This window comes from Euprymna scolopes, chromosome 27, assembly GCF_053919585.1.
Source record: "Euprymna scolopes isolate OS-2025 chromosome 27, ASM5391958v1, whole genome shotgun sequence".
Taxonomy (NCBI): Eukaryota; Metazoa; Mollusca; class Cephalopoda; order Sepiida; family Sepiolidae; genus Euprymna; species Euprymna scolopes.
In genome coordinates this window covers 86,282,835-86,354,923 of record NC_136508.1, presented here as the reverse complement: position 1 = coordinate 86,354,923, position 72,089 = coordinate 86,282,835, and the positions used below count along the sequence as shown (strand labels likewise).

Genomic DNA, 72,089 nt, shown 5'->3' with positions numbered 1-72,089 from the left:
GATCTGAACTACACTGCTTCTATGCCGCCATCTTTGTTACTGGCAATTACACCCAGGATCGTACTACAATCTGTTCAACATTATGTCTCAACACTGTGTGCTCAGCCATCGCCTTTTCTTTGACGGTTCGGAATCTAAATTCGAATTGTGGCAGGTAACATTTTTGGGGTATCTAAGGATTCGAAAACTACACAAAGTCATACAATCTCCAACAGAGAATCCTAACGAAAATTTCTTGAAAAGAACGCAACTACTTTTGCAGAACTGATTCAATGCTTAGACGATAGAAGTCTGTCTCTGATTATAAGAGACGCATTGGATGATTGGAGGAAAGTATTGAATATATTAAGAGAACATTATTTATCAAAAGGGAAACCGAAAATTATATCACTATATACAGAACTAACGTCTCTGAAACGTAACGAGTATGAAACTATTAGCGACTACATTATAAGGCCAGAAACAACCACCAATGCCTTTAAAATATCAGGTGAAATAATAAGCAATGACCCTCAAGGGACTTCCAGCCGATTTTAAACCATTTACAACTGTTATAACGCAAAAAGACAACCCCATAAATTTCAGTGAATTTTAAGTGGAGTTGCGCAGTTACGAAAGAGACTAATTGGATGCTCGTGGACAATAATAACTCCAGCAATATTATGAAGCTCAAAAATGCTTCTCGAAAATAGGCACCACCAAATTACGCACCTCACTGCAACGTGTTCCCCAAAAGTAATTTTCCCAAGAAAAAGAATAAAATTATCTGCTATAATTGTGGACGACCCAACCACAAAAGTTTCCACTGTCGATATAAACGCTCTAAAATGGACTCCTTAAAAAATGTTGAGGACTTTGAGGAAGAACATACATTTCTATTCATATGTAACTTTGACAATACCACAAACGGTAAAAATCTCCTTCTAGACTGTGGTACTACAGCACATGTTATCACCAAGAAATCTGATTTTATTAATTTTGATTCAAACTTTAATCTACAAAGTCATTTTGTCGAACTTGCCGACGGTAGTCAAATAAAGTCTTGAAAAGAGGCGATGCTAAAATATCCCTAAAATATAATAAAAGCGAAATCTGTAACTGTATTCTAAAAAAATCTCTCTTCATACCTACATTTAAGCAAGACATATTTTCCGTGTATGCTGCCATTAAACAAGGCATGAATATAAAGTTTGGCCAAAACAAGTCAAAATTGATATATCCCTATGGAACTGTATTTGACATTAAAGAAAATGGCCGACTGTATTATTTAAAAACTAGGGTTCCCTCAAAAACTGCCTGCCACGTTTTGGAAACCTGGCATAAAATTCTAGGACACTGCAATACAGCTGATATTAAAACATTACCAAATGTAGTCGAAGGCATGAAAGTAATACCTTCAGACGATCTCCCAAATAGTGTTGTGTGTGCACAGGGGAAAATGACAAAATATATCAGCAGAACACCAGACAAAACGGCTACGAAAATTCTCTCATCTGTGCACTGTGACTTAGCAGGTCCGATCAGTCTGATCAGGAGAAATAAGCTAAGGTACGTTTTGAACTTTATTGATGATTTTTCCGGTTTAATTATAGTTTATTTTCTAAAAAGCAAATCTGCCACTATCTTCGTCACTAAGAAATATTTTTACGGCTCGGTAAAATGTATTCGCTCAGACAATGGGACTGAATTTACTAGTAAAGCCTTTGAACTTCTATTAGACACGAGAAATCAGCGCCATATTCCCCCTTCCAAAATGGCACCGATGAAAGAGTATGGCGAACTTTTTTTGAGATGACAAGATGTCTACTTAACAAATCGAAATTAGCGCATAGTTTATGGACATACGCTTTAATGGCAGCAGCATATATCAGAAATAGATCGTTCAATAGAAGATTAGGCAAAACACCGTATGAAGCGTTTTGTGGTGTAAAACCCGAAATGAACCGAATGCATGGTTCAGATTGTTTTGCATTTATAGAAAATACCAGTAAACTAAATACTAAAAGTGAAAAATGTATTTTCGTAGGTTACGATAAAAAACAGTCCAGCATATTTAACCTACTTTCCAGGCCAAAATGCTATTAAAAAGGGTTAGATGTGTACAATTCAATGATACATTAAATTTAAAAGAGGCGATCCAGTGGATGAAAAACGTGAAAAAATATTACCTAGCATCTTAATCGATCACAATGAAAATATTAAAAACGACGACAATTACAGTAGAACTACTGACGAAAATATTAACCAGACACGTCGATACCCGATAAGGTAGCGAAAAAGGCCAGACTTCTTAAAAATTGAAAAGATACAAGACTACACAATGGATTACTGTTACTCGTTGAAAAGCGCACGGGAAAGTTATAATGAGGCGATTAATTCAGAAAATCACCAAGACTGGAAACAAGCAATGATATCCGAATTGAAAGCTTTATCTGAAAATAACACATAGTGGCAACACCAACAGATAAAAATATTATTTCTTCACGCTGGGTTTTTAAAAAAAAAATTACAGCTTCTGGCAGTGAAACTTTTAAAGCAAGATTTGTCGCAAAAGGTTTTTAACAAATTTCTGGAGGAGAATGTTTTGCAACATTTTCACCAATAACAAATTTAATGACAATTAGAATTTTATTACAACTTGCCACTCAATACAATTTAAAAATACATCAAATGGATGTAAAAATGCTTATTTAAATGCTCCGATTGACTGTGAAAATTATATTTACCCTCTAGAAGGATTTAAAATGAAAAATAAAAATTGCGTGTGGAAATTGATTGAATCGTTATATGGACTAAGACAAAGTGCTTACAATTGGAATTTAACACTTCATAATTATTTAATAGAACAGGAATTCAAACAATGTCCCGTAGATGCGTGCATGTATACCAAAAATGTAGGTAATAAATTGTTGATTTTGGTTTTTGGGATGACGATATATTAATCGCCTCAAACTGTGACAACACTTTAAAAGATGTTAAAAATAAATTAAATGATAATTTTTAAATGCCCGATCTTGGACGACTATCATGGTTCCTTGGTATAAAATTTACCTGTGAAAATGAAACTATAACAATGAACCACTCACGATACATTGAAAAAATTCTGCTCAAGTTCGGAATACAAGATTGCAAACCGCATACAACTCTCGTTGAAATGGACATAAATAAAAATATAGAGACCGAAACAAAATCCACAGCTGATCGATTATACAGAGAAATGGTTGGAAGCCTCATCTATTTGATGACCGCAACTAGGCCTGATATATAACAAAGCTATCTTCAAACTTATCGAGACCGACAATTAAGGTCTTTAATCGTGCAAAACATATCCTTCGCTACCTAAAAGGAACCAAGGAACAATCTTTAATATTTAAAATTTTAAATCTAAATTTAAAAGGGTTTTCAAATGCAGATTGGGGTAACTGAGGATAGAAAAAGTATAACGGGGTATTGTTTTAGACTGTCAAAGACTAGACCTATGATCTCTTGGAAAACTAAAAAGCAACAAATTGTTGTCCTTTCTACTTGTGAAGCAGAATTTGTGGCCCTCACCCATTCCGGACAGGAGGCAATTTTTCTGAACACTCTTCTAAAATCTATTTTAAAACCAGATCTAAGTAAAAAAACCTATAGTAATTCATTGTGACAACTAGAGTAGTATCTTATTAGCAAATAATTTTATGATTCATCAAAGTTCGAAGCATATTGACATCAGATATCATTTCATAAGGGATGAAATAAGTAAAAATCTATTACTCTTACTTATGTGACGTCTGAGAATAATATAGCCGAAATTTTCACTAAACTTATAAAAAGAATAAAATTAAAACATTTTATAGCCGAACTTTTTGGAATCTAATTATGAATAATCTCTTTTCAGGAACCCAAAAAGAGAAGCATGGACAGTTAAAATCACACCAAAAAAAAAAAATAATAATAAATTGTAAATTGTCCCGGGCACGACGTTAAACTGCGACCATTTATATCTTACTAACCAAATTAACCAACTAATACCTAACATAATGTCTCCAGTTTTTGTTAAAAAATATATATATTTGTGAATTTTTATGCATATATGTTTATATGTATTTGAATAGGATTCTATTTGTATGTTTATATATATATATATATATATATATATGAAAAGTGTTTATTTATATATGTATAAAAAAAACTCAATGTGATTTACAAACAAATGGCTTCTTTTTGCACACATTATACCAATATATTGATAATTCTTTAAGACTAATGAGAATAAAGACAACCCCCCCCAAAAAAAAACAATCATTTTATTGATTTATTTTTATTTGTTCATTTATTTGTTTATTTTTATTTATTTTTTTTTTCTTTCCTCAAGTCAAACCAAAATTGAATCCGAAAGGATTTTCCCATTATATAAAAAAAGGATGTGTGTGAAATGTTTTTGATGATGGGGGACAAGGCCGGAAAGTGCAGAATAGGCAGGCTCCCCTAAAGGAGGGGCACTCTTGCCTAAAAAAAAATTGCCTGGGCACCCCCGTCGGCATTCCCCGAGGCGACAAGCAATAAACTTGCTCCACCGGAGAGCCTGGTGGCAAGGCCTGGAAGTGGTGTAGCTCAGTCCGATAGGTGCTGGGCCAGTTCCCTGTCGGGCTGAGTGTCAAGAACGAATCCTCGACGAGTACTCTACCCTGTCTTCCTGCAGCCAAAGCCGCTAGTGATGGGGTGGTATGAGACCAATGATTTCGACGATCGTTTTTATAACCACAAGTCATGGTGAGCAACCAATAAAAGCTTCTAAAGTTACTATAAAAATTGTCGAATTTTGGATTCAATCAATTCGCCATAATCTTTGTTACTGGCAATTACACTCAGGATCTGAACTACACTGCTTCTACGCCGCCATCTTTGTTACTGGCAATTATACTCAGGATCGTACTACACTGTTCAACATAATGTCTCAACACTTAACAGCCACAAATGTTTTTAATTGTAACATCAACCTTTTATGCTTTGAGCTGTTTGCAGTTTTGACATTGGCAACAAATGTTTGGAATTGTTACATCACCTTCAAATATTTTTAGTTGTAAAATCACCCTCAAATATTTTTCGTTGTGACATAAACCATCAAATATTTTTCGTTATGAAATCACCCTCAAATATTTTTAGTTGTGACATAAACCATCAAATATTTTTCGTTGTGACATAAACCATCAAATCCTTTAGTTGTGAAACTATCTTATATTTTGGATTGTGAGACCATCCTCAAATGTTTTGAGTTTCGACAAAACCTTCAAGTGTTTTTAGTTGTTACATCACCATCACATCTTTTTAGTTGTTACATCATACACAAATGTTTGGAGTTGTGACATAATCTTCATATGTTTTGGGTTGTAACATAACCATAAAAAGTTTCAAGTTGTGACATTAGCCACAAATTTTAGAATTGTAACATCACCCTCAAATGTTTCAAGTTATGAAATCATACTTAAATATTTTGAATTGTAACAAATAAGTAATCAAATGTAGCTGATACGTTTGATCAATGTCAACATTCCAATAGTGTTCCTTATCTCTCAATGGCAATCATTTATCCTCGGTTCACTCTTGGCCTTGAAGAAAAATGGTTAAAAAATATACAATGAATTTTAAATTCTAAACAACTAGACAAATTTCTCATTTATTCGCATTTTAAATTAAATTTAAATTAATGTTTCAAGTTATGAAATCATACTTACATATTTTGAATTGTAACATCACCCTCAATGATGTTACAATTCCTTGGTCTTCGGGACAAGATCAAAGTGTAGTATCTGTTCTTCAGATGCTGCACTTCAATTTCTTGTTCTCTGTAAATGGAGGAGAAATCCTTCACGACTGAGACAATTTTTATTTTTGTTCCTTTTCTCCACGTTAAAAAACGACCCTGGTGTCTAACTCTGTCCCGTGGGGAGGCATAGTAAATAGGAACATCACCCTCAATGTTTTTTTTTGTTCTGACAACATACTCAAATGTTTTGAGTTTTGACATTATTTACAAATGTTTTTAATTGTTACATTACTCTCAAATTTTTCAGTTGCTACATCACCCTCACGTATATATTTAGTTGTGACATTACTCTCAAATTTTTCAGTTGCTACATCACCCTCACGTATATATTTAGTTGTGACATTACTCTCAAATTTTTCAGTTGCTACATCACCCTCACGTATATATTTAGTTGTGACATTACTCTCAAATTTTTCAGTTGCTACATCACCCTCACGTATATATTTAGTTGTGACATTACTCTCAAATTTTTCAGTTGCTACATCACCCTCACGTATATATTTAGTTGTGACATTACTCTCAAATTTTTCAGTTGCTACATCACCCTCACGTATATATTTAGTTGTGACATTAACTACAAATATTTATAGCTGCAAGAGCACCCTAAATATTTTTAGTTGTAACATTACCATCAAATATTTCAAAGTTTTGGAGTTGTGACATCATCCTTAAATGTCTTGAGTTGTGACATCATACACAAATGTTTTAGTTGTGACACAATCTTGAAATATTTCGAGTTGTGACACCATCCTATAATGTTTTGAGTTGTGACACTATCTTTTGAGTTGTGACGCCATGCTTTTGTGTTGTAAATTATCCTCAAATCTTTTGTGTTGTAACATACTTTCAAATATTTTGAGTTGTAACAACACTTTCAAATGTTTTGAGTTGTGACACTATTCTCAAATGTTTTTAGTCTTGATATAACCCTCAATTGCTTAGAGTTGTAAGATTGTTTTGAGTTGTAACTCACATGTTTTCAATTATGGCACCGTCCTCAAATATTTTTACTTGTGACGCCATCCTCAAATGTTTGGAGTTGTGCCATAACCTTCAATTATTTTGACTTGCGACATCATCCTCAAATTGTTGGAGTTGTGACATCATGCTTAAATATTTTGAGCTGTGACACCAACCTCAAATAAATTTAGTTGTGACACCAACCTCAAATATTTTTAGTTGTGACACCAACCTAAAATAAATTTAGTTGTGACACCAACCTCAAATAAATTTAGTTGTGACACTAACCTCAAATATTTTTAGTTGTGACACCAACCTCAAATAATTCTAGTTGTGACACTAACCTCAAATAATTTTAGTTGTGACACCAACCTCAAATAATTCTAGTTGTGACACCAACTTCAAATAATTCTAGTTGTGACACCAACCTCAAATAATTTTAGTTGTGACACCAACCTCAAATTATTTTAGTTGTGACACCAACCTCAAATAATTTTAGTTGTGACACCAACTTCAAATAATTTTAGTTGTGACACCAACCTCAAATATGTGTGAATTAAAAGTTATAATCGTGTGCTGTAGTCATCATATGATTGTTATGACAGAAGACAAACATCTATCGACAAAGAAGAGAACGCGATACTAACATCTGTTAAAGTAGGAGGGACTTCTCCTTTCAGATATAGACTTTTGCAGTTTCAACTAATTAACATATGTTGGTATTAGGTTAATGGAAGGACTAAAATGGAAGGTATCAATTGAATTTTGGATGGCTGAGAAAGAAGATTGGAGTTGAAATTTGTTTGTTGTAGCGTTGTTAAAGCAGAGATCATTTAATTTCATTATAGGATTACAAGAGTTTTGTAGGCATTGGTTTTTCCATAGAATAAGATACTCACAGGAGAAGCCATGTGAAGCTTTCCAGCACCGCTAGTGAAAATGGTGCTATGCATTTGATAGGGAACCATACACTACATTCTTAACTGTCAGATTGTTTTAATGTCCTCTTACACACTGCCACTTTCTGGGAACAACCTCAGCAAACAAGTTTTTAATGACAGTACAGTAATGACAAAACAATGAGAACAAAATGATTGATGACAATTAAACGCATAGTTTTAACAATTATAAAGCACTGCATGACCAACAACACTCGTCAGCACTAACTGTGGTATCTGGAAAAAATCTTGGAAATTTCCAAAGAAGACAGAATCTTCCAGAAATGCATATGCATAGTGTAAAGCGGAATTTTCATGGACAAAGCAGGTTTGGAAGGGCTTCCTGCAGGTGAAACACATTATTGCCAAACTGCTTCCATGTTGATTACAACTGGGCCGTCCTTTAATCTAATCTCAACAAATTCTTGCCACAAATACTAGCATAAGTAATCAAATGCAGCTGATACGTTTGATCAATATCGACATTCCAATAGTGTTCCTTATCTCTCAATGACAATCATTTATCCTCGGTTCACTCTTGGCCTTGATAAGTGGTGAAGAAAAATGGTTAAAAAATATGCAATGAATTTTAAAATTCTAAACAACTAGACAAATTTCTCATTTATTCGCATTTTAAATTAAATTTCAATTTAGATTAAGGACACAGAGAAATTGTAATAGTTATACGAAAATGTCTTTCAAAGAAGCTGGTGGCCTCTTGTGAGAAACGTCTGTGTTGTTAGTTATCAGAAAACTCATATATGAGAGGTTTCGTCTCTGGCCTTATTTTTTTTTTCTTTACAAAATTCTAACAATTTTTACTAAACACGCGTGAAATATTTTAGGTTGTATAGGTAATCCTCTGCCACATGTTATTATCATGTCAGGTATATAAAATTCCTTTGTTCATATGATCATCACAAAACTATTCTTCATATTATTCTTGATATAGATAATTATTAATTTAATATTTTTTATCAGAATTTTCATTTGATCAAGAATCGTGACTTTGGCTTTCTATTCATCTTATTTGATGTTAAGAAAACATCAAAGAAAAGGCAAAATGTTTCCGGTACCTGATCACGTGATCGGTAAGTAGAAAAAAGTCTATTCATTACTCAATTTGAAACCATCGCTTCATCGTTTTTTGTTTTAAGCATTTATGTGCTTTATATGTTAATAGAACATATTAAATGTGGTGTGTAAGTGAGTGTTTTGGATAATGTGAAATGGTCATATATATTATATAGCACCATGATTGACTAAGTTAATTGTGAATTAAGTGTGTGGTTGGGAGAGATGTTATACTTTATGGTTGGGAGAGATGTGTTGCATGTATAGCAATCGAAACAGGTTGAAATTAAACTGGAAGAACCAGAGACGGGTAATTAAAAGTGTGGACGTTATAAATAAGTAATAACTAATGAACATTATTAGCAATAATAGCCATATACAGATATAACAATATATAGAGATAGCCATGTGTAGATATAGCCATGTATAGAAAATAACTATATTTTGATTTTGCTGTTAGCCTGATGAAATATATTGGATTGAATAAAACGATGTTTTTGAGCATACAAATATTTTATGCTAAAACATAGTTCTCCTCGTGTATCGAAGTAAATATTAAAAAAAATTCTTATAATACGTAGCATGCATTCATATATATATATATATATAATATATATTAGGTTGGGGCAAAAATAATGTCGTTTTTATGTTAAATTTATAGAGGAAAAACGACATTATTTTTGCACCAACTATATATATATATATATATATATATATATATATATATATATATATATATATATATATATATATATATATATATATATACTCTAATACTTACACAATATAGATCTCTACAAAAATGCAAAGTCCAGTTGTAAGCATGCTGATAAGTTTTTGCCAGTCTTTTTGCAGAAAAGATACACAAGATATAACTTTCTTATTCTCCTATTAACATTCTGTAATTTGCTGTTGTAATGCGATCCCAACTTTCAACAAACAGGCTTTACAATAGGAACTATCCACATGATTGGGTCGAAATATGTCTGGGATGTTCAACATAGACGGCTTCATTTCAAGTTGGAGTGCTCAAATCTTCTACAACAATTACAAATAAACTTTTGCAAAACTGATTGTTTCGAAGCTCTCCTTCTCCGGTTCTTTGCATTCATACTAAGCTTTTCAAATTTGTCTTTTCAAATTCTTCAAAATTTTGATCATCTATCTATCTATCTATCTATCTCTCCCTATATATATATATATATATATATATATATATATATATATATATATATATATATATATATATATATATTACAATGTTATAGTTGTTTAGCACTGTCATTTTTTTATTCTAACTCGATGCCTAAAGAAGCATCTCTTTGCATGACAGACACACTTCTGCGTTTGACATGCAACTTTATAAAACAGTGGTGTCTGCTGTGACTGATTGCTAATTAATGTTTGGGAAGTCATGTTTAGTCGAAGTTGTTAAAGGCCTGGATATGTCAGCAGTATCTAATCCATGTTTCCAAAGAATATGGGAGTTTACATCAGAAGTGTTGTTTTGTACATTATATCCTATTACAAACTTAAGCGTGAGAGACTGACGAAAATGCTGTTTCATACTTTAGCATGGCAGATTGCTTTGCAGCACCTTTGAAGTGTCTGGATGCATAATACAAAAAAGGCTGATTGAATGTTACCATTAAAATTGACTGAATATTAAATAAATTTTTAAAGTTTTTTATAGTCAATGTGTTTATTAATTACATTAGAGGCGCTGGATATTTAAATAAATATTGCATATGCTAAGCCTTCTCCTGGTGTTGCAAGCACACTATGTGGGTCCAACCAGCTTCCTTCAGTTGGAAGTTTCTAGGAATATCAAATTCATAATTGGTTTCCAATCGCATGTATCCCGTTCAAGTGAGATGAATACTAACGTTAGTTCTTCATTTTTTTTTTTTTTTGCAGTGAGGTATTCTCAACGTTCACTCATCTGGTATTGATCAGAATGAACGTCGTTTAACTTTGGTGATGAGAACTACTCTATAAACATGAACAATAAAAATTGTGAAAATCTTTCGAAACGGTGTATGCGTTTAATATTGTGTCAGTGAAAAATTAATAAACAGTTTTATAAAAGAAATAAACGTTCTTCTTTGTTGTATTTGTAGGCGTACAAAATACAAAGTATATAATTACAAGCTTCATCGTCAGACGACTTCAAGTAAAGATTGGCTGAAAAGATAGAGGAAGGAGTACATGTCACACGCTGATATACGGTGGTTCCTCAATAACAATGAATTATTCTGGTATTGCTTATTTGAATGTCTTCATTATATTATAGACAGAGAAAGATATATAAGTGCTAGACACTGGCTTCTGCATTTTAAACTTTAATTAAAACCATGAAATTAAATAGAAATGTTATCATGCGCCCTTTCATATGAAAGAACAAACTTTAATGTTTTTTACTAATTTCTTAATTGTGTTTCATTTTAAATCTGTTATGTTGCAACTAGTAATAGTTACCTAATAAAAAACAAAGAGAGGAGAGATTTATGAAAAGTCGCGTGTATGCATCAAATGTCACCATCCAACATTTGTGAGGAGTGTCCGATATTTCTAATGATTTTCGGGAACACAATTCAATCATTTTATTATTTCTCTTTGTTTTATTCCATCAATGAATTCTCATACCACAAGATGGTCTCTCTTTTCCATCTTGATCTTGTTTTCTTATTTGCTCAGTTTTTTTTATTTGCTCAGTATTTCACTACAAACTTCCCGAAAGCCAGCATCATTCTCATCAGCACATGCAACTTTCTCTTGTTATTTTCTATGCAAATAAATAACAAACAAAACCAGAAAATGAATGTAGCTTTTATTGGGGTCTTTAAGCATTACTTTTTTTTTTTAATCTTCAGCAAAAGTTCAAAACAGAAGCGTGTTGTTTACAAAATCAACGTATAATGGACCATACGTTTTTTTTTTTTTTTTAATTTTTTTGAAATCTGCAAATATTTTCATTTAACAAAAAGGAATGGATGGAGGGGGTAGAATGAGCTCGGAGGATGGATAGGATAGTTCTGGAATATATAATGACATTACATGAGCTTCAGTGAAAGTTACTACTGGTAGGAAACTTCTATAATAATAATAATAATAATAATAATAACAATAATAGCAATAATAATAATAATAATAATAATAATAATAGCAATAATAATAGTAATAATAGTAATAATAGTAATAATAATAATAATAATAATAATAATAATAATAATGATAATAATAATAAGCAGGTGTTTAATTGACAGCAAGTTTTCATATTCTTCCAAGATGTTTCCATGCATTATGCAAGGTTATTAACAGTGTGGCCATGTGGATGTAATTCATCCTAAGTATTTGAGATTTTCCAGTCTCCTTGTCAAATTCCTTGAGCGTGAGAAGGACACTTGAAGATCTGTGAATCCATGAAGTAATTTAAACCACTTGAGACAACAGATGTTGCCGCATATTTGTTATCATGGTCAGAGAAGCATTCAAACTCATTATGACACAAATAAATGCATTTATTATATTGATTAAGGAAAAGAAAAAGCGAGAGACAAGCGTGTTTCATGGCTAATAAAAGAGAAATGATCCTTTTTTACTACATGTATGCAACCACATGCAACCACATGCAACCACATGCAACCACATGAAACTACATGCAACCACATGCAGTACATGACCTCATCATGTGTTGTTTTCTTGTTCATTGAATTTAATTTGCATTTGTCCTTGTTCATCACAAGGCTGCTTGCACAGGACAGTCTTGTTGCCACATGCATTCTACAACAAGTCACCTTTTCTTCCAGCCCTGTGGTTCACTAAGACAGTGAATTTTTATTATTTTGCGGTCTCTCATCAAAGAGAAAAACGGTTCTTTCAACCAGAAAATAACTGCCCAATGCTATGCTTACAGTCTTATATGGATGAGGAGAGTACTCAGAGTATGCGACCTTGTATCCATCTATGATGACTGCAAATGAGTACAAGTAACAAGAAAACAAGAACTTGACTTTTAGAGCAGATGTGAAGAGGCCATCATGGAGTACACAAATCAATCGGGGAAAAATAAACATGGTGATATGATAGTGCGTAAGGTTGAATGTTATAAAATGTAAAAAATATGAATTACAAAAGCCATAGAGTGTTATTGGATAAAGGAAGGAAGAGGTTAGGTCCTTCAATCGATGTAATGCCCCCCCACACACACACACATACATATATATATATATATATATATATATATATATATATATATATATATATATATATATATATATAAAGTTGAGTCATTTGTTGCACTGGCATTGATATTAAAAGTTCACTTTTCTATTTTAAAAGTGAATATAGTTTCCTTATATACTTCATCATGAATATACCAGTGACTTCAAAAAGCATAACTAATTTGCATATACCTTTAAAAACAAACTTTTATTAATTTGCTGTTCGTTTTTTTTTTTCCTGTTTGGATGATAAGTTTCATTTCACTATTATGCACAGTTTTTTTGTGCATATTTTTTACATTGTGCATACTTGCAAAGCATTTGTAGCTGCATTTAGAGTAAATCTCTATCTACATCATTATCAGTCTGTGAAATGGGCTCTACCAAATTACTTTGTCGATTTTTGGTTTACAGACTTGAAACTTGATATATGGGATATTCGGACCTCAGACACCAAATCGATAAGGGTTTAAAGTTTAATAGTTGGTAAGGGGGTACAAATTGAAAAATTGAAACTTGGCAAGTGTAGTTTGAGTAATGTGTATGTTCTATGCATGCACAAATATACACTTATGCACGTAACTGCATTAATTTGTCAAGCTTTTATATGTATGTGTCGTTAGCTCAGATGTTAGTGGATACTGCTAGAGAATTAAATGTTAGTGAATGCTGCTAGAGAATTAAATGTTTTGGTTTCGCTTCTAGCTTAACTGATGGCACCCAAGTCAGATTTTAAAATAGAAATGTTTGAAATCAGTATTATATATTGGGTACAATAGAATAATAAATGGAGAATTGGCTCTATAATCATAAATATGAAATCTGCATAATATTATATTTAAACATTTTATATTTATTTATATATTTAATATTTATATATATATTTATATATATATATATATTTATATATATATACATATATTTATATATTTATATATATATAAATGTATATATATATAAATATATGTATATATAAATATATATATATATATATATATATATATATATATATATATATATATATATATATATAGTGTGTGTTGATTATGATTAGAGCACTATAGATAATCCAAATGATGGTCAGTTTGTTTGTTTTTCTGAAAAATCAACGATTTTATATTGTTCCATTGTATATGATTTATTGAACACCAATTTCTATAACTAATTGAGATGTTGCCCATTGGGACTTCATTAATTTGTAAATAACTACAATCAGATTTGAACTCAGCATCTATTCAAGCAAACAGGCATTGTCATAACCTCAAAGAACTTAACAAGGAAACTAGCAGAAATGAATATCTGGGTAAAATATGAAACTATTTCGATGGCCGTCATGTTGAAATATTAACTGATAAAGTTTGGATTATTTGGATTATTCACATTGTTGTTTTTGGACGTTATTCCCACAAAATTTCAGTCGATGCAATCCCTGGTCTTCCTCAGATCTGTCTTGTAAAATATGGGAATCTTTATGGAATTCAAACAGAACACTATATTTAATCCACATGGTACAAAAGATAAAGGTATTAAGTATTAATCAGTTCTAAGTGACAGTCTCCTGGAGAGAGAGAGAAAATAAAATCCTCAGTATGGGTGATACTAACGATACAATTACGAATTAAGCCAGTCATGGCTACCAGCAGAAGAGCAAGTCCATTAAATAAACAATTCCATTCGAAATTCAATACAGTTTCAATAGAAAGATTCCTAAACTTAGAGAAGGTTGGAAGTTACATCGGCCAAAAAGGTGTGAGAATAATATCCAAGATGAGATTAGTAGTCCGAAAAGTCCAAATAATATAAATTATCAATCTTCACCTGAAAAATTCGAAAACATATTAAAAAAACTTTTGAATGCTGGAAAGATTTACAATATCATAAAGTTCTAGTGTTAACCACCAATCATCACTGGTGTGAAATCGTTGAATAGTATATATATATAATTCCAGGTTAATATTTTCCAAGGTAAAATAACCCATGAAGTTCTAACGAGGTTAATACAAGAGTGCTCAATACTAAAGTAGGGCAAGATATACATTTTATTTGTTTTACATAAGCAGTAATATGTCGCTACACATTCATGAGCATGTTTCGGTCTGCCAGTTACTAGTAACTAGAGACCTCTTCAGGCGATACTGCTTATATAAAAGCTTAGTCTGTAACATTATGGACTAAGTTCTGTATAAGCATAATCGCCTGAGGAGGTCTCTAGTTACTAGTAACTGGCTGACCGAAACATGCTCATGAATGTGTAACGACAAATTAATTCTTATTTAAACAAATAAAAAGTATATATATATGTGTGTGTGTGTGTGTGTGTGTGTGTGTGTGTGTGTGTGTGTGTGTGTGTGTGTGTGTGTGCGTGTGTGTAAACCTAAAAGATGTAAATGTTTTGTGTGTGTGTGTGTGTGTGTGTGTGTGTGTGTGTGTTTGTGTAAACCCAAAAGATGGAAATGTTTTGTGAAAAAAGCTGACACCCTTTTGTAGTATTATGTGTTTATATTATATCATATAAATGGTATTATTTAGTTGTGCCATTGCATTGTATCTGTGTGATATGATATTTATATGACTAGTTTGCTATTGTATGAAATAATATATGGTAATAGTTATATATGGTAATAGTTATATATGGTAATAGTAATATAAGGGTGGTAGTAAAAAGAGATCATATATGAAAAAAAATGACACGTAGTTGAAATTGGAAGTTATCACAAAAAAATTAATCAAAATAAAAAAGAAATAAAAACAAAACGCCAGATGATATGCTTGCCTTAAGCAACATATTTTGGGCTAAAAATGAGTTATAAATATATGTGAAAATGTGTACACATAACACAACCCTTCCATTTTATTGCCAGCAGTTTTTGTTCGACATTTCATGTATTATACAAATAAACGATATGGTATCTTACATACTGTTTCCCCAGGCTTTTACAATAATTACGTAATGGATATATTTAAAAACCTTTTAGTATAATGATATTTTTGTTTTTGTTTTCTGTAATATTGAAACCATTCCATTATGATGTGTAAAATAGAAAGAGATCAACAAAACCTTCCACATTGTTTTTTCTATGTTAAAAATCAAATTCCATTTTTCATGAAACAAAAATAAAGTTATGTTTTATTCCCTCTTCTTTAGAAAGAAGAAATAGCAAACAATTGCTTCTTTTTATTTCACGCATGAAAAATGAAAGTTGTGACCACTAAAAAAAAAACGTGGAATTTTTTATCTGTTTTCTATTTTACAATTGAGTTTTGCTTTGAAATAAACAAAAACTAAATGTAACTAAATCAATTATGCTATTTTTGTTTAAATCTGCATTTAAATGTGAGTGGAGTCGTTATTTTATTATAAAGTTGCACCAATCAAATCTAATATTATTTTTTTATGTAAAAAATTTAGAGAATTGCGTTGTTTCAAATCTCTAGAACGGACAATTTCTGCATGAATAATATTTTCTATATTATATTATTATAAAAATGATATAAAAATGATACATCTTTTTTCTGTTCTTTTGTCATTACCGGCCAATTTTAAATAATGGTAAGAGTGTCTGTTAATGGACTGGGATGCTGCAGTTTAATCCTCAGTCAAGTCATATCAAAGACTTCAAAAATGGTACTTGATGCCCCCTTTGCTAAATAGCATTTCAAGGGGAGGATCAAATGAAGTAATTCTTGAAATCGATTGGGGACTTCCCTACACCTTGATGTAGCAGCTATTGAAAATGGAGTCTTCGGGTTGCCCTTTACTATAATCAGACATTTTATCATTTTTTTCTTTTATGAAAAAATAATTAATGATATTTGACTTTATTCCTTAATGTGTTCTCATTAAAAAAAATATTATGAGAACAGCAGCATTTTAACAACCTGCACATCCATACACATGTATTCACACAAACATACACATGTATTCACACAAACATACACATGTATTCACATAAACATATACATGCATTCACACAAACATACACATGTATTCACACAAACATACACATGTATTCACACAAACATACACATGTATTCACACAAACATACACATGTATTCACACATCCATACATATGTATTCACACAAACATACACATGTATTCACATATCCATATACATGCATTCACACAAACATACACATGTATTCACATAAACATACACATGCATTCACACAAACATACACATGTATTCACACAAACATACACATGTATTCACACATCCATACACATGTATTCACATAAACATACACATGTATTCACATAAACATACACATGTATTCACATATCCATACACATGTATTCACACAAACATACACATGTATTCACACAAACATACACATGTATTCACACAAACATACACATGTATTCACACAAACATACACATGTATTCACATAAATATTTAGTCGGCTTATCTTTGTCCATTTTCTTCTGTTTATGTGACAGACAAAATTCTTATAAATCACATAAAAAAATCACAGTAAAGCATGAACAGGATGACGTGTGTTACTCCTTTTAACCGAAAACAAGAGTAACACACATTTTGTTGTCTTTATGAGGTAATGTTTGCTAACACTGCACTCAATAAGTATTCATTTTGAAATACGGGTTATTCTTTTTTTGAAAGTGGTTGCAAAACAAGCCTACCTTACAATTTTTATCACTTCAGCTGGAAAATTGCCACCAGCTTTCCATCTCCTAGTTGCCTTACTAAAGCTGATGGGTTTAGTCTGCCCTACTACTTAGCTCGCTGTTGAAATGTAGGAAAGATGGATTCACGTGTTTTCAAACTAGATAAGAGTAAAGTGAACCGCACAGTCATAATATAACTTTGCTTTTCAAGACGATGCACGTAATCATTTTGTTATTGACACCTTCATCATTAACAGATTAACAACAAAAAATAAAAATGCTACAATGGCAAATCTTAGGAGAACGAAAATGTAAAAATGCTAAAAGAAAAATTATTTTTACAAATAAATTAATTATTTAAATAAATTAAATATTAAAATAATTTATTTGAATATAAATTATTTACAAATAAATTATTTACAAATAAATTAAATATTCAAATTAAATATTTAAATAATTTATTTGCATATAAATTATTTAAAAATAAATTATTTACAAATAATTTATTTTTAAATAATTTAAATTATTTAAAAATAAATTAAATATTTAAATAAATTATGCAAATTATAAACAATAAAAAAATCAAGTTGTATCAATTTCATCTATGAAAGTTCCGTTTCGTTGTTGGCAGATTTGTTGGCAGTGTTGATTTAATGAGGTCATAGGGCTGAACAGGCTGACCAACCTGACAGTTTCTGCTTCAGGGAGTTCATTCATGACTTTATAAGTCTTTATCACTGACAGTATCACAACGTGTAGTTAGAAAATGCCACAAGAAGACGGAGACAACAAGAACACCAATGAGGAGTGTGAATGAACTGACACCGTAAATGAACGTCACCGTGAACGTATCAGCTTTGAAGAACATCATTCTGCTCAATGCAATGCAGCGTATCTCCACAAATTGCAATCAACAAATTTTGATTGTCTAATCTTCGTTCTGGTTCTTGTACAGGATTCAGTGACAATGGAAATTCCTGTAGAAAAAAGTAGAAATAGTTTGTTTATTAATCAAATGAAGCAAAAATTGAAATAAATTGTGTAAATCATAAACATTCAATGTAATAAATAAGATGAATATTTTAACAAATAAAAATTCATTTTTTTAATTCAGAAATCTGAAATGTTTGGAATTAAAATATTTTAATCATGCAGAAATATTTGATCTGTCATCACATCTTGAAGAAAAGCTTCTGGAATGAAAGTCTGTCTTAAAAGAACTTGGAACAAACTTTCCAACAATGTGAAGAGTCACATTAGAAAATTGCTAAGACCTCCAAAGGATTCTGTGTTGAAGGAAAAGCTTGTCTTTTGATGGGGGGGGGGGGACAATGAAGATTATATTGAAAAAAAAAATCAAATACTTTTGTAGGGAGAAATAACTGAAATCATCTGATTAAAAATGTCACCTTATTTTTTCGAATAATCCTTGCGTTATTTTTAATTATTCATATTTTTCTTTTCTTACATTCAAGTTGTAGACAGCCTCCTAATAGTGAACACAAGTAAAACGGTAGATTCGATAAATTAACTAATTTTAGTTGACACAAGAATTGTAATTGAATACATTTCTGGAATACAGCACTGGCAAAGCTTGAATAGATATTAATTATATCAATTGAAGATTTACCCTTGAAAATTCAATACTGGCCTTCTTGCTTCTGTTGGATTGAGGCATAGTTCTCTTCAATCCTAGACGTCCACCCTCCCAAGCTTTAGCTTTTTTCTTTAAGAAGAGATTAGTTTGTTACTAATTGCCTGATACTCCCCTACCAGGAAATACCAACAATGCTTCTCAAGCAGTTTTTGTAGACTGGAGTGTACTTCACCTAGTATGCTGTTTTTTCAAAACCCCACCTGTGTCTAACCTCAGTGCAAAGAGATAAATTCTGCTAATTGACTTTTCCTTTACAAATATAATTCACAATCGAGATCGAAAGATGAGGACATGAAAAGCACTGTGATGCGCAAATGGCTAAAAACTCAATCGAATGATTTTCTAGTTTCAATGAATTCAAAAGTTTCTTGCTTTTTATTAGTCACGTGCAAGTGACTCTATAAGTCACTCCGTCGGTCGGTCGGTCGGTCGGTCTGTTTTGTGCTTGGCCTTTTTGGTTAAGATCAAAGGTCTGTTGTTAATAGATGCTGTTCTTAGCTTTTTAAGTTTTTTACTTTTTTTAAATTTTTTAATTTTATATTGGAATTTTTTTAATTGTAATTTTTTCTTTAAACGAAATAAATTAAATATACAGATCAAAGTGTAGTATCTGTTCTTACCACATGCTGTACTTGTTGTGATATAAAGTGGGGGATCACTTTTCTGTATTCATTTAATGTAAAATGATCACCCACTTTACAACCAGTCAGTCTCAAAGCCATCCAAGTCATTCTCCAGAGCATTCAAGTTGTTTTTGTTAAATTCATTCAATTCATTCTTAAATTCATTCAAGTAATTCTTAAGGTCATTCAATTCATCCTTAAGTTCAATAAAGTCATTCTAAGTCATTTACTTTTTATTTAAGTCATTTCAGCCCATTTTTCGGTCATTTTAGTTTATCTTTAAGAATTTCATGTCAATCCTACATTCACACATTCATTCATTACACGAGAGCACGCGACTAATGGCTATCGGCCTTGTTAATGGGGAAAATCGATTTTAAAGAATGGAGATTGTATTGAAAAATAAAGCAACAAATGTTTTTTATTGGTCAAAGGTCAAACGAGGGTCATTTATTGCATTTATTAGATGAAATAAATGTTCTTAAATCGAGAAGGAAAATGTGACAAATACAGAGAATTTTTATCTTTCCGTATTCCGATCTAGCAATTAAGTTAAACAGCTTTAGTGATAAAAAAAGAAATCAAACTTCTGCTACAAACCAAAACAATAGTTTTTCTTCAATTGTTCGCTTTAACATGTTTTTGTTTTTTTGTTGGTGGTTTTTTTTGACACTCGTTTTTTTTTTTTCTGTTTTACTATTCAATGCATTCAGAAATGGCTATCTTAGCAAATCTATATCACTGTTGATTTATTATTATTGGTTAGGGGTCAGACTGCTGCGGTTGCTACTGCAGATGATGATGATGATGATGATGATGATGATGTGTGTGTGTGTATGTATAGAATATGAAGACTTTAAAAGTATGGCTATGTTGAAAGAGTGGAGTTAGTAAATGGAGAACAGTTGAGGTAACAGGGTCAGTTTGCCGGAGTAAGCCAAAGAAAACATAGGAGGAAGTGATAAGAATAGACTTGAGAGGAAGAGGGATAAAGATTGTTGTTATTGATTATGATGATGATCATCATCATCACCAGCAGCATCAGATTATTGTTCGTTTACATGCTGACATGTGTTGGATATCTTTAAGAAATTAACTTCCAAATTAATCGGTCTTTAGCCATAACTGTTTTTTCTCTCATCTATTATTATGGCTCCGGCATTTCAGGCAATATTGGACTTCATCTTGGATGTCAGCATTGCATGGCAACTGGATTCCAAGGTATGGGAAGTGGTCTAGGTCCTCCAGAGGCTTTTTGCCAATGGTGAAGGAGGGAGCTGCAGCATCAGCTATGTCCTCAGTCTTTGTTGAGTTAATGACACAGTTGAACCGAGTATAAGTGTGGTTGAAGGCATTCAGAATCTGCTGCAGGTGTTCTTCCAAGATGGACGCCACGCAGTTGTCATTGGCTACTGAGATTCCATCAGGGATAAAGAGGTTTTGTTTTCCAACCTCAGACAAGAGATTAAACGCTCACCTGTTTGTCTTGTAGACGATGTTGAATCCTGGGGAAACATTTCTTTTATCTAATGTATGACAACTGACAAACATAATGTAGCAATGACGCAGCCCTGTTTGATACCCAATTTTAACTCAGAAAAACTTGTGCTGTCGGGGAAGAGGACTATGGCATTCATGTCTGAGCATCTCACTATACTTCTTGGGGCGTTCAAAAGTAGTGAAATTTTTCCAAAGCAGGGCTCTTAGAATCAAGTTGAAAGCCTTAGTGAATAAATATAGAGAAGTTGATGTTACTCTTTGTACTTCCTCTCGAGTTGACACATTGAGAATATCATGTCTGTAGTTCCATGTGCGAGTGAAATCTGTAGACTGGCTTGGTTCAGCAGCCTTTTGAAATGTCATCATTGATTATCTCAGTTGATGATAGAGGCACTCTTGAGCAGTGTTGGTCCATCCTTGCTTTTTGTGACATTGAAGTAACTGCGAGTATCGTGTTAGTCTTCTTTTTTATTTTACAAACGAGTCACCACTTATCAAGGCCCGGAGGCCACTTGTGATAAAGGTTAATGAGTGTACGGTGTCAATGGGAAACATTGTGGAAATTTGGGAAATTGGATTACTTAAGATGTTGGACTTGTAGACGACCATATTGTAGTCATTTGTAAAGCAGAAAAACAGAACAGAGTTCCACAGGCGTGCAGTTCTAAGAAAGAAGCTTTGTTCATGGAATCTACGTTTAAATTTAGGCACAAAGAGTAGGGGAAATTATTGATAGTGGTTTAAGATAGACGAGTGTTTTTCATGAAAGTCAAGCAAGGTGGGACCATAGATTGGTGCACAGACGATGGTATGATTTGTAAGATCATTGATGTAGATCAGGAGGGAGTTGCATTGATATGTCATGGGCAATTGCCCTAGAAAGGAAGTTTCTGTCGAGAGATTTGCTAATCTTATAAGCTATAACTGGTAGCACATCTGCTGTAGATCTAGTAGAATGGAAACGATATTGAATATCATAAAGGAGGTTATTTTTGCTGAGATGGTAGACTATCACAGAATCCAACAATGTACTCATGATGCACAGTAAACTAATTGGTCTGTATTAACAGGGAGATGACCAATCACCTAAATTTTTAAACATGGAACATACTGATGAGGTTTTCCAGGGTGTTTGGTAGCAATTCTCTTTAAGACAATGCTTAAATAGCTTTGTAAGTATGGGAGTTAGTTCTGGTTGAAGCTTTTGAGCACTATAATAGGAATGCTTTGAGGGCCAATTACTTTACTGGAATCGAGGTTTTTGATTAGTTTGGCAACATCATACAAAGATATTTGTCAGTTGCATAGCGTGTTTTCAGACGCAACAGGAAATATGGGGGTTTAGGGTGGAATTAGCTGCAAAGTTTTTGGCAAAGGGTTTGGCTTTGTTCAATGCTGATGAGATTATTTCAGGTCCATTGATGATGGTTTGGATAGAGCATACACTTCTATTCAGGGCCCTGTTTGCCATTTGCCAAAACTGTTGGGAACCTAGCTGCTGCTCAGCCATTTTGGACCTAACAAACTGAGCATACAACTTACTCGTATTCTTTATTACTTTTTTACAATGGTTGCTGACAGTTCATAATTTTGTAAATCTTTCATACAATATGGAGAAGCAAGGCTCATAACACTTTGATACATTCTTATATTTTAAGGCAGATGTAGTCAGTCCCATCAGCGTAGACACACACACATGCACATATACACACATTTATATATTAATTATTTAATTAAGTTTACATATATTGATAACATAAACTTAAGACCAATATTTTTCAAAGGTGCTCAGTACAAAGTAGAGCTTTTATGAATAAAATGATATAAACACAAGAAAGAGTCTGTGTGGATTAATCAATGTTTCAACGTTTACTTGTTTTGTCATGACTTCAACGAGACAGGTTAACATCAAAACGTTGGTCGATCCACGTTTACAGTTTCTAATGCTATATAAGCTTTTGCGGCTATAATTGTCTGTGTAAGGCTGTGAAACACATTATCCAACTGAGGCGATAATTTTCTAACATATTCTCCCTTCGATACACAGGCACAGAAAATGGCCAACATTCGGATGTCCACGAGCCTACAAGTCAGCCATTTGTGAACATTTGTTGCAGTGGTAAATCTGCACTGTAGGTTACAAGGATGAAACATTCTTTATTTTTCACAAAAAACGTTTGAATACGTATTTAAAATTTTTAGAAGCAGTTGGTATTAATATATGACAACTGCTTCTGTGCAAACAAAAGACATGCATCTACAACTTAGAACTTATGGGCGTGTATGGAGATTATATATATATATATATATATATATATATATATATATATATATATATATATATATAAGCATTTCAGCCCGACGTTGTCCAGGTGTTTGGAGGTGTATGCTGACCAAAAAAAAACACGGTCAATTCTTTTTAATTTGACCCCTATTATGAGCCCTTAAAATGTATTGTTTTGGGCTTAAATCAAGTTATTAAGTTAGATCCATGTTCAAGGAACCTATATCTAAAATTTCAAGTGTTTAGACCCAAAATTTTCGGAGGAGTTTGGTAGAGTTCTCAAAGGTCAAATCGTTGAACTTTGACCCCTTAACAGCCAAATTTCTGGCCGAAAACCGATCACATAGATTTTCCAAAATCTCAGTACCCTGTATATCAAATTTCGAGTCTGTAGACTGAAAATTGACAGAGTTATTGCAAAGGAAAATGTACACACACACACAGACACACACACACACAAACACACACAAACAGACACTTTCACTTTTATAGATATACTAGCATTCTGGCCCAGCGTTGCCCGGCGTTGCCCGGCTATTTGGAGGTGTATGCTGAGCAAAAAAAAAAAAAACGATCAATTTTTTTTAATTTGACCCCTATTATGACCCCATAACATTTATTGTTTTGGGCTCAAATCAAATTATTAAGTTAGATCCATGTTCAAGGAACCTATATCTAAAATTTCAAGTGTTTAGACCCAAAATTGTTGGAGGAGTTTGGTAGAGTTCTCAAAGGTCAAATGGTTGAACTTTGACCGCTTAATCGCCAAATTTCTGGCCGAAATCCGGTCACATCGATTTTCCCAAACATCAAATTTCGAGTCTGTAGACTTACAATTGACAGAGTTATTGCGTATGGAAGTGTACATGGACAGACACTTTCACTTATATATATATATATATATATATATATATATATATATATATATATATATATATATATATATATATAATATATATATATCATCTAAGCACTTTGGTGGAGGAAAACATGGTTTCCAATAAATGAGACATATTTTTTTTACAATCGATAGTGACTCATATCCAGGATTTGTATCTTAGGATTGATCTGCCCTCTTCGTCTTTATTACACATTATTCTTGAAAAGATAATATAACTCTGTATGTATGTATGTATGTATGTATGTATGTATGTATCTATCTATCTATCTATCTATCTATCTATCTATCTTTATATACATAATATTTATCTATCTATATTTATATACATACACACGCGCGCTCGCGCGTGTTTTAATTTACTTTTAGGTAAACAAATTACATGGTCATGACAATAACAAAGCTACTGTTTCCATAAAATAATGACCTTATCTCCCGATTTCTTGTAGATATGCTTTTTAAAATGAAAGCAGAAAAAAATCAAGTTTTTTTTCATTCAATTAAGGACACATTTGATTTTTAACTCATATAAAAAAAGAGGAGGGAGTACTAACGATGAATATAAGAAGGAGTAGGGGATATCAGAGGGTTACAATAATCTAACAGATGAGGTGGTTGGTAAAGGAATAAAGAAATAGAAAAAAAAGTGTGGATGAAATCGGGGATGGATGGGGGTCAGGAAAATTTGAAGAAAGTTAATTAGACTAGGTTGTGGAAAAAGAAAGAAAGAAAAATGACAAAAAGAGAGTAGGTAGTTAGAAATTAGGTTAACGACCAGTTATAGACATTTACTGGATAGTATTTACTAGAAAGAATACCTGATTTTATTAATCTTAAACTTGTTAAAATCGTATGTAAATTATTTAAGATAAAATATAAAATATAAAAACTATGCTAAAGATTCAATTGATGCTAATATTCGTTTTATTAATTTAAGTAAAAAAATAAAGGAGTTAAAAGGAGAATGACAAAAATTAAATTAAACTTGAAATTAGCTAGTTAAGAAATAAAAATATTAAAATAGATCAATTAATTAAAAATTACATCATTTAAACTAGGAAGTATTTAACAATTTTTAAATATAAATTTACAGGGAATCTAAATAGATATTAAAACTAAGGGAAAATTAAGGGAAAATATACAAATAACTAAATATATACCGAGCGAGCCTTTTCTAGTCTCACACAAAAACACACGTTCACATTTCAAGCTATATTACTTGTCATATACATGCGCGCACACAAACATACGCGCCCACGTCCACACACGTACATATATTCACGTTCGCGTACATACTCTCACATTCACGTGTATATACACACACGCTAACGTGCACACATGTACTCACATACACGCACGCATGGATAACGTCACTTCCCCTTTCAAAGGAAATACACACATGAGCAAAAGACCACCGGAAACAAGTATAAAAGAAAAAGCAATAAGCAGCTTCTTCCTTTTAGGACCAGCTTTCGACCGCGTACCTCACACCACTTGCTACTATGTGGGACAAAAAGCTAACAGACCGTACGTACACATTCTCACTCTTTCTCTCTCTATCTGCTACTGGTCCCTGAGAACACCTTCGCGTAGCTGACTGCTAACTGACGTCAACCCTCTATCCTTTTCTTTGTCTACACGATGGACTGCCATTTCTCGTTCTATTACATTACTCACTTCAATTCCCACGCGCGAACAAACGATAGTGACCCGAACGTGAGATGAACACACATTTCCGTTTCTTTCTACAACACCATTCCCGTAACGAACGATGGTTACACCCGCGCGGACATGAACACGTGTTATATCTAAAACATTCATTCTTTCAACAGTAAATAAACGACGTTTATCTTATCCATCAATTGAGTCTTTGTTTCCTTCATTCCATTCGTTTCATTATTTTTCTTATAGCGAATTAGGGTATTATTATATCCTGGTCCGCAACAATACAATGCTAAATTAAATTTTATTTTAAAATCATGACTATTATAGTATTTTAGAAAGAAGCGCTCGATTATGTATGGATTAACCAGGCTAATATATTTTAGTATTTAAGTAATTATGTAAGAAAAATGAAGTTTAAGATGTGTAATCATATATATATATATATATATATATATATATATATATATATATATATATATCAAAATAAAGGTCTGCACTTTCACATTATTACTGATATTTGCAATGATAAAATGTATCAAAAATAATAATAATAATATTAAACCAAATTAAAATTGGGGCTTAGAGATATTGGGATTGAAGAAAAATATAAATAATAACTTAATGATAATAAAATATAAAATTTTTTAAAATATCAAACATAATAGAAAATTATTAAAGCATAAAGAATAAAAAAAATAATATCTAAAAATATTTAGAGAAATTTTCTCATAAAAGACATGGTCAATATATACTGACAAAAATATTATAAAAATATAATATACATCAGATAATATATAAATAAGTATAATTAACAGATATATATATATATATATATATATATATATATATATATATATATATATATATATATATATATATATATATATATATATATAGACAATAAATAAATAGACACATAAATACATAAATTTACTGGAAAAATAACGTTGTTGGAAACTTGAGACGGTTGTATAAAATCGAAAGTATTATTTAAACTATAATAATATAATAGAATAAAATAAAAATATAATACATTAATAACACAAAAAATAAATAGTTAATAATAATTTAAAAAGGAGTATTAAGAATAAGAGGAGTAACATGATATATACTTAGGCATGTAGATTAATATTAAATTTATAGGATAATATTTTAATTACTCAGGAAATGTGTTTTATAATGCATACAATTAATAGAAGCTTCATGTTTTTATTGAGGAGTTTATATATATTTATATTTAAATCCCATAATGTATATTTTCTCTTAAAGACATAAATAGCAGGGTGAATTCAACGATAGGAAAGTTCTGGGTTTCTTCAAAATGTCCCATTTTTGAATTGGTGCTAAGTTTTGGTCAACTAACGTTTTATTGTATATATTTTCCTGTGTGCTTAGGGTTCTCAAAAGAACATTTGTGACCAGAGAATCTCTTCTTGAAGGTGTTACTAGCCATGCTTATAAAATACTTATTAATATTGGGGTTCTCTTTAGTAAAAATAGCCTTATAAAGTATTGAAACTATTAAGCTATTTCCGATTTAGTAATACAGCGACATGATTTAATTTGGGTTGGATTCATTTCTATCATCCAAAATTTTCTCATTGTGTTTTAAAATTATTTTTTCCAAGCTATCACTACATGTATTTTTATTGAAAATTTTATGCAGGATATTACCAGGGGTGGGGATTTAGTTTAATGAAGTTCAGAAATGTTCTACCAAGGTTGGTTTTCAACATCAAATTGAAAAGAGGGGTATACTATATAATTTTTCTTTTTCTACTATTTTTAGTTGTATTGATGCAGGATCTAGACTCAATATATTCTATTTGTATGCTCTCATATTAACTTTCCTTAAAAGCTCTATTATAGAAAGTTTTGTGCAAGTCAAAGATTTTTCGTTAGCAGAATTATCACTATTATTCTCTTGCTTACTAATTTGGGATGTGTTTTATTATAGTGATTAGAAAGTGGATGGAGATCAGATGCACTATCAATAACCTCGTTAAATTCATGGATTTTACTTTTTATAACTGAATATTGAAATAATTGAACAAATAGAGCTTAGACTTTGACAATGTTTAATTATTGTAATTTTGCATATCTTAGCAGTAGCCAAATAGCATAATGGTTAAAAGTGCTGGCTGTTGCCTAGACGGTCGAGTTTCAATCCTAGCTTGAGGTAGTTGCTAATCTAGCCACACTGAAGCACTGAAGAACTGTGATACAACGAAACAGTCTGAGGATGACTATATATATATATATATATATATATATATATATATATATATATATATATATCCTCTGAGAGAGATGCACTGGCAGTGTTCATAGGAAAAGGAAAGCTCTGAGATAACACGTGATCTCTACTCTGTCTTGTAGCACCCATTGCACCGACTGAGATTAGCAGTTGTACTAAAAAGTGTGGTTGGCTCTGCACAAGGCCTTTGGAATTCCAAACAATTTAGCTGTTATGGCAGACCTCATATGTTGAAATAGACTTTTAGATGTTAGGATACGTGAAAGTAATACCTAGTAGAAAAGAATATAGTTTCTTAACTAATTTTATGGCACACACACAAATCAGAAGAGATGTTAAGGTCCTTCATCCTAGTCACTTCTCTTTCAATATTCTAGTGGTTATCTATCGTCCATGGTCTTCAGCTCTCAAACCCACTGATATACAGAAAGCAATTTACACTTTTTTTTTTATTTTGATTCACTTCAAACAAAACTCATTGCCACTGAAGAGTAAGAAGTTAGTGTGATAATGGCCTGATTTCTAGCTGGACGGGGGCAACTTGAGTGGGGAGTTGAACAGCAAGATGTTTGTTCACATAGATTAACATTTTTGCATGTTAGAGAGGTAATTGTGAAGGCCACCAGAGGAAATAAGAAGTTGTTAGGGTAGGGGTTTGTATAGTGAAAAGGGCGGGGGTTGTTCTGGAATAATCATGACGTTCTGCTAAACATGTGTTTTGTCTACACAGTATCTTGTCTTCTTTTGTGTGGCAGAAAATATTATTGTTCAACTTTTGAAACATGTTTGAAAGAAAGTGTTGTACATGAAATGGAATAAAGGTATGCTATCTATTCATGGATTTACTAAAGAAAAACAAAGATTAGCAATATATCTGTGGCTGGTGTTGAACTGACCCATTAAATTATCGCCCCATTAGCCTCCTCCCAGTTTTTGCCAAAATATTTGAGACCTTAATTAACCATACTCTAGTCCATCACCTTACAGATGCTAAACTTCTGACTGACCAACAATATGGATTTAGACAAGCCCGTTCCACAGCAGACATCCTAACTGTAATCTCTGAACATATATACCATTCACTGGACAAAGTGGGGGAGGGCAGAGCGGTAGCTCTAGATATATCGAAGGCTTTTGACAGGGTATGGCATGAGGGTCTCCTCAGGAAAATTAGATCATATGGTATCACTGGTAGAATACTTTACATAATTAAATCCTTCTTAGATAAGAGAAAAATTCAGGTTGTGCTCGACGGTCGTACATCTAAATAATATGATATAAATGCGGGAGTTCCCCAGGGGTCTATCCTTGGACCTCTACTGTTCCTGATATTCATAAACGATCTCCCCGACAAAATTTCCTCTGAGATGGGTATATGCTGATGACACCATACTCTATAACAGGCACGACAGGAAAACAAATGAACACATATCTAAAGAAATGACAGAAACACTAGAGGATGACCTCCAATCTGTAGTGGAATGGGGACAAAAATGGATGGTCACATTCAATGCCGCCAAAACTAAACTAGTTTCCTTCAATAATTACAAGAAACCTTCTCTACCACCTATAGCAATGGCCAACAACTCTTATCTGAGAGTACGTCTTTCAAGCTCCTTGGCCTAACGTTCACAGGAAACATGAGTTGGAACAATTACATCGAGAGCATTGCCAGGGCCGCTGCAAGGAAGGTGGGCTCTCTCTACCGAGCTACCTCTATAAGGCAACCATTCGCCCATGTATGGAGTATTGCTGTCATATTTGGGCTGGTGCATTGGTTACTAGTCTCTTGCTCCTTGACAAGGTTCAAAAGAGAGTCGCAAATCTGATAGGCCCTGAACTGGCATCTAAGCTTCAGCCTCTGTCCCATCGAGGAAACGTTGCATCCCTCTGCCTGTTCTACAAGTATTTTAATGGTGAATGCTCTAACGAACTGCAAGCACTTGTGCCCCCACGACGTGAACACCCTCGACAGACCCGACAGGCTGCTAAATCCCACCCCCACACTGTAGAGATCCCTAGATGTAAAAGATCTTTCTACTCCAGTAGTTTCTTTCCCAGAACCGCTAGACTTTGAAATTTCATTCCAGGTCCCTGCTTCCCCAACTGTACTGACGTGCAGAAGTTCAAGTGCAGCATGAACCGACATCTTGCTGTCCAAATCCCTACATAGTACCCTAGTAGTTGTTGCTCCTGATGATAGTAGCGCCCTACACCAAAGTGGCAATGTGCCTTGTTTGGGGTGAAAATGTAATAAAAAAATACAAACATGTTTTTAACATTTGCAAATTATATATATTATATTATAGATATCAGACATGCAGCATTTTCTGATGATATCTATTTTTGGTTTTCACTGGGAAATTTTTTTTTTTTTTGGTCACATCCAAAATGCCCTGATTATCTACCACATAAAGAAACAACCATGTGTTGCACATTAGGGACACGATAGCGATTAAGTTAGCTAGTGTAAATTTTTACAAGAGTCATACTAAGTGCATAATAATAACCCATATTTGCAAAACAGAATCATTCTCATGGCTGACATATAAGGTCAAAGCTAAATGGCTTAGACAAAACAGTGTGAGATGAAGAATGATATCACGTTTTTTGTGCTAAGAAAAACATTTTCAAATCAGTCTGAGAATCGTGTGAAGAAGATATTTAATAATAAAAGTCTGCCATGAGTTGCGCCGAGTAGTTGAACAATAATTCAAGAAACTTTGAGAATCACTAACTGCAAAATCGTACCTCAATATTTCTGTCCATTTGTCACCATCTCAGTTGCAACTGCTAAGTTTGTGATATGTTGAATTTAGTAATACTTAGGAATTTGAACTTCATTTTATACTATTATAATTGTTTTTTATAAAATACTAAAAGCTTCTTAAGATTTTAGTATTTTATAAAGCAACCAAACCTGATCTTTATATCGAATTCTGGAATACAGAATTACAAACTTACCATTTATTTAATCCAGGAAGGTGGATTATTTTTGTTTCGTAAAACATGACCTTGTAGAAGTTTTAAGTATATAATTTTTATTCTATCTTTGGTAAGTATAGCTTCTGGTAAGGATTAAGCCTCCAACATCCAGAAGATTCAATCAATCACAGCAACAACAAAAAAAAAAAGGAGCTAGACACACTAATAAGTACAACTAGGCTAGTGTTGGGACTATTAATCAGAATCAGAATTAGGAATCGAAAAAATCTAAATTTTAGAGTATCGAATCAGTATCGGAATCAGTATTGGAATCAGAAATTTTTTTAACCTTATTTCCGATTTATAAACAACTCTCAGAATTTGTTTCCTTGACAATAAAAAAGTAAGAAACACAATTCGTAAAACCAATTTAGTGAAAATCCCTAAAATGTTAAAATGACCTGCAAATAATGATCATCTTTATTTATATACGAAATTGATCTCTCACTTTAAATTCTAAAATAATTATTTCTTTTTACCCTTCCATTAAGTTTTTCAAGGTGTTCACATGTAATCAACTAAAAAAGCCGACATTCGTTTTGGGGGAGTGATTTAGATGAGGGTGTTAATAGACAAAATTGCGATTATTATTATTATTATAAGTAGTAGTAGTAGTAGCAGTAGTAGTAGTAGTAGTAGTAGTAGTAGTAGTAGTAGCAGCAGTAGTAGTAGTAGTAGTAGTATCTGTATCTTGTTTTTATTTTACAGTAAAAAAAATCAATCTACTACATAACAACCCAAAAAATATTTTTTTTTATTACATAAAAATATGAAAGGTTTTTCATAGAGGGAAGACATAGAATAGTTAACAAAGCTCTCCTCGCCCTCCTCTTATTAAGAATGGTTTTCTAAAGAGTAACATTATTATTTAGAAACTCGTTCATAACATGGGGAGGGAGGACTTTTTAAAAATATTCTGTTCCTATACCATCTCCTTATTTTGCATTTCTATCATTGACTATTTTTATAGTATTTCTATATAGTTTATAGTATTTTATATAGTTTATAGTATTTTTATATAGTTTATAGTATTTTTATATAGTTTATGACAAAATTCAAATAGCATTTTCGCAACTAACGACAAACTAATGTCAATCAGCTTTGTTTTAAAAGAGAAAAAAATCTCACAATTTTTTATTAATTACAAGGTCCTGGATATGACCTTAAACTATATCCGATGGTGAGGCCCCAGCTTGCAGGCCTTAGGGAGTGTGGAGCCACCCTTTAATTGCCATTGCTCCCAGGTCCACTCTGACCCGGAGTGGTAGCACCTGTTAGGGTCCCAACTATGGGTTAAATAGAATACGACTTAAAAAAAACAAATATATTAAAAAATCGTTCTTCAAAATCACCAGATTCGGCATTAAATGACCTGAAAAGGGTTGATATGCCGTAAAACAAAACAACCAACCTATTAATTACAATTTTTAATTAATTACAATTTTTAATTAATTACAATTTTTAATTAATTACAAGGAAAACATTTGTTGTGACAAAATATTTAGAAAGGTCTACTTGTGTGATCTAACCTGCCCCACTAAATGTATTTTTTGCATTTTTAAAAATATATGCGCATATTACGTGGAAAATTTGAAAATTTAAAAAGCAACAAATCTTTAATGAAATATTTAGAAATAAAAAAATAAAATGGAATCGGTAATTGTATCAGAACTGGAAATTGAGAAAAGAATCAGTATTGGAATCAGAAAAATTTTGGAATGTGTTCCATTACTATGTGAGGCTATAAGAATGAAATTCAGGATAAAAAATGATCACTTCTTGTGATGAAAAAGAAAGACACGAATTCATGATAAATAATAAGAGTACTTGGCCGCTCTTTTAAATACGAACACCTAGGCTTCGTAGAAGCAAAATATGAAAGCAATAATAAAAGGATATTTGAAAATAAATTATATTGTAAAAAAAGCTCATGAAAAGAATAAAGACTAGTGCTTCTCTTATGATACTTAAGATACTTCATGAATTGAACGAAAGAAAAGCTCAATCAGAAACATGAATCAAAGTATCAGGAAACTGACAACTGCCCACAATATACTTCACACAAAAGATCAAGTTGAGAGACCATGTGTAAAGGAATGAAGGAGTACATGCATTGAAAACTCTAGGTGATGCAATTAGGATACCGGAGAAATGCATACTACAAAATACTGCGAGGCTGATGAGAGGATTAGAGGAATCACACACAAGAAAACACAGATATGGTTATTAAAAGGTCACTTGAAAAGAGAAACCGAAATGCTATTGACCGTCATCATCATCATCATCATCATCATCATCATCATCAATTAAACGTCCATTTAACATGTTAGTGTGTGTTGGCTGGTTTAAAAAAAATCACTTCTAAATTAATCGATTTCTGGACGGGTCTTTATTTATCCATCTTTTTCTCAAGTCCTTTTCTCACTTAATCCCAAATTTTCCTTGGATTTCCCCTATAAGTGCTAGCTTAACTCTTCTACATTTGCTCACCTAAAAACTTACATCAATTCTTTCAACATTACCATCAAAGTGTTTAAGCTTTCTCCGAGCTCATTAGAACTAAGCCTGGCATTAAAATTCACATTACACATTCTCTCGATTTTCAGATCATTTCACATTACAAATCAAAAAATATTAAAACTCACATTACACACACTCTCAATTCTCATATCATTTAACATTACACATTTTAAAAAAGTAAAACTTACATTACACACCCTCACAATTCTCATATCATTTCACATTACAAATTAAAAAAAACATTAAAACTTACATTACACACCCTCATAATTCTCATATCATTTTACATTACAAATTAAAAAACATTAAAACTCACATTACACATTCTCTCAATTCTCAGATCATTTCACATTAAAAATTTAAAAAATTAAAATGCACATTACACTTCCTCTCAATTCTCAGATAATTTCACATTACAAATTAAAAAAATTTAAACTCACATTACACACACTCACAATTCCCATATCATTTCACATAACAAATTAAAAAACATTAAAACTCACATAACACACCCTCACAATTCTGATAACAGTTCACATTACAAATTAGAAAACATTAAAACTCACATTACACATTCTCTAAATTCTCAGATCATTTCACATTAAAAATTAAAAAAATTAAAATTCACATTACAGTTCTCAGATAATTTCGCATTACAAATTTTAAAAAATTAAACTCACATTAAGCATTCTCACAATTCTCATATAATTTCACATTACAAATTAAAAAAATAAAAACTTACGTTACACTATCTCTCAACTTTAATATCATTTCACATTACAAATAAAATAAAAATAAAACACAAATTACCCATTCTCTCAATTCGCATATAATTTCACATTATAAATAAAAAATAAAAACTCACATTACACACTCTCTCAATTCTTAGATTATTTCAAATTACAAATTAAAAAATTAAAACTCACATTACACTTCCTCTCAAATCTCATTTCATTTCACTTTAAACATCAAAAAAAAATTAAACTCACATTACACGTTCTCTTATTCTTTATATCATTTCACATCACAAATTACAACTCACATTACACATTTTCTCAATTTTCATATAATTAACATTACACATTTTAAAAATTAAAAATCAAATTACACATTCTCTCAATTCTCATACAATTTCACATTACAAATTAAAATATTAAAACTCACATTATACATTCTCTCTATTCTCATATCATTTCCCACTAAAAAAATCCAAACTCACATTACACTTTGTCTCAATTCTCATATCATTTCACTTTACAAATTTAAGAAATTAAGGCTCACACGACACATTCTCTCAATTCTCACATGCATTAAAAATAAAAAAATTAAAACCCACATTAAACATTTTCTCAATTTTTATATCATTTCACATGAAAAATAAAAAAATAAAACTCATATTACACAGTCTGTCAATTTTAATATCATTTCACATTACAAATTAAAAAATTAAAACTCACATTACACATTCTCTTAATTCGCATATCATTTAACATTCTAGATTTAAAAAATTTAAACCCATAGTATGCATTCTCTCAATTCTCATATTATTTAACATTACACATGAAAAAAAAAATTAAAACTTATATTACACACACTCTCAATTCTAATATCATTTAACCAATTAAAAAAAAATAAAACTCACATTACACACTCTCTCAATTCTCATATCGTCTCATATTACAACTTTAAAAAATTAAAACTCACATAACACCTCTCAATTCTCATATCATTTCACATTACAAATTAAAAAAATTAAAACTCACATTGCACATTCTCTCAATTATCATATCATTTAACATTACAAATTTAAAAAAAGTAAAACTCACATTACACACCCTCACAATTCTCGTATCATTTCACATTACAAATTAAAAAATTAAAACTCACATTACACAGTATCTCAATTCTCATATTATTTCACATTATAAGTAAAAAAACATTAAAACCCTATTACACACACTCTCAATTTTAATATCATGTCACATTACAAATTTGAAAAATTAAAAATCAAATTAAATTTTCTCTCAATTCCCATATCATTTCACATTACAAATTAAAAAGTTACAACTCACATGACACATTCTCTCCATTACATTTCAAATTACAAATTTAAAAAATTGAGACTCCATTACACGTACTCTCAATTCTTATATCATTTCACATTACAAAATAACAAAATTTAACTCACATTACACGTTTTCTAAATTCTTAGATTATTTCAAATCACAAATTAAAAAATTGAAACTCACATTACACATTCTTTTAATTCTCATATCATTTCACATTACAAATCAAAAAATTTTAAAACTTACATTATACACTCTCTTTATTCTCAGATTATTTCACATTACAAATTAAAAAATTTTAAAACTTACATTATACACTCTCTTTATTCTCAGATTATTTCACATTACAAATCAAAAAATTTTAAAACTTACATTATACACTCTCTTTATTCTCAGATTATTTCACATTACAAATTAAAAAATTTTAAAACTTACATTATACACTCTCTTTATTCTCAGATTATTTCACATTACAAATCAAAAAATTAAAACTCACATTACACATTCTCTCAATTGTCATATCATTCCTCATTACAAATTAAAAAATTGAAACCCACATTACACATTCTTTTAATTCTCATATCATTTCACATTACAAATCAAAAAATTTTAAAACTTACATTATACACTCTCTTTATTCTCAGATTATTTCACATTACAAATTAAAAAATTAAAACTCACATTACACATTCTCTCAATTGTCATATCATTCCTCATTACAAATTAAAAAATTGAAACCCACATTAAACATTCTCTCAATTCTTATATCATTTCATATTACAAATTAAAAAAAATGTAAATTCACACAACACTCTCTTAATTTTCAAATTATTTCACATTACAAATTAAAAATTTTTTAACTTACATTACACATTCTCTCAATTTTCATATCATTTAACATTACAAATTTTAAAAAAATTAAACTCACATTACACATTCTCTTATTCTTATATCATTTAACATTACAAATTAAAAAAATTAAAACTCATGTTACATAGTCTTTCAATTTTAATATCATTTCACATTACAAATTTAAAAAAATTAAAACTCACATTACACATTCTCCTAATTCGCATATCATTTCTGATTACAAATTAAAAAAATTAAAACTCATGTTACACACGTTCTTTATTCTCATATCATTTTACATTATAAAAAAAGTATGAACTCACATTACACATTCTCTTAATTCTCATGACTACCGATGCAATGTATGTTCTCGACACTCACTTATTAATTTTCACTTTCAATACATCATCACGCTACATACAAAGTGTTGAAAATTCTACCTCCTATGTCGACAGTGGTAACGCTCTGCTAATTAGTAATGGCAGAATTTCTACAATTTACTCCATCCACTTCTTACTCTTGTAATCCCACTGTTTCCTGCTTCACCTTATGCTCCAATGGTATGACCCAGGTAACAAAACTTCTCAAAAACCTTAATAGCTTCATCATCTAAATATATTTTTCCACATCTGACTTCTCATCCATCTCCATTGTCTTAAACTTTTTGCATAAAAATTGGTTATCATCTCTCAAACAACCAATAATTTCACTGCATTTCTTATCTTCCCAATGCTTACAAGTGGGACAATTGTTGGATAAAAATGTAAATTTTAAAACTGTCAATTTATGTATAATATCCATAAATTTAATTGACAATAACCAGATAATCTTGATATCAAAATATGTTTGAAAAACGTAATTAGATTGAATAGATAATCACAGGATAATTTTTCTATGTAATAATTCAAATTAACAAGCAATCAGTTGGCATTTTTTATATGTATAATTTAATTTCTGAGGTTGTAACAATAATTTATGTACAAATTGATTTAATCAAAATGTAATAATGCAAATAGTTTGTACTAAATCATTTAACTTTGCCAGCAATCAACAGACAATTTTTATGTACAATAATTACATTTTTTAGACCATACCACAACAATTTTTGAATAAAATAATTAAATTAAGCGGACAGTTTTTTTGTATAGAATAATAGAATTTATCAGTCAACAATTACATTTTTAGAAAACAGTTCTACAATTTTTTCACAGAAAAAATGTTGAATTATAATAATTAGAAAATTATTGTATAAAATAATAATTATAGCAATAACAAATTCTATGGTTATTTGCAATCAAATTTGATTATTTTCTGGTTATTATTGTTAGTAAAATTTAATTATTTCATACAGAAATTGTTTTTTATCGTCAGTTAAATTTTTACATTTTATATATAAATTGTTATTCTCCATTAAATTCAATTATTTTTATACATAAATTAAATTTGCCGGCTATTGTTAGTTAAATGTTATTATTTTATGCCGGTTATTTTTAGCTGGTTATTTTTAGCTGATTTCAATTATCTTATTTCTAAATCTTTTTTTCTAAATAAATTTCATTATTAAACACTCACTGAAATTGACTCTCTATCTTCAATTAAATGCAATAATTTAATAAATTCATTGTTTTTTCGGTTAATTTTAATGTTTTATGCACAAATTAGTTATCGTCAGTTAAAAAAATCTATATATGATTTGGCTGGTTATTGTTAGTTAAATTTAATTATTTTTTACTAAAATTGACTTTTAATCAGGAATTAAATGCAATAATTTTATATATAAATTGTCTGGTCATCGTGAGTTAAATGTAATAATTTTGTATATCAATATTTTGGTTAAAGTTATTTTGATTTAAATATGCTACTCATATTTTGTCAAATTTCTTTATTTCATACATAATTTTTCTGGTTATTCTCTTTTTAATCTAATTTATTCAAAGATTTTTTTAATTTAATTATTTTACACGCAAAAATGTTCTTTTAAATTAAAATAAAGGCAACATAATTTGTAATTTATTTAAATCATTTTTAACTTTTTGAATCTATGAAAAAATAACAGACAACGAAATATTTAAATGAGTAGTGCTGGATAAACGAGTAGCAACTAGAAGTAGAAGCACTTGAAGGCGGCGTAAAAGTACAAGTGGCCAACTATTGTGGACATTAAAAGAATAATGAAGACTAAGTTGAAAAATTAATGTAAATCATTAAATCATAATGTTTTTATATGACGATAATAATGATGTTCATACAAAAGTGTATGGGCAACGGGGGGGGGGGGTAAATTATGATGCCTTTTGTTGCTTTCTACAAACTTCTTTACTAATGACACAGTGTTTATATAACTACATTCGTGTGCAGTTAAACGTGCCACGCTTTTTAAGGGGGGGGGTAATTCCAACATAGATATAAAAAAAAGATTCTTCTAAAATATTGATCAACAGATTGATTGGTGGACATATATATTACAAACTAAATTTTTATCAGAGGTTCAGTTTTTTATTCAAGTTTTATGTAAAATGATCATCTTGATTAATTTTTCGACATATTTTTAACAAAAATAACTCCTTTTACAAGCCCCTTATCGAAATTTCGAGCAGGAGATTAATGCCTAGCTGAAATTTTATAGTACTCAATACTCTTCTCAAAATTGAACAGTAACTTTTTTATGTTTTTTTTTTGTTTTATGATTTAAGTATTTTATATTCAATCCATATATTAAAAATACATAGACGTTTATTTTTCTTTAAAAATAAAATTGAATAATTTTTCAAAGTTGGTGAAGAAATCCTGAGAAAATATAAATTTATATAGCAAACAATTGTTCCTTCTTAAAAATGAAGCAAGTTCATATGGAAAAAATGTAGAGTAACTGCTTAGTTAATATTATTGCCAGGTCCACTCTGATCCAAAGAGGTGTCCTGGCCAGTCAAGGTCACATCGATATGCTAAATCGAATTTGTTCCAAGCAAGACATTAAACTTCCTCGCACACCCTTAGGCAACATGTTCACCTCTCCCTACTCGACTACCCCTAAATCCATCTCTCCCAACCGTTTTGGACTTTTTGTCTGCCTACCCTATCTCCCAACCCTAACCTAACTACTCAAATTCCTAGCCGTCCTAGATATGACACACAACTGTGAAACCTCAATTGGGGAGCGTTAAGGAATGGGGAGTAACCACTTAGTTGCCACTATTGCAAGGTTCACTTTAATCTGGAGGAGTAGCAGTACCTGTCAGGATCCCATCTGTGGGTTAAATAGAAACCATCGTCTACAGACTATTCGTTTATAAAATATATGACGCCTACAAAACAAAATGATCCACGAACCAATCGAACAGAAGATATATACACAAATGACTCAATATGACATGGTGTGAAACTAAACAACCAATCAGTTGATAATCTGAAATATTGGTGACTAATCGATACTATTAATCCGGAGATTAACAAAAAAAAAAAAATGAAATAGAAAAAAGTTGAGGGGTGGTGCGTGTGCCATATGGTATCACATTAAACTGTGTTGCTAATCGATATCATTAATCAAAAACGCATTTGGTATTTATAAAAGTCAATAACACAGTTGTAGAGGTCGAATAAGTTTGTCGATTTTTAAAAAATAGATTTGATTGTTCAATTTCGTATTTATTTTGCTCTCACAAATCAACAGCTTGCATTAGTCACTTGCAGAAATATAGCAGGAAACATGCCGTCAGATTTACCTACTTGCTGCACCTCTTTTGACAATGCGAGGTCGATAGACACACTATGAGAATATCATAATTAATTCATCAGGTTTATGTCTCATTACGAAGATATGAAACTTAAATCTAAAATTCTAGTACCAATTTTCATGAAATCTATATGATTTTGATTCTAAGAAAATGTTTACAATTAAGGGCTAAAGCTTAAGGGACCTTAAGAAGAAACTGAAATCTAAGGAATCGTGCTTAATTGGAGTCTAACGTGTATGAATCAAATTTATTGCAAATCGAAAATGTTTGAATTCAAATGTGCGGTGCCGGTGCTCGAGGTTCATACCAAAATACACTCCGGCCCCAAAGAGGATTTAAAATTGCAAACAAACACTAATACTGATTCTAGGGTATTTTGCCTATGATAAATGTACAGTGTCTGTTCTGATATTGTCCTTCATTTGTTCTGTCCTCGGTCAGTGAAGTGGAAATCCTTCTGGACTAAGGCATTTTTGATTTTTGTCTGAACCTAAAATTGCTCTCTTTTGGAGAAATGGATAAAAAAAGACCTTGTGTCTAATCCTGAACTTGTGACGAGGCAAGTAAACAAACAGACCAAATTTACTCGACAGAATCAGTTAAATTATACATTGATTCAATACATTATTGAGTTTGCATAACGGAATACAAATTTGCAAAGTTAACATCATAGTAAGTAATGGTTTAATGCACGCACGCAGTAAATTAATGCTGGTTTAATTGTAGAATAAGAATCTTGATTTCGCCCACAATTTGGATTAAAGCTGATCTTAAATTGTATTTTCTGTTTTGAAATAAAATTTGCATTATATATATATATATATATATATATATATATATATATATATATATATATATATATATATATCCGTGTATTTGCGTGTGTATATGTGCGTGTGTATATATATTACTTTGCATTATATATATATATATATATATATATATATATATATATATATATATATATATATATATATATTATTATTATTATTATTATTATTCAGGTTTAAGTTTTTTTTATTTATTTAAAACTTATACATAACTATGCATTACAGTGTTCGTTTTAAACTCTGCACGGTTAAATCGCACACACACACACACACACACACACACACACACACACACATACACACACATATAAGTATTTATTTAATTCTGTCCAAAGTTTTTCTCGCTGACAGATCCATTTTTTATCATTGTTGTTATTAAAGTTTAATAATAATAATAATAATAATATAATAATAATAATAATAATAATAATAATAACAATAATAATAACAACAACAAACTATATCGTTATATTTATACCTTTTCGTTTTTTTTTTGTTTTTTTGTTTTTTTTTGTGGTTTTTTTCCTTAAAATCCCTAAAGTGCTCCTTATTCTGTTTTAATGAATAAGATATTTTGAATAAAAATACAACTGGCCGACAGTGATGAAAAAAAGTTGGCACTAAAGTTCCATTTTACACATTTAAAATAAAATATAATTACAGGTTTATTTTAAGATTAAAAATACAGTTTTATACATAAATGTACGAAAAATGAAATAAAAAATTTTAACAGGGTCTGTTCTAAAATTGAACCGATTTCTCTTTTAATGCGTTGTTAATTTGTTACTGTTAAAAGCAACTCTATGTAAGTGCTGTTCTGTTCTGCCATCTTTTTAAATGAAGGGTCAAACACTAAAACTAAGAATGCCCTTAGGGCGCTAAACAATCCCTTCTGTGGCGGGATGGGGTCAACCCTCCTCCCAACAACAACAAGGTAAGCAGCAGCTCAATCTATGGCCTATGTGGGTTGTTTGGTTTGATACAAGGTAAATACCTTACCTCCACGTGGCCAAGTCAAGCAGAAAAAGGGTATGTGTGTGTGTAATCAAATCAAGTTAAACCAAAGTGTTATTCCGTTCGTTTTTTGGAGAGGGGTTCATGTCAAACCCTGACATCATGTCATTTATATAAACAAATGTGTTGTTGTTCGTTGTTCGATTATACACGCGGGATTGTTTTGTCTTTTATTTTCCTAAACGAGTGTCGAAAGCCTCTCTTTAACTAGATATTCCTTTCTCTCTTTTCGTCAGCTTCTTTAATGTTCTTTTTATACCTACATGCCAGAAAAGAAAATACTCACCCTTTCCTGATTTTATGGATTTTTCTATTTCTTTCTCTCAATATTTCATTCTAACTTTGATCAGCGGTTTTTATTATATACTTTCACTTTCTCTATCCTTTTGCCTTTCTATCACTTTCTCTCTCTCTCTCTCTCTCTCTCTCTCTCTCTCTCTCTCTCTCTCTCAACACTCTCTCGTTCTTTGACCCTCCTCTCTCTCTCCCTCTCTCTCTCTTTTCTCTCTCTCTCTCTCTCTCTCTAGTTTTCTTCTTTCACTCGATATTCTCGCACGTTCCCCCTCTTTCTCTCTCTCTATCTCCATTTCTCTCGACTATGTGCACTTCAATTGCAGTAGGCGATCTCAACTCACGTGGCAAATCTCGTCGTATCCGATATTATCAAGGAGGTTTTTGTTTTATGTAATACATATACTTTATCGCGTCTGTGTCTGTCTGTCTAAAATGTCCGTCTGTCAAACTATAAAATACGAACAACACTGAATCATATTTGAAAAGACGTTTCTTTATTCATCAAAGTCGAATGTATGGAGAACAGATCAAGTAAAAGAAAAACGTATGGAAAATGGAAAGAAAAGCTGGGTAGAGTGGGAGTAAGAGAGGGCGCCATGAAACTGGATGGGAGGGGGATAAAAGCAAAGAAGGAGAGGGGGGAGTGACTTCAACATCATTAATATTCATGATTGAAGAACTCGCTTTGAAGAATCCAAGAGAACCACAATAACGCGATTAATGAAAGCACAGCAAAGCCACAATATATGACTATATATATATATATATATATATATATATATATATATATATATATATATATATATATATATATATAACTGTATTAATTGCTACATGAAAGTGCTCAATAGCGATGATAGAGCCGATGTTGTTTCAGTTATGGAATAAATAATGCATGATGTAATGATTAGATTTTTTTTTTTTTTTTTTTGAGCGATCTTTAAATGTCATTTATGTCAGTTCTAAGATACGTTCCCAACAATGTGATTTTGCTACTGTCAACCTGAGCTTTTCAGTCTTACGGGATCACCCTCCCTCCGGTTTACCTTCTCTCTTTGAGAATTAATTAGTTTACTGCTAATCGCCTGAGGCGCTCATACTGAGAAATGCCTACAAGAAGGAAGAGGCATTTTTTTTGTAGACCAAGACAACTTCTTCCTATGCACTTAAAAATAAAATTGTATTACATTTTTCACCCCAAACAAGGCAGAGTGCCACTTTGATGTAGGGTGCTACTATCAGGGACATAAGTTGCAGAGATACTATGTAGGGAGTTGAGCAGCAATATGTTTTCTTCGCAGCAGCCTTGGCAATGCTCTCGATGTATCTGTCCCAACTCATGTTCTCTGTGAACGTTAGGTTGAAGATTTTGAAAGAAGTTCTTTAGCCATAGCTATTGGTGGTTGAGTTTCTTGTAATAATTGAAGGAAACAAGTTTTGTTTTGAAATCATTACTTGACCTTGTGTTTACCCCTACCCTGATAGTTAATTAGTTGTGTTCGTTAACTCCTTAAAAAGGAGGTAAATAATCATGAACTATAGATATGTTTACGAAAACAACATGACCACCACTTGAAATCATACGAATTTTGGAAGGTTTGTAGCACTTACAATTGGACGAAGAGGTTTTACCTTGAAATATAATGTGGCACACTGTTTCTCAGAACATATCACCGTCTAGAAGTTGAGACATAATCAAGTAAGATGTATTTAACTAAAATAAATAAAAGACAAAAGAATTACTTCGTTGTTGTTCTTTTTTTCCACACTGGCATATTTCCACTTCCTAACTTGTGATACCCTTCTATGACCCCTACGCACACACACACACACACACACACACACATATATATATATATATATATATATATATATATATATATATATATATATATATATATTGAGAGAAAGTGGGGGAAGGGGAGAGAAAGATACTGATAATTAAAAGCTTATACTTCCCTTTAACATAGAACCAATAGATAATATAGGGAGAAATTTATATTATTTTACTTACACAAGTGTTGTTCCCTGGAGTCTGAGTGACACGTCTCTTCAGATTTCCAGGAATCTCTGTTGTTTTTTGTTTTTTTTGTTGTTTTTTTTTTGCATTCTCACAGAAACCATTTACCATTGATTTCTTATCGATATGATCACTAGTTTTCTCTAGAACCCGAATGATTATTTCATTACTTTTCATGCTGTTCCAGTAGAAATCTAAATAATGGCCTTTTGTGCCATGCTTTGTATAGTATTAATTGTATAGTACTGTACCATGTGCTTTGTATAGTGTTAATTGTATAGTACTGTACCATGTGCTTTGTATAGTGTTAATTGTATAGTACTGTACCATGTGCTTTGTATAGTGTTAATTGTATAGTACTGTACCATGTGCTTTGTATAGTGTTAATTGTATAGTACTGTACCATGTGCTTTGTATAGTGTTAATTGTATAGTACTGTACCATGTGCTTTGTATAGTGTTAATTGTATAGTACTGTACCATGTGCTTTGTATAGTGTTAATTGTATAGTACTGTACTATGTGCTTTGTATAGTATTAATTGTATAGTACTGTACCATGTGCTTTGTATAGTGTTAATTGTATAGTACTGTACTATGTGCTTTGTATAGTATTAATTGTATAGTACTGTACCATGTGCTTTGTATAGTGTTAATTGTATAGTACTGTACCATGTGCTTTGTATAGTATTAATTGTATAGTACTGTATCATGTGCTTTGTATAGTGTTAATTGTATAGTACTGTACTATGTGCTTTGTATAGTATTAATTGTATAGTACTGTACTATGTGCTTTGTATAGTGTTAATTGTATAGTACTTTACTATGTGCTTTGTATAGTATTAATTGTATAGTACTGTACCATGTGCTTTGTATAGTGTTAATTGTATAGTACTGTACCATGTGCTTTGTATAGTATTAATTGTATAGTACTGTATCATGTGCTTTGTATAGTGTTAATTGTATAGTACTGTACTATGTGCTTTGTATAGTATTAATTGTATAGTACTGTACTATGTGCTTTGTATAGTGTTAATTGTATAGTACTGTACTATGTGCTTTGTATAGTATTAATTGTATAGTACTGTACCATGTGCTTTGTATAGTGTTAATTGTATAGTACTGTACCATGTGCTTTGTATAGTATTAATTGTATAGTACTGTACCATGTGCTTTGTATAGTATTAATTGTATAGTACTGTACCATGTGCTTTGTATAGTGTTAATTGTATAGTACTGTACTATGTGCTTTGTATAGTGTTAATTGTATAGTACTGTACCATGTGCTTTGTATAGTATTAATTGTATAGTACTGTACTATGTGCTTTGTATAGTATTAATTGTATAGTACTGTATCATGTGCTTTGTATAGTGTTAATTGTATAGTACTGTACCATGTGCTTTGTATAGTGTTAATTGTATAGTACTGTACCATGTGCTTTGTATAGTGTTAATTGTATAGTACTGTACCATGTGCTTTGTATAGTGTTAATTGTATAGTACTGTACTATGTGCTTTGTATAGTGTTAATTGTATAGTACTTTACTATGTGCTTTGTATAGTATTAATTGTATAGTACTGTACCATGTGCTTTGTATAGTGTTAATTGTTCATTTGGTTCCAATTTATACTATGCTTTTTCAAGATTTTCACAACTGTTTCACGTGCTTCTATTGTTATTGGCATCACAAATTGTCTTTAGTTCTCTAGCAAAATTCTTTTTCTTTTTCTTTTCCTTTTTCTTTTCCTTGATCTTCACTCTATGACCTGCATGGACGCTGAAATCTACTAGTTGGGATGTTTTTCTCTTTTTGTCGCTTATTATCACACCTAATCTTCTTGCTTGAATGGGTTTGTGGGTAATAGAATTTTATGAATTTTTTTATTTTTTAATACTGACACCGGTTTGTGTTGTGGTAGTACCATATGTATTGATGCTCAAAGTGCATGCGTTTTCATAGTTTTTCAGTGGACTACCTTTCCAACACAGTCCTGTCTGTCTTGGTGTTTCTTTGGAGATTGCTGCATTCACTTATGATTTAGTTAAATGTCTCGTCTCTTTGTCCACAGAATTTTCTGTTTTCTGTTTTCCGGGATTTTGTCTGTCATGTAGTTTGTCCTGATTGTGTTGTTTTAATAGTAGTTCCATTTCTATATGCAAGTGTTTTTTTTTTTTTTTCAGCCATGTCCACATGTTTGTGGGTGCCATTTGTTCGATCAGTCTTATACGTCATCTATATAGATACGTCTTCCATTTTACTTTGCTTGCCATTTTGTTTTCTGCTAGTCTTCCATGTAAGATTTGCTGTGTATTATTATTATTATTATTATTATTATTATTATTATTATTGTTGTTGTTGTTGTTGTTGTTGGTGGTGGTGGTGGTGTTCTTGCATAAATCAATATCAGTGATCACTCATTGGCAAAAAACGATAATCTTGTCTGGAGTTTCTACAGAGTTCCTATACTCCCAGCTTATATTGTAAACAATTTTGTAATCTCGTAGCATTGCTAGTAACGACTGTTCATTTTTCTGGAATTTAAGTGACAATAAGCCTCTTCAGGATTTCAGTAATCTAAGTACCCTTCCCATGAATGGTGTTATCTCCCTTGACCTTTCCATCCTCTAGATCCTTCACAATTAATTAGAGTTATACCACCATTTTTTGTGGGTGGAGGAAGGAGTGTCAGATTATAGGATTTTTCTTACATATCCAGCTTGGCAGTTTCAGTTTCCTTGGTTTCATGAAATTACCTTTTTTATATTTCTAGTTGTGCTTGCATAACACTTCTGCTTCAACTGATTGGCCGATGCCACCTGGTTATGTGGGTTGGATTCAACACATACACACACACGCACACACATATATATGTATATTTTACTTGGGAGTCACCACTTATCAAGGCTCGCAGGCAACTCAAGGATAAGGGTTAATGAATATAAGGTGGTAGTGTAGTGATCGTTAATGGTATAAATTGGGTAGAATTTGATTATTTATAGGGACGGCTCAAGAACTTGTTTACATTGGATTTGAAGGCTACCAAAACAGTGTTCCACAGGCGGGCAGTTCTGGGAAAGAAGCTTTGTTCATGGAATCTGAATTTAGATTTAGGCACAGTTAGAGAATGGAGGAAATTGCATATGGTGGTTGTAGATAGTCGAGTGTTTTTTGAGAAACTTTGGCGAAGGGAAATGATAAATTGGAGTTCAGTCGATATATTTTCTAAATATTTCAGTACTGTGTTTTCATGGTGTCAGCTCTTCTTCTGACTCCAAATTTCTCATAGTCTTTTTCGAACTTTTGAGTCCTCTCATATTTATTGGCATAACAGTATTTTTCTTCATATTCTATGTTCTTTTCAGCTGTCAAACTGTGTATTTAATTAATTTTTCTGTCTCTGCAATTTTAAACAGTTTTCTGCTGGGACAGTGAAATGTTCTATTTAGTTTTCAGAGCCGGTTTTCTTGCTTGGATGAATTTGTATTTCTATGTTCTAAAAGGATTTTATGTTTTCGTTTTCCAATATTGGCTTCCATTTGTGCTTATATCATTTATTTGCATGTTCAAAATGCATTCATTTGCATAGTTCCCAATAATCTATATTTCCAGTCATGTTCCTTTCTGACTATTTTGCTGTATTGATTTATGACATTGTTTACCGCTTCGTCTCTTTACCCACAGAGTCTACATTAACTGCTTTTCTGGATAGTTTTATCATGGCTTTTATATAATTCTGATTGCATTATTCTATGCAGCTCTCTGTAACGATTTTATATTTTGGTCAAGTGTCCTATTCGTAGCCATGTTCCTGTGTCTGTATGTGGTATTTGTTTAGTTTGTCCATGTAGCTGCTCCTCTTCCCATTTTACTTCTTTGTTTTTCCCTCTTCTTGTTTACGTTGGCTGTACTTTATTGTATTTTGAGTTATGTATTTTTCTACTCCTTTAAATAAATCGCCTATAAAATGTTCTTTCCTTTTTATATAGAATATGTTATTTCTTTTTATGTCATTATCAGCCGGCTTCGTTTCATGTACTACAGTTCACTTTTGTCAAGAGTATGCAGTCAATAGTATCTATTTTACCATGAATGCAATCAAAATATTTCTTTCTTTTATTTGGTCTTTTCTATATGATAGATATTCAAGGAGCTTTCTTCTTCTCAGACATTTTACTCTAATCATTTTTTTCAATGTCTTTAATGATTTGATTGTGTTTGCTTCGAAAATGACTTTTTATATTTTACATGTTACCTAAATGACTAACTCATCTCTTAATCAGGCAATTCTGTGTTATTTGATATCTCCAATGTTCTCCTATTCATAAAAAATAATAATGCATATTTTTATTCCTATATTCTTCCATTCCTATATTCTTCCATTCTTAGATTCTAATTGTTCTTATTAGTGCTTTTTTTGTTTGTGGCAAATGGTAGCAGATTACCCATATTAAAATTTAAAAAAAATGGTTTATTTTTTCTTTTGTGCCTCAAATACGTATCCGATATTGCATTTCTGAAGTATATTGGTGAGTGGCATCATGGCTGAAGAAATCTAGTGAAGATGCTTCTCTGTATTCTAACAAGTGTTGTCGGTTGTAGTTTCCATATTACCATTGCTTTTTGTACCTTTTCTATCAAGGTCAGGATGGTGCTGTCTTTCTTTAGTCTCTGTAGTCACCACTATCTCACTGACATCATCAAAAGGGACCTTTACATGGGGTCACTAAAGATTTTGTCAGGCAAGGTTTATTATAATATAGTTCTATTTAAAAGTATAGAAACATTTCCGAGAGTATACTACAAACAATGGTGTGAGAATATGGTATGAAATCAGCTTTATTTAGTTCATGTGACGTTTCGGTACAATTTACGACTTCTTCAGATATACAGAAGACAATAAAAATGAAATGTTTACATTTGAGATATCATTAAAAATGATAATTTATGATTAAAGATAAAAAAATACTTTCACATACAAAGATTTTCTAGTTATTATTCATGCCATGTACAAATACAGGCGTGTGTGCAACTTAAGGTCAATGCATTTAAACATCAAAGTTAAGTAGTTTAGTGTCTGATCAGGATTTAAATAGGTAACCACTAGGGAATAATAAGCTGTTTTCCTTGAATCTGTTCACTAAAATAAAACAAGAAAAACGAACAGGCCACCAGATTGCTCTAAATTTCAGCCAAAATATCAATTAGAGACATATATTAATACAGATAGATAGATAGATAGATAGATAGATAGATAATCTGAACCGGATATTGATCGATTGTGAGAGTTAAACAGATATATATTAATGGTTTTAAATAGATCAGTATATATCAATGGTACAGACAGACAGACAGACAGACATAATAAACTGAGATAGATAAATAAATACATTCATACATGTTAATGAATTGAGATAAATCTTAATAGAGATCGATGGATAAGTAGTATTTACTTCCTATTTTGGAGGTTAAACCCAAGGTCAAATGTGATTATAAGAAGCGAGCGAACTAGTATAAATGAACTCTAGCCTACGAAAAATGGTTGAGCGAACTCATCTGGATTCCCTGGTAGAGGCGTCTATGACGATTAGCAATAAACTAAACTTTTTTCAAAAAGAAGATAAATCCTGGGGGGGGGTGAACTTCCTAAGACTAAACAGCACCCTACATCAGCACGACAGCAAAGTCACTGTCAGACTGATTTGCATCATAATTGCATGATATAACATAGATAGATAGATAGATAGATAGATAGATAGATAGATAGATAGATAGATAGATATCAGTGGGCTGAGATTCACGGATATAAATATTCAGAGATAGATTATAACATAAATGCTATTTAATAATATTTATCTTAGAACGTCTGCAATGATAAATACACACACATTATTTATATGGCCTCTATTTTTTTTTCATTTATCCCTTTCCTCTGCATTGTCACTGTACCTAATATCGATCGTAGCGATCGATATTTCCATCTCGTGTTGTTGGTGGTAGACAGTGTAGCACTATGAGTAGCAGGAACAGTGGTTGAAGCAGAAGCGGTAGCAGCATCAGGACGATTCATGTGAACGAAGCAAGATCTATAATGGCTGACAGTTTGCTGAATAGGAAAATGCTATTAGATAGATAGATAAATAAATAAATAGATAGATAGATAGATAGATAGATAGATAGATAAACAGACTTATTTATTTGTATGAAAATAGTAAATAATAAATGTGGTTTACCTATCTATAGTTAATGTAATTATTTGTGATTTATTATCGTTAGTAGCAAAAATATGTCCCCCTCTCCCCCTCTGATTTTGCTAGTCTAAAGAATGAGTGAACATATACTACACTTCCCCCTTTTTTAATGGAGGACGTAAGGCCTAAGAGAATGATTTCATAACAACAGAATAGATATTAAACTACCACCTCTGCCAAAAAATGACGTTAATCGTTTGGAAGATGATATGATGAGCATAGATTAGATACTATAGTACTCCCATAACACCAAAAAACAAAGGAAGTAATGCCTGGGATGGTGGCATCATGGTGAACAAATATATACTACACTGCCCTGCTGAACTAGGAGATAATACTTTGTAGTGGTGACACTCGAACAGATACTACACTACCCGTCACCGTGAATTGAGCATTGAAAGATAGGACATTCGTCTGAAACAGTATAAATGATTGAACGGAGGATGCAATGATAGTAAGAGTATAGTTCTGGTTTAAGACAGGCAGATACCAAATCTCCATAGTAATATATCAATCACTATCTGAATGTATATCCAACCTTTTGTGTGTGCATAAGGTCTTCTGTTTTGATTCGGCTCTGTTCCGATTTTAAGAAGTTGATTTTCATGTTATTGTACACTAGTTGTGCCTATCAAGCGTTGCCCGGGAGTATTTTTACTTTCATATATATATATATATATATATATATATATATATATATATATATATATATATATATATATATATATACCAAATTATATATTTTTTCAATAGAATTTTAATATTGAGTTTAAAGATTATGTATTACTAGCGGGTTGGGGCAGGCATTGTCCTGTCGTAAAATATGCTTACATATAATATTTTAATTTATCCAGATTTTATATATAAGAGTTAATTCTCTACCGATTATTTCATATGATATTGTACCTAATATATAGTTGTGATTTCAAAAGTAAAATACAAAAGAATCATGACTTGGGTAACATCAGCAAGAATTGAAAGTGAAACCAAAGGGAAAATTTGTTTCAGCTTGACCACCGACAGTCGAATATGAAATAGTTAAAAATAAATTAATATTAATGTACAAATGTATATATATTTGCGCATGTGTAAAAAAGCAGTTTAAGTCGACTTACGATTAGCAACTTCTAATTTCTTTCAATTTTGACCCCCCTTTTTTTAACCTCTTAGCAACTGTTTTAACCGGGTAAAGATCTATTAAAAAGGGTCTACAAAAATTCAATCATTTGAGTTGCCTCAGGAGAGATACCGTTTGAAGAAAATGGAGACAGACAGACAGACAGACAGACAGACATAGTGAGCTTTATAAATGAAATTTGGTCATTAACTTATTAATTGAACCACATCGTATAAAAAACTATATGTATTAAGTTAATATTGCTTTAATCTTTATTTCTTAAATGAATCCAAAACTTTCAGTATTTTAACACACGAGAATTTACTACAAATTTCAAAGCTAGAAATGAATTTCATACTCGACAGTTTAAATGCTTCCAAATTATTTTCAAAATTAAAAGTTTTACAAAGTAATTTTAGATAAAATAATTTAATTACGTTTTAAATAAGATTTAAAAAATTTATTTTATGCTATTCCATTTTGACTTCCATAAAAGATTGATTAATGATAAATAACGAAAAAATAATGCGTGCAAAACACACACACACACACACACACACACGGACACACAAGTTATATATCATGAATTTTAGAAATATAGATATTAGTTATGAAAAAATTGTCATAGGTAATGACGTAGATAGATATGAGTATACTTAGAAATATAGACATGAGTTATGAATTGAACAAACGAATGTAGATGGAAAGAATAAAAAATGAACTACAAGAATATCTGTCACAGCATGGTCAAAATTGATTGCACCAATTTGATGTTCCTTTACGAAGATTAAAACCAAGATATCATCATGTCCATTTTATGCCTAGAACCATTATTTTAATTTAAATCCATTACAGTCCATTACATGATTTTGGTTCTAGAAAATGTCTACCATAAAAGAGTTTAAAGAAGAAATTGAAAATTCACAGAATCTTGCTAATGACTAATGATTATAAATTAAATTCAATTCAAATGGGAAATATTTAAATTTCAAAGGTTGTGACCTTATTATACCGCTTAAAAGTGTTTAAATAATAAAGCTGAAATTTGGGGAATATTTATTAATTGATGTCGAATACTTATTGCTAAAATTTCACAAAAATCGGCTGCATCTGAATTTTTATTTTACTCACTTTGCATAGAATTAAAATAAAATATAGCCCACATTTAGACCACTTATGCCGACAAGGTGTGTTCCAAAATTCATAATGATCAGTTAATAAGTTTAGAAGTGAACCGTGTACATAGAAATATCTATATATATAAATATATGATTACTTTATAAAGATGGAGCTTGATATGTGGATGGCCACATGGGTCCGAATAAACAAAGGGATTAAATTTTGGGTGAAAAATTATTCCTGTCCTTACTTGCCCCCCCCCCCATAAGGGCAAAGTAGTCTTTTTTTATGTGGGGAAAATTCAACTCCCCAAATCGGAGATTCTGGATTAGGACAAAAACAAAATTGCTTCAGTCTAGAAAGAGTTATCCTTTACTTTGCAAGGCTAGAAAAGATAAAGTGTGGAATCAGAACAAATACTATAGTTTGATCAAAACCAAGGATTTATTTAAATTATTTGTATTATTCAAACTAGACTTTTCATTTTGGATGTAATGTTATTTACCTCGTTCCAAAAAGTTAAACACATGGTCAAGTTTTCTCACAATGTTTTGGCCAATGTAACCTCCAGCCTATTTTGTCAAACTCAGGAATATTTATGCTTAACTGGGGAATTCATAGGAAATTTTCAACAGAATCCATAATTTAATCGGTGGGGAAATAGATTTTTCTCACTTTGTCAACAATGACTGGGTCGAAACGTTAAGTAATTTTTAGTTTATTCCTCGCTTTTGGTGACGATTGAACCTTCAATCTTCAGAAAACTATCATTTTGAACTGATTATTATTCGAAACCTTTATCCATTGCACCATGTGTCCATGGCAACTATTATCTACTTCCATCCCATCTCAGCAAGATGTGGCACAAGGTCAGCACTCTCAACTGCGCACTCTGTCTCTACAAATAGCAATGAGCATTCCTCATTAGAAGTCGTTACGGTGGTTAATAAACGAACCTCAAAAAGAAAAGGTAATCTAATGGAGAGCACAACTGGCTGAACTTTACAAACTTTGCTCTTGTTAACATTGAATATTGCTATATAAGGTTAACATTGAATATTGCTATATAAGGTTAACATTGAATATTGCTATATAAGGTTAACATTGAATATTGCTATATAAGGTTAACATTGAATATTGCTATATAAGGTTAACATTGAATATTGCTATATAAGGTTAACATTGAATATTGATATATAAGGTTAACATTGAATATTGCTATATAAGGTTAACATTGAATATTGCTATATAAGGTTAACATTGAATATTGCTATATAAGGTTAACATTGAATATTGATATATAAGGTTAACATTGAATATTGCTATATAAGGTTAACATTGAATATTGCTATATAAGGTTAACATTGACTATTGCTATATAAGGTTAACATTGAATATTACTATATAAGGTTAACATTGAATATTGCTATATAAAGTTAACATTGAATATTGCTATATAAGGTTAACATTGAATATTGCTATATAAGGTTAACATTGAATATTGCTATATAAGGTTAACATTGAATATTGCTATATAAGGTTAACATTGAATATTGCTATATAAGGTACACATTGAATATTGCTATATAAGGTTAACATTGAATATTGATACATAAGGTTAACATTGAATATTGCTATATAAGGTTAACATTGAATATTGCTATATAAGGTTAACATTGAATATTGATATATAAGGTTAACATTGAATATTGCTATATAAGGTTAACATTGAATATTGCTATATAAGGTTAACATTGAATGTTGCTATATAAGGTTAAAATTGAATATAGCTATATAAGGTTAACATTGAATATTGCTATATAAGGTTAACATTGAATATTGCTATATAAGGTTAACATTGAATATTGCTATATAAGGTTAACATTGAATATTGCTATATAAGGTTAACATTGAATATTGCTATATAAGGTTAACATTGAATATTGATATATAAGGTTAACATTGAATATTGCTATATAAGGTTAACATTGAATATTGCTATATAAGGTTAACATTGAATATTGCTATATAAGGTTAACATTGAATATTGATATATAAGGTTAACATTGAATATTGCTATATAAGGTTAACATTGAATATTGCTATATAAGGTTAACATTGAATATTGCTATATAAGGTTAACATTGAATATTACTATATAAGGTTAACATTGAATATTGCTATATAAAGTTAACATTGAATATTGCTATATAAGGTTAACATTGAATATTGCTATATAAGGTTAACATGTAATATTGCTATATAAGGTTAACATTAATTATTGCTATATAAGGCAGCTGTTTATTTATTTCCATATTATTTAACATTGAATATTGCTATATAAGGTTAACATTGAATATTGATATATAAGGTTAACATTGAATATTGCTATATAAGGTTAACATTGAATATTGCTATATAAGGTTAACATTTAATATTGCTATATAAGGTTAACATTGAATATTGATATATAAGGTTAACATTGAATATTGATATATAAGGATACATTGAATATTGATATATAAGGTTAACATTGAATATTGCTATATAAGGTTAACATTGAATATTGCTATATAAGGTTAACATTGAATATTGCTATATAAGGTTAACATTGAATATTGCTATATAAGGTTAACATTGAATATTGCTATATAAGGTTAACATTGAATATTGCTATATAAGGTTAACATTGAATATTGCTATATAAGGTACACATTGAATATTGCTATATAAGGTTAACATTGAATATTGCTATATAAGGTTAACATTGAATATTGCTATATAAGGTTAACATTGAATATTGCTATATAAGGTTAACATTGAATATTGCTATATAAGGTTAACATTGAATATTGCTATATAAGGTTAACATTGAATATTGCTATATAAGGTTAACATTGAATATTGCTATATAAGGTTAACATTGAATATTGCTATATAAGGTTAACATTGAATATTGCTATATAAGGTTAACATTGAATATTGCTATATAAGGTACACATTGAATATTGCTATATAAGGTTAACATTGAATATTGCTATATAAGGTTAACATTGAATATTGCTATATAAGGTTAACATTGAATATTGCTATATAAGGTTAACATTGAATATTGCTATATAAGGTACACTTTGAATATTGCTATATAAGGTACACATTGAATATTGCTATATAAGGTTAATATTGAATATTGCTATATAAGGTTAATATTGAATATTGCTATATAAAGTTAACATTGAATATTGCTATATAAGGTTAACATTGAATATTGCTATATAAGGTACACATTGAATATTGCTATATAAAGTTAACATTGAACATTGCTATATAAGGTTAACATTGAATATTGCTATATAAGGTTAACATTGAATATTGCTATATAAGGTTAACATTGAATATTGCTATATAAGGTACACATTGAGTATTGCTATATAAAGTTAACATGAAATATTGGAATATAAGGTTAACATTAAATATTGCTATATAAGGTTAACATTGAATATTGCTATATAAGGTTAACATTGAATATTGCTATATAAGGTTAACATTGAATATTGCTATATAAGGTTAACATTAAATATTGCTATATAAGGTTAACATTGAATATTGCTATATAAGGTTAACATTGAATATTGCTATATAAGGTTAACATTGAATATTGCTATATAAGGTTAACATTGAATATTGCTATATAAGGTTAACATTGAATATTGCTATATAAGGTTAACATTGAATATTGCTATATAAGGTTAACATTGAATATTGCTATATAAGGTTAACATTGAATATTGCTATATAAGGTTAACATTGAATATTGCTATATAAGCTTAACATTGAATATTGCTATATAAGTTTAACATTGAATATTGCTATATAAGGTTAACATTGAATATTGCTATATAAAGTTAACATTGAATATTGCTATATAAGGTTAACATTAAATATTGCTATATAAGGTTAACATTAAATATTGCTATATAAGGTTAACATTGAATATTGCTATATAAGGTTAACATTGAATATTGCTATATAAGGCAGCTGTTTATTTATTTCCATATTATCAAGGAAAATATGAGACAAGGTCGGAAGCTAGGGGGAAAAGCCAACCTTCCCAAAGAAGTACTGTTTCTACAAAAATAGCAATGAAGAGACCCAAGAGCATTTCCCAGTAGGAGTTCCTCAGACGATCAACAATATACCAACCCTATTCTCAAAGACAAAAGGTAATGCTTCGGAAGGTGCACCTCCTAGGACTGAGCTGGATCATAACTCATTCCAAGAGAAGAGAGCTTGGAGCCACCATGCCAGCCACTAAGTCTGTCAGATTTTATGCCGTGGCAATCCTTGGATAGTATGACGATTGCAAGGGGCTAATCAATTCATAGCAAACATTGTGCATTAATATACTCAACCAAGATACATATAATTTGCATAATTTCCTCAAGTAAATGGCCGTCTACCACTCTGATTAGTGAATTCCTGTATTCACATTGACCGAGCTCTACCACAAATATGTCGACACACACCAGCCCTTTCGAATGACAGGAAATAATTAGCAATTCCATCTAGCCTTCACTTTTTTACAACACTAGATATGAATGATAGATTATATAAGTATATTACATATGCAGAAATAAAAATAAATCACAGCGACTCATCAATTTTATTTTATTTCCAATATTTAGGAGTCACGTAAGGAGGGTGTGGCGCACGCTGATATCCAGCGAATAGACAAGGGAACAAGGATCCATTACAAAAATAAAAAAAAAAATATTCTAAAATACAACAGCGATAACAGGTTCCATTTGTGTTCGTATAGAGAAGAGTTGGATTAGTGCAATCAAATGAAATGTTATTGTATTCTTTTCTGATTTTTGTCGTTTGAAGCTGAAAAGACGTCCAGAGGATGAGACAGACCGACGTGCAAATAAATGTAAATCCTCAAGAAGACACAAATTGCTGAATCGTATTTTTGATTGAATTGGAAGTAAAAAAAAACATAAGAGGACATTTTGGGGAACTATCAGATTAAATATTAAACATAATTTAATCTGTATATCTGTACTGTATTAATATAGTGTGCATGTTGTGTGCCATTTGCTAAGAGTTCTGAGAAGATTAGAAAATGATTAAAACGACGATTAGAAAATGGTCAAAGTGAAGATTAGAAGGTAGTTAAAACGATGCTTAAAAGATGGTTAAAACGACGCTTAAAAGATGATTAAAACAAAGATAAAAAGATGGTTAAAGTGAAGATTAGAACTTGAGTAAAAACTACGATTAAAAAATGATATAAAACAAAGTTTAGAAGGTGATTAAAACGAGGTCAGAAAAAGGATTATAACAAAGATTAGAAATTGGGTAAAACGATGACTAGAAGATGATTAAAAACGAAGATTAGAAGGTGGTTAAAACGACGACTAGAAGATGATTAAAACTATAATTAAAAGATGGGAAAAACGTAGATTACATGATTAAAACGACGATTAGAAGATGATAAAATCGAAGATTAGAAAATGGTTAAAACGAAGAATTAGAAAATGGTAAAAACAAAGATTTCTAAAGTGACAGAACGCTAAAAAAATAATAATACTAACATTAACATAAGCTGTAAGACTGCATACCTCCACATGACAACGTAAGGATGCGTCAGACGATCTTCATATTGTACACTTTGTTTCCTACGTTATACTATAGAAACTTTGATAACGCAAAGTCTATCAGATCAAGCTGAATATTTGCATGGAGAACATTAGATTTATACACCAAGTTTCTAAAACAGAAAGGAAATCATATCAAAAACTATAATTATAAAGCATTATTGGTGTGAGGAATAAATCGCAAAAAGACAACAAAGTACTCTTTCACCAAGACAATGCACCATTTCATAGTCAATCACAACGATGGCAAAACTACATGAATTCAATTTTGAATAATTTCCGCACTTACAGTATTCTCGAAATCTGGCTCCAGTGATTATCAGCCATTTGCAGGCCTCAGAAGAATGCTCTAGAGAAAGGCATATTTTGAGGCAAAAAATCATTCTGTAAAAAGACACCAAATTCTTAGAGAAGCGTGTGTCACTCTAGAAGATGGATTAATTTGATGAATTAAGTTGATGAATTAAGTTGAATTTTACCTAAAAGTAGTTCAGGTTCATTCAATCATTAAAATATTATGAAATAAAGCGAAAGTGCGACACATCGACTAACAAACAACTAAATCTTCCATGGAGGAATTAAATAAATACATATTGCAAGATGTCTAAAACATGAAATGAAAATTTCAGATAAATTTGAATATCAGTTTAAGGAAGAGTGAATAAGCATGGCGACACACAAGTAAAAACAACAAACGTATTAAAAAAAGCAGAACCAATACATTTCAGTTGATTCATTATATTTTCTTCTATTTTAGATATGCATTTTGTTCTATATATCTATATATTTTCTTATACAACTTTAATTTTTATTTCAAATGATGTATTTTCAAATAAGTTATCGTCATAATACTTTATATGTAACTAGCAGGGCCACTTGGCGCTGCTCGGGACCGTATAAACAATGAGAAAAATGAAGTTAATTTTGAACAGACCTGTTATTCTTAGGACAGAAGAATTTTTTTATGCCTATGCATTTCGAGCAAAAGATTATTTTACCTACCCTAGGACAGGTATTATGCCACATATGTATAATTATTAATTGTACCTTCCCTAGGACAGGTATTATGCCACATATGTATAATTATTAATTGTACCTTAAGAGCAACGAAACTTGCCACATATGTATAATTATTAATTGTACCTTCCCTAGGACAGGTATTATGCCACATATGTATAATTATTAATTGTACCTTCCCTAGGACAGGAAATTTACAGCACGTATATGGAAAAAAATTATTTACCTTGGGCGGGTAATGTACAACACATATTTAAAATAATTTACATAAGTTTCTGTTGTGCTAACTTTTCTGTATGTCACAGGTAAGAGTTTGTCTGTTTTTATATCAAAGTGCTATAGTAAAGAAGCACTTCATTTCTTGTATAAATGTCATATTAGTCGAATATATTACATGATTTTCAGTTTTGATTATTTTTATGTACGTCACAGGATTGTTTTTCAGATGGGTATTATATTGTACAAGTAATTTATTAGGTAGAATACTGTACAAATACATTTTTTCTAATTTAGAAATGAAAGAACTTAATACTTGTATGCAATTTTATGTTGTGCTAAATTTTCTGTACGTCAGTGGTAAGAATTTGTTTTTTCATCTGATGAAGTGAAGAAGCGCCTTATTTCTCATAAGTAATCCGTACTACTCGAATATATAAAGTGAGTTTCGGTTTTAATAACTTTTATGTATGTCACAAGTAAGATTTTTCATGTGAGTACTATACTGCACAAGTGCCTTATTTCTGGGGTGGGATACTGTGCAAGTACCTTATTTCTAAAATAAACACCAAACTACTCGATGATTTTACATAAGCTTTTCATATGACTACTATATTGTACAAGTACCTTATTACTTGGGTAGACTTTCTTATATACATAAATACATTTTAAAAAATGTATGTGATCATTGCATGTGATTTTTGGACTATGGCATCTATACAAATATACAAACATATACAATACATATAATTCATAATGATCGATTAATTAGTTTAGAAGTGAATCCAATACATAGAAATATGTAATCATATACACATGCTTAACATTCATAATGATCGGTTAATTAGTTTAGATGTGAATTCAATAATAGAATTATATAATCACATGCACAATAAAAAAATTATAATGAACGGTTAATTAATTTAGGAGTGGATCTAATACATAGAAATGTATAAACATATACACAATAAAAATTCATAATGATCGTTTTATTAGTTTAGGAATTAATCCAATACATAGAAATATATAAACATATACGCATAATTAAAATTCATAATAATCGGTATATTAGTTTAGGAGTAAATAAAATACATAGAAATCAATATACGAGGGGCGTGCAATAAGTAATGCCACTGACCCACTTCCCGTAGCAGTAGAGCAACGAAACTTGGCACAGTTATTAGTCTTTCTCTACATAGGAAACACCCAGAGTTATGCATTTCTCCCATCGTTTGATGCAGCTCTGGAGACCGTTTTTCTAAAACACCCCAGGTTGGTCCTCCAACCACGACGTGACTTCAGAAATTAAAGCTGCATCATCTGGGAAACGCTTTCCTTTCAAAAACAACTTCATGGCTGGGAAGAGGTGAAAGTCAGAGGGTGCAAGGTCAGGAGAGCAGGGAGGATGGGGAAGGATTTCATAACCACACGCCCGTGCTTCTGATCTGGCGACATGTGAGTTGTGGACTGGAGCGTTGTCCTGCAGGAGGAGGGTACCTTTGCTGATCTTGCCCTGCCTCTTGATTTTGATAGCTTCCCTTAATTTCCTCAAAAGTGAAGCATAATAGGTTCCTGTAATTGTGGTACCATTTGCAGGAAATCTGTCATCACTACTCCGTCCTGGTCCCAGAAGACTGTGAGCATGACCTTGCCAGCAGAGGGCTGTACCCTTGCCTTCTTTGGAGGTGGTGAGTCCAAGTACTTCCACTGCATTGACTGGGCTTTGGTCTCTGGATCATAGTGATGAACCCAGGTTTCATCCTGTGTAATCAGTCTTTTGAAAAACTTTGACTCATCTTCTTGGCACATCTCCAAATTCATCCTCGAGCACTCGACGCATTCTCGCTTCTGGAATGGTGTGAGCAACCTGGGAATCCATCTGGTAGACACCTTATGCATATGCAAATGGTCATGAATGATAGTTTCCACAGACCCTGTACTAATCTTGACATCTTAGGCTATTTGGCGAATAGTAATACGCCGATCTTCCAAAATGGCAGATTCAACTTGCCGGACAGATGCCTCAATGGCAGAAGGGGGGCAACCAGGTCTGGGAGCTGTTTCCACAGACTTCTGACCATGTTTACATTCACGATGCCAGCGTTTTACAAGGTCAAATGATGGGGCATTATCCCCATAAGTTTCTTTCATTTCATCAAAAGTCCCCTGTGGTGTGCATCCTTTCAAATACAAAAACCGGATCACTGCTCGACATTCAACAGGCTCCATTTCACACCTAACTCAATTCAAACACCTGTAAAACAGAAACCACAATTAGTTCAGCGCTGTAATTTACCTCATAACCCGTAGAGATATAAATCATTGCACATGCAAAATTTCAGCTAGATAAGACAACTGGAAGTGGGTCAGGAGCATTACATTGCACGCCCCTCATACATATACACATAATTAAAATTCATAGTGATCGGTTAATTAGTTTGGAGTGAATCCAATACAAAATGCCATTAATTGATTTATTTACGTGATTTTTGGAATGTAGCAAATAAGCGATCTATAATATATCATATATATTTGGAATATGACATTGTCGTTACATTCATTAAAAACATCCTTCTGTATTTTCTTTAATACAAGTGTTCTTGTAAAATTATTACATAACTAGCGGGGGGTACCCGGCGTTGCCCGGGTGTTTGGAGGTGTGTGTGTTAAAAAGAGATGTAAAAGAAAATAAAAGTTTTGGTCGGAAGGTCGGAGAGAACCCCTGAAGCCTTGACGCAAAGGTGGAAACGAAAGGGAAAAAAAGCTAGTCACCTAACCATCTATGCCACGATGGAGAGGAACTGTTAAGGGCATTATATGAAGTTTTATGAAGCGAAATGAACAGGTGCGAGGAAGTCTGACCTATTTTTGTGCATTCGCGGACATACACAAGAAGAACCGAACAAACACACACATTTTCGCTTTTAAATTTATAGATGCACTCCCCCCCTGGTTTAGTTAATATATGATGTGAGTAAATTTTCTGTAAATGCAAACAGCGGACTTTATTTTGTAAACGAAATAAACCCGTAATGATTTATGTTGAATTTATTCTGTTAGTGTCCAATCTGGCGAAGAAATGAAACTTTATTTGCCCCCCCCCTCTCGGTAAGCCAAAGGACCCAAATATGTATAATGTTATTTTTATGTGTTTTATGCGCGTAAAATTGAAAGAATTAATGGCAAAAACTGGGGGAAAAACGTAAGAAAAGGGGTTGCGAAATCATTTGTAGGTGTTTAGGGCCCAAGAAAAAGTGAAAAAAAAAAACATGAAGGTAGTCCTGCATAATTTGACCTTAATTCTCGTGAATTCCCGTCAAGCATTGATCGGGTGGGACCGCCAGTCATAGGCGTCAGCCGCAGAGTACAGGAAAAAAAATACAAACAAACAAACAAAATACAGAAACAAAACGAACTGGAATGAATACAAATGAGGGGGGAAAGAACTTACCGTGTAAAATTTCATTATGTTTATTTTAGTTTGTTTTGTTTTGTTTTTATTTTTTTTTGTTGGTATGTTTTCTGTAATAAAATCCAAGAAACAAAACAAACAGAAAAAAATACAAATGGAAAAAAAAGAAATAAATAAAACCAGAAACTGACCGTGTATAACGAATAAATGATTAATAGATTTTAGTCATAATTTTTTTTATTGTTGGTTTATTTTATACAAAAAAGTATACTTTAACCGTATAATTGGTAGGAGTAAGTATAACGGTTTGTTATGTGTTTTGTTTTGTTTTCTTTTTTGTATTGTTTTCTTTGTTGTCGCTTTTTATCAATTGGAATGTCTTCTGGTTCCATATCGATTGCGTAATAGTAATTGGGCTTATGAAACTACCATAAATTCAATGTATAGATATAAATAACGAATGAGTAACTAATCCGAAAATAAGAAGTCAGCTGTTCCCCCCTCACCTAGTATCACGTATAAAATCACTAAAAACTTAATAGAAGGAAAAATACAGTAAATAAAATATATAAATCGAGTAATCGTATGAACATTTGAAGAACGCTAGTGGCTGACTGCTATAATTTGTTGTCAAACCTTGAATCCAACGTTAGTTCATTTCGTTTAAGTAACCGTTTGTATGAAATCTCTTCAGTTTTAATCCTATTAAGGTCAAACTCAGAGGGGAAAAATGACTTCATTTTATTTATATAGAGAAGAAGAGATTACATCTAAACGTCAAGAATATCGGAAGATAAATAAAAAGGAAATTGTGAAGATTGAAACCGCAACACTGGTATTAGTAGAGGTTATGTTATCCACTGTACTAAAGGGACAACCGCTTTAAAGGTGTGGTGAAATAACTGATTAAATAGATGTCTGTGTTACAGGACGTACGCATGCGCAGAACGACGCCATTGTGCTACGTTTGCCAAGTTATCATTCTTTTCAAGTTTAACCCCCTTAACAATTATTTTAACCGAGTAAATACCTCTCATAAAATTCTGCACTAAAAATGCAATTTTTTAAGCTACTGCACACCGTTCAGCAACCATCCGTCTGGGAGGAGATACAATTTGAAAAACGGAGACAGACAGACAGACACACACACACACACACACACACATAGTGAGATTGATATATTAGATTTTAAAGAACATTTGTTTAAATTACAATTTTAAAACAATTATGTCTTCTTTTCAGAAACTTGAATAGAAGATGAAAAAGAAAAGCAAATACGCACAAGTTTCTTTTTTCAATTCAAGCTAGGCTAAAAATATGCTGAAACAGCTTGCGATATCAACAAAGGATTTGGCCCAGGAACCACTACTGAATGCACAGCCTAATGGTGGTTTAAGAAATTTTGTGGCAGCGACAAGAGTCTTGAAGATGATGAGTGTATTGGATGTTGACAACGATCAATTAAGAGCCTTAGTCAGAACCAATCAACGCAGAACTGTTCGAAAACTGGATTAGACGTAACGTATACCACGATTTTTAACTACTTGAGAGAGATTGGAAAGACAAAACACTTAATAGATGGTTGTCTCACGAATTGAACGACAACCAAAAGAAACGCCGTTATGAAATGTCATCTTCCCTTTTTTACGCAACAAGAACGACCTGTTTCTCGACCGGGTGGTGATTTTTGATGTTTTTTTACGACAACTATGTTGCATTAAAAGAAGGTCAGGTCTCATCCATTACAGTTTTTTGAATGCAGGCGAAACCATTACGACAGAGAAGTACTGTTAACAAATGAATGAAATGCATCAGAAACTTCGACAACAACATCCAGCATTAGTCGCAGCCCACAAGAGCCATGACAGTCAATGAACCGGAAGTCCAAGACTCGAGTTTCGCCCTCATTTGGGCTCTTCAGTTAGACACATCCGAACTCAGGATTCGAAACGCGAGCCATTTTACATGTGAGGCAAGCACTCTGCCAACTGAGCAAACACCCCACACACAAGAAATTCTATTAACTAACACAGATCAAGCAACCCGCATTGAAACCCGACTGTGAAATGGACCTACTTCGTCTCGGCAAGTGACGCGGTCATCCAACCAGCTACTAACAATAAGTAGGAGTTTCAACTCAAAAGAACAATGCCATCCAGCAATGCTAACCTAGCGAGCAATTAATGATAGGATTTTCAGAATGTGAGAGATTATATATAATAAATTCCACAGCTAAACAACGTTGCAGCCCACAAGAGCGATGACAGTCAACGAACTGGAAGTCCAAGACTCGAGTTTCGCTCTCATTTGGGCTCATTAGTTAGACACATCCTAACTCAAGATTCGCAATTCTAGCCCGGGTTTCGAATCCTAAGTTTAGATGTGTCTAACTCAGGATTCTCTAACTCAGATGTGTCTAACGGATGTGTTTAACTTAGGTTCAAAACCCGATGTTCGGATGTGTCTAACTGATGAGCCCAAATGAGGGCGAAACTCGAGTCTTGGACTTCTGGTTCATTGGCTGTAATGGCTCTTGTGGGCTGCGTCGTTATTTGGCTGTGGAAATTCTTATATATATATATATATATATATATATATATATATATATATATATGTCATATGCTACTGGTACCATGTAACCCAGTACTACCTGCCTCATGGTCGGGTCACCAGCGACTAAACTGGTTCCCCCACCAGACTTGTTTGGTGAGGAGGGCGGCTAGTCTCCCTGAAGGATTAAAAACAAGACCTTTCAAAGGGCGAATGAACCCCTTTTTGGGGTCAACGGCCAACTAGCATCATGTGTGTTTGTGTGTATGTATATATATATATATATATATATATATATATATATATGCGCCGGTACAAGGAAATTACCAGGTTGGTGTCCCAGGGGTGCGGTTATACCACTAAGAGAAGGAAACTCTTGCATCAAACCTGAGGGCTGTTGTCTGCTTGTTCTGTGGCAATTGGTTTGCACCGAGTGAGTTAATCAACAGTTCCAAAAAGTGCGGATGGTCCTACACGGGCTTTCACAACTTAAATCAAGTCATTTGTGTGGGTTTCTGACAGTTTATCATAATTTCATTATGAAAACCTCACACTGTCCTGCAAGAAGTCCACTGGCGATGGAGTGAAAGCGACGGGAACAGGTAAAGGATATTACTGGAAGTCCTCAACCGGATCTCTGCACAGTGGCGGCTGATGGTAGATGGCCGTTCTAGCACAAACCTGTGAGCAATTGTGCTGTTCGTGTCCTCCATCAGGGACAAATCAGCCCTATTTAGGGATAGCACTGCTTTCCCTGTGGCGGGGAGGGGGCGATAAAAGGAGCCCTAAAAAATTGCTTGCTAACCACTTAACTTGGCAGCCCGCTGCAGCTGTCTGGTTATCCAGTTGCGCAGTCAGAACAATAGAATACGACAAAAAACCTCAACAAAGAATCTCTCAATAGGGTGTTGGAATGTCCATACCCTCCAGGATAATGATGCTGGACACGAGCGCAAGACAGCCCTTGTTTCTCTTGAGTTACAGAGGTATAATGTTGACATTGCTGTCTTATGTGAAACTCGCTTGCCTGGCAATTCTCAACTTTGAGAGGAAAAGGGTGGATATGACTTCTTTTGGTTAGGAAAGGCAGAAAATGAACCCCACCAATCAGGCGTTGGTTTTGCCATTAAGTCCAAAATGGCAAAGTCCTTATCGTCTTTGCCCAAAGGCATATCTGATCGTGTGGCAACTCTTTTCCTAGAGTTAGAAGGAAACACCAGGGTGACGCTAGTTAGTTGTTACGCCCCAACGTTAGCCAGTTCAGATCAAGAGAAGGATGACTTCTATGATACCCTCCGTGATGTCCTCTCCAGAGTTCGACACCATGATAAACTCGTTCTTGTTGGCGATTTCAATGCTTGTGTTGGTAGTGACCATCTGTCGTGGACCGGTGTACTTGGTAAGCATGGCATAGGCAAGGTAAATGCAAATGGTTTATGACTTCTTACAATCTGTAGGGAGTACCATATTCCAAAAACCTGTGCATCGGACAACGACATGGATGCATCCTCGTTCAAAGTACTGGCATCTTATTGACTTCGTCATAACAAAGCGGAAGCACATGAGTGATTTCAAAATCACTCGCTCTTTCCACACTTCTTGCTATCTTTCGGATCACACCCTTCTCAGAAGTAAACTGTCGTTGCATGTGCGAAGGCACAGAGTTACAAGATCAACAGTCCCCAAACGCATTGATGTGCGGCCTCTTAAATCCAGGGAAAAGAGAACTGAGCTCTCCAATAAGCTTGATGAAAACCTTGAGGGTGTTGATGTAACTGATGATGTTGAATCTTCTTGGAAAGCATTGCGAGAAGCAACTCAAGCTGTAGCAGTAGAAGTTCTTGGAATACCGAAAAGAAAACACCAGGATTAGTTTGACGAAAGTGTCGATGAAGTTAAAGCACTGATTAACCAAATGCACTCATCTCACATCTGTTGGATTGAGGACAAAAACTCAACAGTGAAGCACACGGCCTACAAAAAGTGTAAAGGTGAGGTACTCCGAGCTATGAAAGAACAATGGTGGTACAATAAGGCAATTGCACTGCAGGGAGCTGCTGACAGCAAGAACACGAAAGCCTTCTATGATGGTCTGAAAGAGGTATTTGGTCCTCAGAAAAGTGGTGCTTCCCCATTAAGCACAGCCGATGGAGAGGCATTGCTGACTGATAAATCAGATATTCTCAATCGTTGGAAGAAGCACTTTGAAACTGTCTTAAACACCTCATCTGTCATTGACAGCGATGTCGTGTCCTCTATTCCTCAGAATCCAGATATTCCCAAATTGTCATTGAAGCCTGCTTATCAGGAGGTATGGGAATCCATCAAATTGCTTCTGGCAAGTCCTCATAACAAAGGATCCAATTCCGCCTGAAGTGTACAAGCATGGTGGGCATGTGCTGGTAAAAAAGCTCCATGCTCTCTTTGTAAAGATATGGAAAGCAGGCCGAGTTCCACAGGACTACAAAGATGCCTACATCAAACATCTCTACAAAAATAAGGGAGTCAAGAATGTCTGTGACAACCATCGGGGGATATCTCTGCTTTCAATTGCAGGAAAGATTCTGGCTAGGCTTATTCTAAACCGAATCATAAATCGTCTCGTTGATAAGGTGTATCTGGAGTCCCAGTGTGGGTTTCGAGTCGCGGCACCATTGACATGATATTTTCCTTACGTCAGGTGGCAGAAAAGGTCCGTGAGAAAAATCAGGAATTGTATATGGTGTTTGTTGACCTGACGAAAGCCTTCGGCACTGTGAATCGCGATGCTCTTTGGCAAGTTTTAAGAAGGCTTGGTATTCCAGAAAACATGCTGAACATGATCATTTCCTTTCACGAGGGGATGAAGGCCAATGTTGTCTTGGATAGTATGATGTCTGATCCATTTGATGTTACGAATGGGACCAAACAGGGATGTGTAATGGCGCCAGTCCTCTTTGCGCTCTTCTTTTCACTAATGCTGAAACATGCATTTGATGATTTGGACACTGGTGTCAAGTTTCAATTTCGGTCATCCGGTGACTTATTTAATCATCAACGGTTTAAGGCCAAGATTCTTCTTCGCGCCGAAATTATTCGCGACTTGCTCTTCGCTGACGATGCCGCACTGGTAGCCACATCCTTTGAAGAAGCCCAGGTTCTTCTTGATCGATTTTCAGCCGCGTGCAAGGCCTTTGGCCTGACAATTAGCATAAGGAAGATTGGGGTAGGGTATCAGCCACACCCTACTCCAAAACAAGTTGAAGGCGTAAAGCAAAATCCACCAGAGTATAGATTTCCTTCGACGGTCATGATATCAATTATGTCAAGTCCTTACCTTGCTAGCAAGGTGAACCAGGGCGGTTCTCTTGATGATGAAATTATCAACAGGATTGCTAAGGCCACTTCTGCCTTTGGAAATCTTCGCCATCGCTTGTGGAACGAAAGGGGTATTCGACTAGACACAAAAATCCTTGTCTACCGTGCTGTTGTTCTTTCCATTCTTCTTTATGGATCTGAGTCATGGACTCCATACAGACATCACATTAATCAGCTGGATGTTTTCCACAAAAGCTGTCTACGCTCCATATGTGATCTTAGCCTCCGCGACAAGGTATCAAATGCCGAATTATTCACAAAATGCAAAATATCAGGCATTGAGTCATTCCTTATTCAATTGCAATTGCGGTGGGCTGGTCATGTATTGAGGATGCTCGATGACAGAATTCCAAAAATTGCGATATACAGTCAATTTGAGGGTGGTAAAAGAATTGTCGAACGTCCTTGGCTTAGGTACAAGGACAGGTTGAAGAGTAACTTGTCTGCAGTGAACATACCATACAGGAGTCTTGAAGATGAGGTGAATGACCGAAAAGGATGGAGATCAAGGTGTTTTGAAGGTCTCCAGAGGTTTCAATCTGAAAGCTAGCTTAAGGCAACTGAAAGAAAACAGAGGAAGAGCAAAACGACTAGCAGCCGCACCAATATCTGCAGCGTTAAATCCACATTCACGTTCTATTTGTGGCCTTGTTTGCAAGTCCCTTGCTGGACTAAAAAGTCATCAGAGGCAAAAGCATAAATGAGTTTTAGAAATATGGGTTGTCCGAATGCTCATTGCAGGACAGAGCTCGTATATAGTTTGTTTATTATAAAAACATTATTGGTTACATATGCGCATAGATGTTTCAGTGGAGTCCCAATTGAGAGACAACACTTCATCAAACCCAAAAAGATAATAAACAGACTCTCTCTCTCTCTCTTTCTCTCTCTCTCTCTCTCTCTCTCTATATATATATATATATATATATATATATATATATATATATATATATATATATATATGACGGGTATAAAAATAAAGATAGCATTATTTTTGTTTTTCTATACGTGAGGATATGATACGATTTCGGTGACACATCCTTAAGCAGTGTGGTTTTAAAAAAACAATGTACTGCTCACGTTACATACTGTGTTGCCTGGAATACATATTCCATAATTCATAATGATAAATTCAATAGTTCAGGATTTTACCAAGTACGCGCGCGTGTGTATGTATGATGACGCTCGTGTGCCCACTGATCCTGTTAAAAATATATAACTTAATATAATTTGAAATGTGGTGAAGTGCAATTCTTTTCTCTATTAAATCTTTTATATCAAAATTAGTTTTGAAATTCTTTGAAGATCTGTACGAGTTCGTACGATCTACACTCTCTTTCTCTCTCTCTTTCTCTCACACACATACACACTCACACATATACACACACATACATATATGCTAAACTTTTGCTCATTATAAATAGCAAAAGTTGGCTTGTTAACTTAGAATAAGGGCTTTGTGCCAAATTGATGGTTGAATATGGTCGAATTCGTGCATCAAATTTTTTGCATTAAGACGAATTCCTATTAATTCTGTGTATCGAACGGATAGTACGATTGTTACAACGTGACGTAACACAATTTCAGCTAGATTAACTCAGTAGTTTCTGATAAAAATTGAACGAACAGACAAATGGACAGATTAAGAGAAATATGATAAAGCTATATATATATATATATATATATATATATATATATATATATATATATATATATATGGGGAAAGAGAGTTAATTTGACCAGTTATGTCTACCAAATAACATTTTAGATTCACTGATCTAATATTCTCATTTTAAAGCCGTTCTTTCATTTCACAGAAATCGATCATCTATTTCTTTTCCAGTCCGCCATTTTGTAAATACTGCCTTTTTTTATTTCCATACTTAAAGTTTCTTACAGTTTTCTCCTCTTCTTCGTTTCTTGTTCGAAATCTATTTTCTCTTGCCCAATTCTTTAAATGCAAATTTCTTTTTGCTTAGAATAAAATCATTACAAAAATATTCTACATAATATATTAGGATATATTTCTTTAAAAGTTCTACGCAGCAATTCAAATATTGGTATTTTTTTATGTATCCGTTTGTGTGATTTTATATACGTGTATTCGTGTTTATTTGTGTGTGTGATTTTATATCTGTCATCGCTAGGAATTTGAAATTTGACATAAATGATTAATTAAAATTCTGCAAGAGCTTTCCATCTTGACAACTTTGATACAATTTTGGTCAGTAAATTAAAAAGAGTGTATAAATCTTTCTTTCGCTGGGTATTTTAGTAGAAAAAAAAATTACTTTTCCACCTATCCGGATAAATCTTGTGTGTTTTAACGTATTTTGAAGCTTTAATTCGAAAAAGAACTAAATCTCTTTTCACTATTTCAACAATCTACTCTTCTCTTTCTTCCTTATATATATATATATATATATATATATATATATATATATATATATATATATATATATATAGTCATCCACATTCAGTATATATCATAACTCATCAGTGTAGCTAGACAAGCACCTTTCCCCAGCCGTGGATCGAACCTAGAACCATCGAGTCGGCAGCTCTAA

The 72,089-nt window shown here is 32.2% G+C and overlaps 1 long non-coding RNA gene across 1 annotated transcript; it reads right to left on the bottom strand.

The window, feature by feature from the left end:
• Nucleotides 1-15,293: 15,293 nt before the first annotated feature.
• LOC145248964 (uncharacterized) lies at nucleotides 15,294-43,138 on the bottom strand. The gene is made up of 2 exons (XR_013863439.1): nucleotides 42,800-43,138; nucleotides 15,294-18,608 (listed from the first exon to the last, which is right to left on the bottom strand). It is a non-coding gene; the product is annotated as an uncharacterized LOC145248964 (long non-coding RNA).
• Nucleotides 43,139-72,089: the final 28,951 nt, after the last annotated feature.